General features: G+C 42.6%; 1 protein-coding gene across 1 annotated transcript; it reads left to right on the top strand.

Moving 5' to 3' along the window:
• Positions 1 to 9,679: 9,679 nt before the first annotated feature.
• Positions 9,680 to 48,372, top strand: SYNDIG1 (synapse differentiation inducing 1; the record flags this gene model as incomplete). The annotated part of the gene is made up of 3 exons (XM_083857819.1): positions 9,680 to 10,159; positions 17,953 to 18,090; positions 48,214 to 48,372. The coding sequence occupies 3 exons, from the start codon at positions 9,680 to 9,682 to the stop codon at positions 48,370 to 48,372; spliced, it is 777 nt and encodes a 258-aa protein (XP_083713945.1).
• Positions 48,373 to 69,787: the final 21,415 nt, after the last annotated feature.

The following is a 69,787-nucleotide window of genomic DNA, read 5'->3' as shown; positions in this document are numbered from 1 at the left end:
CTGCGGGCAGCCATGCACCAAATACCCGCCCCGCCGCATCCTCCGGAGCATCCTCGGAGCATCCTCTGGAGCATCCTCCGGAGCATCCTCCGGAGCATCCTCCGGAGCATCCTCCGGAGCATCCTCCGGAGCCCGGAGCGGAGGCGGGGGCACCGCGGCTCCCGCAGCCGTCGCGGCGAAGGGACTCCGGGGGGAGCGCAGGGGCTGAGCGAGGCTGCCCGCAGAGGTGCTTCCCCCATGCCCTGCCGAGAGCCCAAATTACCATGCCCACTCTTGCCCGGCGGGGTCTGGGAGGGGAGAAGAGGCTTTTCCAGCGCCGCGGCGAGACTGGGAGCTCTGGAAGGGAAAGTGCGCGCGGGGTTTTCATTTTCCCTTCCCTCCTGTTCCCCGTGAGGAATCCCATCTAGCGCACTGTGGCAGAACAGCTTTTGCTCTCAGCTCCCGCCAGCCCTGCCAGCCAGAGAAGGGGAGAGGGGTTGTGCAGGTGTGTGCAGGGGCAGAGCCCGAGCCGGGGGCAGGCGGTGGAGATGCTGAGCTCCTGGCAGCCGCAGCTTCCCCTTCCCCTCGCTATCCTGCTCCGGAGAGGCGCCGGACTGAATTCCTTTTCCTCCCCATCCTCTAGTTTGAGAGCAGTGACAGCTAAGTTGGAGAAAGAGATGGCTGAGGCAAAGAGGTAGCAGTGGTCCCTGCTATTGGTGTCTCTTGGTTTGGTGGCAGGGGGGTGACATTGGGTAAGTCCTTCTGCATGGGGTATCTGGGTATCAGTAAAGCATCGTGCAAGGGGTCAGTTCTTCAGTAGGAAGAGGCTGGCAGTGCACTGAGACCTTTCTGGAATTAACACTCCAGAAGTACAAGCCTTCCTGGAACAGGATTGGTATTGCTCCCCCCTCAGTGGTATGCTGCAGGGGGAGAGGTGCAAGGGCCTGTGTGGGACTGGTGGTGGGGTATAACCCACCACCCCAGATAGAACATGGAGCAGGAGTGGCAGGAGTTGCTCCAGAGTGCAATCTGTTGAACTGTGCCTTCAAAATCGCGGTAGGGAAGCTGTAGCCTCCGTGTGTAATGAAAGAGGAAGAAGCAAGAAAACCCCGCAAAAAACTCTAAACTTTCCAGCTAGATTAAAAATGCAAATTACAATTAATTAGATGTTAATCTGGTGTAAACAGAGCATTAGCAACAATTAAAAGATGCTTTGATGGTCTTAAACTCAAGATGATGCATTAACTGGCACGTAGAAGGGGACTCTTGTGTATTCCAAAAGGCAGTCTGAACAGAGAATACACTTTCCTACCTTCATGTATTTAAATTATTTAGTTTTAATTACAGTTAATTAACTGTCATTTTTAAAGTAGCTGCAAGTAGATGGTCTGTATTAATTTCAAATTACCTGGCTCCTAAGACAAAGACTGATTTTACTGGAGAAGGTGACATTTTATTGGCAGTTTTGGTAACTACAGGTCATGCCAGGGTGTGTGTAGGATAAATTCATTTGTAGGAATTAGATGAAATCTCCTGTCATTAACTGGGCAGGCAGATGTCTCACACCACTGGTGGCACACACTCTGAAATAAATCTCACACACAGAGGAGGGCTCTTCCTTATACAAATGCAGATGTAATGCAGTACTGGTGTACACAGACACCACCACAACACATTTAACTTGAGAAAGGATGCTCTCAGGATTTAAAATGCTTTTGCTGCTGAGGACAGTATTAGAGAAAATATGCAACATGTTTGGATAAGGTTTTATTGTCTTTCTTTCTACAGCAAATTCATATCTGCAGACAGCTGTAAAATGCTTCCAGTAGAGTTTTTAATATTGCCTATGTGACTATTAAGATTGCAGATTACATATATATGGTTATTAAGAGTCCAAGATTTGTTGTCTTCACTTTGAAGGCTTGGATTTTTACAGGTTATGGTTTGTACAGTGCAGTTGGAAAAAAAAAAAATGGAAACTAACTGCAGAGGTGTGCACAGGAGAAAAATACTCTGCGTGTTCATTGGCTTTGCTTTGACAAACATGAATAGTGGCTGTGTGTAAGTGTCTGAATACACATCCTCCAGCTATCATGTCAATTGTTACTGAGTACCCTTTCTCTGGCAAAAAGCTGGAAACTACTCTGAGTAGTGGGGTCACAGCAAAATGCTCCTCTTCAGATGTAGTTGCCTCTGACCTTAAGGATTCACATGGAGCTGGTCTAACCTGTAGCACCTAAGAATCAAAAGATTCTGTGATTTGAATTTGGTGTTGTAAAATCAGAAGAGTGACAAATTGGTTGTTTTCACTGCACAAGCAAAGACTGCATTTTGAAGCTGTGGTGCAGTGCGTGAATGGTGTGAGTTCATGCATGCCTTTAGCAGTGCTAGTTTTATACCTGGCATCCCTATGGATGTGTATTTGTATCTCTCTAAAACCTGAATGTGCAAAGCTCCCTCATTTACCAATAACTCTCCAGATCCATGCTGTATTTCTGTCCTTACACTTCGAGGCTTTGCATAAGAAGGCATAAGAAGAATGAACTGACTGTTCACACCAATAATTCTACCATAATTCTAGCAGAATTTTGATGGGATTTGTGTGCTTTGATTGACTGTTCAGATACCTTAAAAATCCCCAGGGAGAACAAAGAACTCTGAAATGGTATTTGCTAAAGGACAGAATCATAAAATGGTTTGGGTTGCAAGGGATATTAAGATCATTTAGCTCCAAACCCCCTGCTATGGACAGCGATACATTCCACTAGCTCAGGTTGCTCAGAGCCCATCCAACCTGAAAACTTCCAGGGATGGGGCATAATCAAATCATTCAACTTCTAGAGAAAGGACCTAGGAAAGGCATCCAGCCTGGTGTCAGGTCCTGCAGGACAGCTGTGCTCAGTGTGCTGATTCAGGACATATCCCACAGCAGTTGCCCACAACATGCAATGACTTATCCAGTCCTCTCCCAGAGAGTGGTGTCTCCATGTCACCCATCCACCTTCCAGCTCCTATCCTTGTGCTCTTTGCAACAGAACAATCTCCCTTCTTCCAGCTGCATGTGGCTCAAAAGATCATGGAGGCAGGGTTGTGATGTGGATATGCTATCAGCCCAAAGCCTGTGCCTCCCATACAGAAGTCTCTAAGGTCCTCTATCCCTTCTCCTCCCAGAGAACAGAGAGGATAGGATTTTTTTTTTTTTTTTATGTTCAGATAATACCCCGAGTCTAATAGGCATCTGCATTACTCATTTCCATTTTTATTTCTGCAGGGAGGGGTGAGTGCAGGGTTAAGAAAGATTTGTAAAAGTCAAATTATGCCCCACTGATGCTAATGCTTCATTTTCCCCTGCCTGCCCTGTCTGCCTCCAGCTACCACTCTCACCATGGCTAAATCACCTACTCTGTAAAGCTTTTGTCCCATGGTATAGTCCTGGCTCTGCAATTTTTCTAAGTCTTATGGAGCACAGCTGATTTTATGTCCCCAGAAACATCCGTTTACTCTAATCATCCTTGCCCAGATGAACTGACTTGAGTAATTTTACAAAGTAAAGAGTAATTTAGCAAAGTAAAAAGTAATTTAGCAAAGTAACTTACAGCCCTGGGGTGCTTTGCTTGGGGCAGGAGGTACAGAAACTTCCATTTTGCACCAAGTCTCCACCACCACACTGTCTTCCTGTTCTGTCATCTCTTTATTTTCCATCTGTGCTTCAGGAATACCTCAAGTCCAGCCTGGAGCACAATACTGTGGGTTTGCATGCAGAGCAAGTGTGAGGCAGTGTCTTGTCCCGGTTTTCTTCCTGGATGCAGTGTGGGAAAGCAAGCAGAGCCAGATGAGCAGGGTGTGTGCAAGAACTGGGCTCTCTGGGGGCTCGGCTGCCCATCAGGAATGAGGCTGGAGTGAGTTAGTAGGGTCAGTCCTGGATCCATATTTGGGTGTTCTTGTCTGTGGGCCAGCCTGGTCACAAACACAGTTAGACAGGGATTTAAGGTCCAAGGGGAGGCCAGCAGGATTCAGCCAGAAGGGCAGACCAAGAGGGCCATGGGATGCTATTATGTTGGTATTTGTGGGAGAGACTCTCAGGGTTCTTTTGGAAGCTCTTTAAGTAAGAATCACTCCTCATGGCTCAATCTTCTCAGTTTGAAATGGGTGTGGGGAGCTCACAGGTGATGCTGGATACATTTGTGGTTGTTTGATGCTCCTGGTCTGCAGTATTGGGGAGCCTCTTGAGAACAGAATAAAAAATCACAGTCAGACTATCTGACTACTTTCACTCTGCAGAGTAATTGCAAGAAATGGTCCTGGTGTCAAGGCATTTTTACACTGGTGCCTTCCACAACAGCCGGGGTTATATACACCACAGCAAGATGCTGTTAGTCAGGCCAGTTTTCCATTATCTGCAAAGTGCAGTGAATGAAAAAAAGTTGTGAGTTCAGACTGAACTCCACTAAGAATTAAGGCTGAAAAATATAAGTCGTGAAGGAGAATTGCTAGAAAAGTCTGAATGTGTCTTTTTTTTTTTTTTTATTGGAGGCAATACCTTGAGATATAGTGAATTAAAAGCCAGCTAGTTCAATTAAAAATAAATAAATGAAACATTGCAATTCATTTTAGCTCAGGCAACATGCTTCCACCTGCTCTAAAGGAAGTACTTTGTTGTAGGAATAACATTATTATATGTTAGATCAACGCAAGGTAATTCCTCCTTTCTAAACCAGGACACTTCCCCACTCCATTCTTTAGTTCAGATACTGAATTAAGCAAACAATTATTCAGGCAGATATGCAGATGGTAATTATTTTAACATATATCTCTGCACGGGCAATCAAGAGACCTAGATTTTATTTCCAGCTCTGTCTTGACATGACCTTGGATGCTTCACCATTCTCCAAGTTCCTCCTTTTTAGGAGGACAGATCACACCTCACAGCAGATTTGCTGCATATTGGTAATACTAAAATAGCATGGAGGTCTTTTTAATTCCACTGTTAGCGATGAAACATTTACCTATCACTAATGCATGCATTCTTAATTTTCCCAGTGTGAGTTAGTTGCACTGCCTTACAAAACTCCCTGTAGCTTACTTAATAGGGTAAAAGGAATTCCAGCTGCTGAAATACAGCATTCCCTTAAAACAAAACCTACTTTAATAAGCCCAGCTAAATGAAAGAAGAAAAATAAAAGTGGAAAAGGTTTTTTTTCTTTCATTTTGTTAAATATTCCACTTTGTAATCAGCACTCCAGATCCATACATGGCCTGTGATATCTCTCATGCATAAGGTCTGTATTGTTGCAGTTTCTAAATGTCTGGAATTCCTCAGCCATCCTGAAGCCTATTGCATTGTATTTTAGAAACTCCCTCTTACCTGGTAGCTTATGCCAGGAAATCTGCATCTTCCTTTCTTGGAAGGATATGGGGCTTGATTGCTCTTCATGAGAGCTTTCTCCCCTCTGCTTTCTCTATGCTGGCAGAGGGGAAACCAACTTCAAACCCAGGGACATTTTGTTGAATCTGATAATCCTGGGGTTGAATCAGCTTCTGCTGGTGGCACAAAGGGTCACTGTTGCCACTTCTTGCCATTCTGGTGATTTAGAATGACTGAGAGATTTAGGAGCAGTAGATATCTTTTGGGGAGTATGGGAGAGAGGTGGGAATTTGTAAGGATCAGAGGGATTCAAATCATGGGATAATCAAGTTGAAGGAATCTCAAGAGGTCTGCAGTTCTATTTCATGCTCAAAGTGAGATCAGCTCTGGGATCACACCATGATCCTTAAAGCTTCATTCAGTTGGGTCTTCAAAAGTCCAAGGATGGAAACTGCAAAACCTCCTTGGGCAGCTTTTTTCTGTGCTTGACTGTTTCCAAGGGGAAAAGATTTCCACTGATATCCAGCACCCCCATGCAGAAGCACATGAGTTTTTAGCCTTTTTTTCTGGCTGATGACCTGCCAGATCTGCAGGGAATGGCAGAGGGTACAGCCTCAGGCTTTGACAAGCAAATGGGGACTCTGCCTTCAGCTTCACTTGCCTTCACCTTCCAGTTTTCTTGCCAATAAACCAGTCTGCTGGGCCAGTGATGCTTGGTCTGTCTGAATGAATGTCCTTCTGGTCTGCTGTGAGGAGATGACTGGGGCTTTTCAGCCATAGCCCAATATTCCGACCGTACGGCTTGTTCGGAATTCAGGGGCTTTGTATTCAATTTCCCGACTGCTTATTCACACAGGACACTGGGTGCCTGACCAGGGTCTCCAGAAGGCTTAAGAGCCCTTAAGCTGTGCAAAATCCCATGGAGAGAGGAGGCAAACAGCATCCTGCCAGGTCCTGGGAGAGCAAAGGAGTTTTGGGATGGTGGGCAGTAGCAGAGCTGGCTTCTGCTCCTTGTCTACTGGAGCCTGGGGCACAGCATTTAGCTGTTCTCTCCCTGCCCTTACTACAGCTGGCATTTCTCTGTCTCACACCCTCTGCTTAATTAGTTTGTCAGGCACTGTCATCATAGCAGGAGGCTGCAGAACACCCAGCAGAGCGTGGCTCTCAGTGCAGCTCCTCATTGTAGCTGGGATCTGCTGTAACACAAGTGATAGCTTAATAAACCACAGCATTGCAGACTAAAGATCTTGGCACTGCTTGCAGCTTCTTGTTAAAATAAGAAAGGGGGAGGGGGGAATCCAAGAAATTGGAAAGAGTGAAGGTTAAAATAATTAATGGACTCACTTTTTATAGTAGACTGGGGTAAAAATGTCTAACCCCAAGGTAAACATTAGATTGAAGGTTGATATATTGATATTATATATATCTGTTAATAACTTGAACCTGGCTTTTCCTTCTGGTTCCAGTCTCAAGTGTGAAAATGCAGAATTATTTCAGGTTGGCCTCAGTGCCAAGTGAGTGATTTGTGGGACAATTAAAACCATGCAAAGACAGAAGAAACCTGAATCCAACCAATTAAAATTAACTCTGCATCTTGGAGCAGACTGAAAAGCTTTCTTATTTCAAGAGCTCTGGTGAATTTCATTTTCCTGTCAACATCATTTTGAAACCTCACTGTGGTCATAGATACTGAAAGCTTCTTTTCTGCTTTGAATGTTGGCTCCCTGCAGAGAAGGCACTCTCCAATTTCCTCAGGTGGTCTGTCAGAGGTTACCTGTTCTGTCACTACCATCTGGGGATTCTGGGCTGCAGGGACCTGGAAACTGAGCAATCTTAATTTTGTCCTGTGAGTCACAGGCATGTGAGCCTGGCCCAGGCCATGTCCATGAAAAGCCCCTAGTGAAAGTGTAGTGGCTGGATTCATGTCCAAGGGGTCCCTGCAGGCAGGACAAAGGCTCTGAGCCACTGCAGAAGAACAGCTGCCTTTTGCCCTTGACCATCACTGGTGACCATGTGCCACTTTCTGTAATACTTCCACCTCAACCTGGGAGATTCCATTTCAGGAGTAATACTAATATAATTATTTCTCTCTCTTTTTCCCCCCTCTTAATTTATTATACTGAAAAGGCCTGAGTCTCATCAGCATCTTCCCATTAAGCAATACTCTTGCAGAGCCAAGAGCATTGGGTCAGGCTCTGGTAAGGCAGGCAGCCAGCTACAGATTAAAATGCACCTGGGGTTAAACCACTTTCCTTGATTGCATGCTGCCATCCACATCTCCCTGCTGACCTTCCCTGAGGCATGCTGCCTGCACTGCTGTGTGGAACTCCAGGGAGGATGTCCTGACCAATAGACTATCCCTAATATAGGAGGAGTTCTCTGAGGGAAGAATGTTCTCTGTTTTGTCCTTGCCTCATTTTGGATGTTTTTTCCCACTTTTTGCCCATTACCAAGGGGAAAGTGTCACTCAGAATCTGCAATATTGGTTTACAAGACTGGTTTAAATACACAGAAGGTAAGAACCTGCCATATGGATTAGATGCATGGTAGAACTGAGCAACAATGTATCTTCAAGGCATGCAGTAAAACTACCCTAAAATGGCATTTTTCTGAGAATGCTTAAGCCAGAATTTGCTGAAATTATGTCACTACAGGGAGGTGCCAAGGCCTGACCCAAGTTTTCCAGCCATTGATGCAGTGATAAAGTGTTGACCTCTTCATACATTTCTCCAGGAGGGCATTTGTTTGATTTGTGAGTCTTCCTCCAGTTTCTGCTACATCTGTGGCATATTCCTCTTGACCATTTCACTTTGCTTGTCAGGTGGCAGGGATAAGAATGTTTGCAAGAGGGTTTGCAGTTTTTGGGTGATGTCTAGCTTCAGTGGGACTGATGGTTGAAGCAACACATCAAGGGACCTCTTACATTTTCCAAGCTGGCTTGGAAGAAACTGAGCAAAGTCTGAAAATTAACTCTTTAGTTGATGAGTATTTCTCATCTTCTGCCTGTGGAGATGTACTTCCATATAGTTTCTTTGGGGGAGGTGGGAGGAAGAAGTGGAAGGTTTGTGATCAAGCAGCTAAAGGCCCAGCAGGATGTTCCTGCTACCTGGATTGCACATGTAACTTCCATGGGATCCCACCATGGTGGATTTTCTCTTTTGTAGCTTTCCTGATGGTTCACTTAAGAGAAGCACTGAACTACTTGATAACACAATAAAATGGGGTTTCTGCTTGTTAAACCAAGTGCTGTGAATGTAAACATGTCAGCACTCTGGGTCAAGCTCTCTTGTATGCTAAACAAGTTTCTTGCTTAATTGGTAGTGTTAGAACAGCTCTTAGCAGTGGTTTAAATACTTCTTTCATTCAAAAGAGAGACTGAAGGTATTTGAAGTCTGGACTTTTGCTAGACATTGCTCTGTTAAAGGTTGCCTGACATAAAAGGGAAATAGAGAGAAAGCACTGAGTAAAAAAATTACCTATGTTTACGTGTTTCTGTATTTCATTCTTAGTTTTCTCCAGACAGCACAATGGGGACGGGTAATCCTACATTAATAACTTGGTCTTAGAGGATCTAATATGCAGAACTTTGAAGCCAGTAGCATGTCTGTAATTTTTATGCTCATGCCCAGAAACAAACCCCTGAATTTACTGTTGCTGTGGCCTATACATCAGTATTTCAAAAGGCATTTTCCCTTGACTAAACCTGAGAAAAATGAGGAGCCTGGTGAGAAAGTGTTTGGCCTGGAAAAAATGGGTGTTCAATGGATAGTAAAGCACTTGACAAGGGCAAAGGATGGCTGCAGACCCTGGCAGGTGAACACAGCACCTGCCCATCTTTTGCAGTTGCAGATTTGTGAGAACTAAAAATAGTTCTTTTAGGAGATTTTTTGTTGTTGTTGTTTCGGTCTTTTTGTGGGTTTTTTCCCATCTCTTATCAAAATATTTAGAGGAAGGGGATGTTGTCCCCAGGATGACAGCTGTGTACCCATCAGAGGGTGGAGCAGGCACCAAAGCCATTCTTTGATAGGGTCCATCACTACCAAGACATTTCACCTCATCTGCTTCTCTACATCCTATGGATGTGGGGCAGGTGTTCTTTGCCTCTCTGAGTAGGGGCATATTGGGAGAACTAAGTCAGGGTGTGCACATATATGGGGCTCTGTTTTCTCTTGAGACTATATGGAAGACAAGCTGACTTGAGTCCCTCAATTCACTGCCTTTGTCCTCACCTTGGTTTCTGTTTCCTTTCTTCATCAGGAAAATGGGAGCCACTCACCCAGCGTGAGCTCTAAGGCACAGCAAAATAAAGTCCCGCTGCCTTGGACACTTCCCAGTATGGATGGCTTGGTTGAGCAGAACAGTGTGCTTATGCACAGTAAGATCACTGAGGCTGGGAAAAGGAATGGTTTAATTAACACAAGGAACTTAGTGGCAGAAAGCCGAGATGGTCTGGTCTCTGTGTACCCCACCCCTCAGTACCAGAGCCACAGAGCGGGCAGCCTGTCCTCTCCGAGATGCCCGGAGAACGGCAGGAGTGACCCCGTGCAGCAGCTCCTGGACCCCAGCATACTGCAGCAGACAGTGGAGTCTCACTACAGGCCCAACATCATCCTCTACTCCGAGAACGTGCTGCGCTCGTGGGGCGAGAGCCTGGGCTCGGAGTGCTGTGAAACGACCTTCATCGAGGAGTGCTCGCCCACCAAAGACAGCCTGGAGTACCCTGACAGCAAATTCATAGACCTCTCCACGGATGACATCAAGATTCACACCCTCTCCTATGAGGTGGAAGAAGAAGAGGATTTCCAGGAACTAGAGGTCAGATGTCACTTGGGAAATGTGAAGAAGGCTGGGGGGAGGAGGGCGTGTTTGAAATTAAGTGTACAGCCCTCTAGAGCTGAACAGCAGGCAATCATCTGCTTTTTGGGTCAGCTGTATCACTTTCTCCTCCAATTAAGACAATGCTCATCTTTGTTTGTTGAGTAAGGTCCCAGGTCTGTGAACACCAACGGCAAAATTCCCACTCATCCTAGTGGAGATCAGCATTTCCCTTCTGTCTCTGAAGGGGCTGGTCAGAAAGAAAACCCATGTGTTTAAATGCTGTGTAAGGTTTGGGCTGGGAGCATCTATCTATCTGCATGGAGCCCATCTTACTCAGCAGGCCAGCATCATCTCTTGCCTTCACCTGACTTGAGCAGAATGTTTTAAATTACTGGCTCAGACACAAAACATTTCTGTCTCAGAGTGAACATAGAAACAGAAGTCTTAAGCTGCAGTGAATCCATTTCTCTGAAATAAATTATGTTTTTCTGATGGAGCAAAACACTTTTTAGACCCAAATACAATGTGTTCTTCTGGAGTCCTGTGCCTCATTGATTGCTCACTGTAAAGTAACAGGGAAGAGTAAGGAAACAACTTCATTCTTTCTTAAATGATGTGATGCTGTTTTACACTACAATGACACAGACTCCAAATTTCAGGAGGCTGAAAATGACTCATTTATTTTTGGGATGTGTTTTCCTTATATATTATTTTACACAGACCAATTTGATTGGTGACAGAAAGGCAAACTTCTTTAATCATATTGGTCAGACCAGAAGGACATCAAGAAGAAGTCCTTCCTAGGAAAAGGAATGAAAAACATAGTAAAGTGACCAGGGCTACAATGATGCTTTTTTTTTTTTTTTTTTTTTTTTTTTTTTTTTGCCAAAGACCCAAGTGTGGCAGGGATTTGTATTTTTTGTATTTGCCAGTGTTTGTGGGAATGCAGGTTGAACGTAATGCTGGTGATCTTAAAATTTCCTCCACCACTGGTCAGAGACTCCTAACCTAGCAAAGACCCTCTGGCTGTCTAGAGCAAAGCCATACCTTCAAACATGAATGTCCCAGCTGAGATAGGGATATTGGTTGTGCTTCTCTGTTGCTGTGATTTTCGTTTAGGAGCAAGACCTAACAAGTCCTAAAATTTCTATTTTCACCTCCTATAATACCCGTGTCTCACCCTGTGATCAGCACAGGGGAAATCCAGCAAGAACCTGACTTCCCTTTTATTCTATTTTCTCTCTGTATTGATAAGGTGGGAAGTGGGAAGTGTTTTTCCCAGTGTGTGCCATTAATGCAGTATTCAATGCCTCCACAGGGAGACAGAAAGCTTCTCTCTGAAGCATGTGAGAATATTAGCTCAAATCACACCCTTCCACAGAATTTCAGAATTGACCACAGGAAGTATAATTTCCTTAATCAAAACAAAATTCCTGGTTGCTGTCTTTTTGCCCCAGTTTCTCTCATGCAGTAGTGGCACAAGTGACTGCAGCATACGTGGTGTTATTGACACATCTGGCCTGACATTCAAGCAGCAAAAAAAAGTCTCCCTCTCATCAATTCAAGTCAAGAAGACATTCTTTAGCCAACTTTTGGAGAATGAGATTTAAAAAAGGCTGGGAAAATGAACAGCACAAGGAAAAAACCTCTTCAAAATGGTACTGGAGGAACTTGATCAGCTTTTCACAGAGAACATTTGTGTCTTAAAAACCAGCTGTAGAACTTCATCCTCCTCTGATCTTAAGGGGGGGAATGAGACAGTAAATTTTGGTAACATGCTCTGACAGTGTTGTGCATCCTTTTCCCTGTCTCCTTCTTCTTTCTGACCTATTTCTATGGAAATAGACCTCCTGAGGTCAAATTTGGCAATTCTTGAATGGGTATAGAGCATCTGGAATCACAGATTGCCTGTCTTATTTGACCCTTTGGGGTGACATTGTGCTAACAAACACAGGTGTATGGACAACCATCTTGACCTATGTGTGTAAGGTGCTCAGAATAAGATGACAGTTTCACAAAGTACACACCACTCATGGATTGTCCTCTCCATCAAAATTTCCCCTCCAGTAGGAACGGGAGGAGAAAACCACTTGCTTTGTTAGAAGCCTCTGCTTTGAGACCAGGGTCCGTCTCCATTGCTGTGCTCCCTGACCAGCCCTGTGCAGCACTGTGATTTTCACTCCTTTCCATGACCCCAAAGGATCAACCTACTGGGCAGCTGTTTTCAGCAAGAAGTAGCTCAGCATGGCAAGTAGCTTCCATTCCAGGAAGGTCCAAATTCCATTCCAGGAATGTACAAATTCTGCAGATGCAGCTGGTCATGCAGGAGAGGAGAAATGAATTTGACCAGACCAGAAAAAAACAGATTTGCTGTGTTGTGCTCTTCTGGTTCACAGAAGTTGGTGGACAGAGGTTGTGTCTGTGTGGCCAGATCCATGAGGGCCTCCTGGGCTTGGCTAGAGCACAGCTTCATTAGAGACCTAAATTCATGCATGGAGATTCTGGAAATGAAAGAACACTATTTAAGGACAAGCAGTCACTGAGTAGGTGATGAACCATGCTAGATTGTTAACTACATAAAACCAGCACCTGAATCACACACCCAAGTGTGTCACACTAGAAAGATTTTTTTTCCCTGTCAGTTACTGACAAGAAACAGAGGCTTTTTTAGATTACTAATAGATGGGATGGGAAAGAGTGAGTGCCAGGACTGGGAGCAGAAGTTAGAAGGAAGAGGGTGACACAATAGAGGTGCAAATTTTGTTTCCCTACTGTGAGAGTCCTAAAAGGTTTGAGTCTGTCACTGAGGGTGGCACAGGACATTGCTGTGTATCTTGTCACATTGACTATCAAGCCACAGCTCATCAAGGCACAGAAGCTGTGGAGTGTCAGAGAAGACCAGGGCTCATGTCTGCTTTGGCATCTCTGTAAACTAGCCCCTTTTTGGAAACATTGGCAAAGATGGGAGCTTTGTGCAGAAGAGCTCTTTTCTCTCAGAAACTGAGAGCTACCTCCTGTTCTCCACATGTCAGTGCAAGGCAAGTGGAGTCCCACTGGAGCATCTCTGTAAAATGCCCTCGGGAGAACACACTGGCCATGGGGTTGTCATTGCTCTTCCCCCATGTCTCCCTGGCACTGCCTGCCTTATACCAGAATGCCTGCCTAGAGTTTTTCAGGATGGATATTTAATTTCTTAGAAATGCCAAAAAATCAATCTCCTCCCTTTGCAGCATCTCCCACACCTCAGTGCAATACTTTCAGGAGAGACACATGCAGAAAATAGTTTTATTGCAGGTCAGACTGCTTCTGGCATGATTGTCTTTTTGAAAAGAGTTGAGCTCTTGGTGACCAGAAGGGTTGCTGTTCTCTGGAAGAAAACTTTGCAGTGGAGAAAGATTCTGAAAAAAAAAAAACAAACAACCAGGTATTTTGATTTATTTGGTTTTGGTTTGAAGAATTGACCAAGCCAAGCTGCAGGGTTTGCTACTCTGTAGCTGTCATCTTCCTCAGGATGAGTTTATCCAGCTCAACATGTCTAGGACAATTTGCTGGTAAGGAGATACTTTCTTCCCTTCCCCAACCTGGGGACTCCAAAGAGCATGGGAGATGGAGCAGAGGAGAGGAGACATCCTAATCATGGGTTGTACCCTGCAGCAACATTTTACCAACTTATTTGTTGGGATTTTTTACTAGCAGGGCTTCTCAGGTCCTGGTGGAGTGTTGTTCAGTCTGCCTAAAAAAATCATAATTGTCTGGAGGGAGAAACATCTGAGAAACAGCTCTCATTAGCATATATAGAGCCCTGCTTTGCTCCACCAATTACCAGGCATGAAAACAGAAAGCTGCACATTCTATCGGGGCTTTAAACTTCTCTCTTCCATGCCTGTCCCTGAAATCAAATGATTCCCTATTTAGGCATCATTGGAAAATTTATAAATATCTTATGAGTTCTTTACTCTGCAACTAATAGACAACTTGTCAAATGTGGCAGCAGTGAAATATGAAATGAGTTACAAGATGAAATACCTTCCTGTTAGAGTTCATGTGCTATCTTTTATCCAAAAATAGCATTTGTCATGTTATACTCCTGCTAGTTTTGCTCCTAGCCACTAGGTAGATTGCTTATTTAGAGAAACCCAAGCTATTCATGGCAGCAAATTAAATTATTCATATATGTCGCATAAAAGAATACTTTGGAGCTCTCTCTTAAAACCCTTTTACTTTTTCCCAGCACCCAGCAATGTCAGAAACAATCTCTAAATGCAAAATAAATAGAATGTTCTGGGAGTGAAAGAAGAAAAGAAATGTAGTGCTTTCAAGGTATACATTTCTTCTTTTTTTTCCACTAGAAATTGCTGGATTCTGTTGTGAAAACTCATCCTTTGGACCTGAGCATGAAATGAAATTGTAGAGATAGAATTTGGATCCTGTTCCATACAACCACTCTTCTCTACATTCCCAAGCACCTCCTGGTACGTTTTTTCCACAACATGAAGAGAAGACCCTGAGGATATTTATGCCCATCAAGCCCTGTGAACTCATGCACATTTTCTGTCAGTGGTCCTGCACTGGGCTGTGTCCCCAGTGTTTCCCTGGTTGTAGGTATCCAGAAAGCGTGTTTGAACATCCCTTAGGGGGCTGAGTATGGCTGAGTTCCCTTTACAGAGAGCTCTGCAACATGGGCAAAGACAAGGTCTTGCAGCGTGGTTTTACTGATGAATTCACTGGCCATCACTGCTCTCCTCGGCATGGAGTGTACAGTATTTTTTCTGTTCTGCATCTGGGCAGTGGAGAAAACAGTACCATAGATACCTTGCCCAAGCTCATCTAGGGCTGTGTTGAGAATATGGGAATGTAATTTTCGGTCCTTTTGTCCCATGGCATATGCTCAGAAGAGTGTGTTGTCAGAGGTGTGGTGCCCAGGTATGAGCTCCTAAGAGGTGTGGCACTCAGGTATGCAGTCATGGCACTGAGTCATCCTACCCATAGGACACAATTTCTATCTCTGAGTTCCTTCAAAGGCACATTATTAACAGATTACATGAGTGATTACACTTTGCATTTTATTTATTTTTCACCTTAGAAGGAGAAGCCACTCAAGTCTGGTGATACTGAGCTCTGCCAAAGGATATTAACCTCTATAAGCCAGCTCCAGATGAAGGGAGCATGGCTGGGAAGTCACCTTCAGCAGTCTCCAAATGCCCTCCTATGAATCTTGTTAATAGTAGCCAGGGCCCGTGGCAATTCCCTTTCTCATCATCACTTCCCTGAGTTTTCAAACTGATGCTCAGCAGTGATGTCTCTGCAATCCAGCCTGTGAGTTGCAGGAGCTCTGGTTGAGCTGCATGCTGTCTTTTGTAGAGGGTGGATATTTGGCACACTTCTTTGAGGACTGCTGTGTCAGCTGAGAAGCAGAAAGCGGACAATCATGAAGGGCCACACCACTTGCCCCAGCTTGTTTTAGCGTGGATCCGTTCATTGCTGTCTGTGGTGATCCCCTTCCAGTGGCAATGTGCTGGATGCCAGTTCCTGAGGAGCTACGGGCAGGCTGGATGTGGCTGTCCAGAACACATCACAGGGGAGATGATCAAAGTCCAGGGCTCAAGGTGGAAGAATAAGCTTTGGCAACTACATCCAGGGGTTTTTGCCCATTGCGTTTTGGTATTGTGAAGTCACACGTGAAAAGTTTTCCAACCAAGGAGAGTCCTCTGTGAGCCCATTCTGCAAGGCTGGCTGGGTGACTGACAGGGCAATTTTTAGACTGGGACTTGGGAAACAACAGGAGCTGCAGGAGGTCAGTGTTAGGGGATTATGGATCTTTTAAATGCCTTTAAAACTGAAAGGGAATCAACTGCAAAACTCGAAGCTGTAAAAAGAAATAAACAGGCAAAATTAAATAAATAACAGGCTTTAGAGAATCACCTCTTAAGAAATTATCAGTAAGATTCTGCTCAGGGACAAGTGAATCTGTGGAGGCAGCAGTGATAAACTACAGCCTTCAGTGGAAGAGTCCCCATCCAGCTGCTGCCTTTAGCATTTGCTGCATGGAGGTGAACTCAAAACACTTGTAGGAGAGCAGAAGGATGCAGAGTGCTGGTCAGAACAGGTCATCATGTTTAACTACATTACTGGAACAGGCATTGTGTGGAGGGAAACAGAGCACATATTAACTTGGAGCAGCATTGTGTTGGTCTTTGTCAAACCAGACCGCTGGACCATCTGGATTTGAAGGCAGATCCCACAGGGCCATATGAGAAATTAGTTTTGTATGCATGGTGTGCATGTTGCTGAATTGGTTGCTTTGAAGGAAAAAAGGAAAAAGGCTGTTTCTCGAATATCCATCAGAGGTTGCTGGCAGCTGTAATTCAGAGCAGACACTGTTGTCTGACATCTCCAGTGTGCTTGGCAAGCTGTCTGCAGAGCAATTGTAATGTCTCAGTTGAGGTAAAGCACATAGCCTTTAGGGGTAGCCAGCCTTGATTCAAGAAAAGGCCTTTTTTAATAGAAAATCAATTACAACTGCAGAAAAGTGTTCATCACCATCTCTGTTAAAAATCTGCACCTTGTGTCTGCTCTTCCTCTATTCTTCTTTCAGTCACTTCAGCTTTTCTACAGAATAGAAGAGCTGCCTCAGATCAGAAATTATCTACTCAGGCACTTACAGGCTGTGATGAAACTCCATCTTAGATGCATCTTATGACTGGAGTTAGCTTCTCTTTTTCTTCCAGTGTAGATGTTTTCCTGTGGCATTCTGCCTTCCAATGCCTGATTTCTCCAACAAACTCTGGAAATGGTGTCCAAGAATAGATGGAAGGGAAGGGGAAGGGAAGCCTAACTGACAAATATAATTCTGACTTCTTAGCAACACTAATATTCAGCTTCTTCAGTTTCAGGGTGCAGTTCTTACAGATCCAGGAATAAGTGAAGAAGTAGCTGAATTATCAATTATCTCAGTGTCATAGGGGGTTCTGAATAGAGAAATTTTCTTGATAAGCTCAGGATCAGGTGTCCTGGTGTAAGAGAGAATGTTAGGAAGGAAGGTTTGCTTGGAGAAAGGATGTTTATCTGGAAGAGTAAAGAGGTATCATTTGCTGTTGGATTTCTTTTTGTGATTTTTAACTTGTTTTTTCACCTTTCTCATTCACAATTGGTCTGCATGGTCAGGACTTAATGATTAGAATTATTCTTTTACCCTTGGTAACTCATAGGCAGGTCAACTTGGCCTTTGGGAGGCAGCATCACTGATAATTTTGTGGTTCAGCACACGTTCAAAGTTACTTGAGGAATCTTTTCTCCATTTCATCTTTATGTGAAAGAAAAGGCAGTTTCAAATATCAGAGAGGTAGTCTCCACAGATACTATGCCAGCACACAACTCAGCCGTAAACCTGAAAATCAAAAGCATTTTTTGATTTTGTATCTCACCTGTTCAGGTGAGTGGACAGTTTCAAGGGGTGGTTTCAGCAATACTGTGGATTTTCTCCCTGTCCTTCTCCTCCTTTATTTTTGGAAGGAAATATTCACCCTGGTTCATCTGACTAGAGAACCCCTTCCTTTCATGGCCCCTTTTCAGCTCCCTACAGTGATATCTTTACATTTGTCTTTTCTTACTTTCAAGCTCATGCAACAGTGATGGAATCTGTGACACAGTGGGTGAGGAAGAGACCTGCTGGCCACTGCTGTGATGGAGTAGAAGAAATGGGCAAATGATCAGGGAATTGGCTTATGGCAGAGGAAAAGCAATATTGTCATTAACCAGCACATCTGCATTTCTCTCTTTTGCTGATCCAGAGTGATTACTCGAGTGACACCGAGAGTGAAGACAACTTCCTGATGATGCCACCAAGGGATCATCTTGGCCTCACTGTGTTCTCCATGCTCTGCTGCTTCTGGCCACTGGGAATTGCTGCCTTTTACCTGTCCCATGAGGTAATGTTAAAACATTTCCTGCCAGACATTCTCAAGGACAGTGGAAGGTAGTTCAAGGGGATGGCATCTTCCCCACCTGGATATGTCTCTGTGGTAATGGTGGCTGCCTTTTGAGATACTTTGCTGAGGGAGGTGTCTACAAAATATTTTAGCTTTTAGTTGGCGATGGTCACATTCCATGTCAGATTATATGTCCAGCTAAGAATCCTCTGTGGACATGGCTTTTGAGTAGAAAACACCCTTGGATAGGTCAAACGCTTGGCTTTACCATTGGGAAAACATTGGGATCTACGTGTCCCAAGCTGATTATTTAGAATATCTTTCCAGGAGTAGAAAAATAATTTCTGTTCTGCAGATGTGAATTTCCTTTCCCACAGAAAATATTGCTTAGGCTGTTCTTCCTTTCAAATTTTAATATGCATTTAATATGCATAATTTTAAAATATTTCTTTACCAAAGAAGTGACTGTGTTTTGGTTTGTTTCCTTCATGAGACATTCTTAACGTTGCTTAACTTGCAATCACCTCATGCCCATCATTTGTTTCAACAAGTATGTCTCCATAAGTGTCTGCAATGTAATTACTGAATTTCCCAGCATGGCAGATAATGTGAGGTGACAGAGAAGGCATCACACTGGCAGACTCATCAGTGACTGGGAGGAAACATTTGATTATATTTCTCTCTAGTGCCTATTGCAAACGAGAGTCTTTGCTCCACAGCACCCTTCACATTTACCCTCTCAGCTGTCTTTCTAATCTGCCTGCACTAAACACCTACCAGCCCCGCTGATCTGTCAAACTAGAGCAGGCTCTCCAGATCTGAAGAATCTTACTCTTCAAGATAAAAAAAACACCCCAAAAAGATATGGAAAGATATGGAGAACTACTTTTTTTTTTTCTTTCTTTTTTTTTTTTTTTAACTTCAAATAAACAGGCTGTCTTTGCTGGGAAGCGTCTGAGACTATTAGTGTTTGTCCAGTGGAAAATAACAAGTTCTGATTGTTGGAGTTTTGATTGATTGTGAGATAGTTTTGTCTGAGGTAAGACAGCACAGCACAGTCAAATAAATACAAAATCCCCCAATGTAATTAATACTAAAAAGCAATGTGGCTGAGAAGCTAAATGTGCTGAGAACCAGTGTACAAAGGCCAGGGCATCCAGCTGTGAACTGATCCCAGGGGCCAGCATGAGTCTGTAGGAGCCTCTGACTTCCCTGGGAGAATACACAAGGTGGAAAGGCATAAATACAGGGAAAAATTTTGGTACTATGCTGAAAGATTTTGACAATTGAAAATGAAAACTCGTGTGTTTTTTGGTTTAGTATAATGATCAAGTATAGCTGAATGTGGCTGCCTAAATCCAGTTTTCAAAACTCTTGTAGAAAGATGGTCCAGCTAGTTCCAGTCCAGCAGAGACACATCTCTTTGTCCTCTCCCTGAGCTCCCAGGGAGCTCCTTTCTCTCCCTGCCTTCCCATTGAGCAGGTCCATCACAGCCCTGAAAAGATGTGGGAAAAGTGGTTCTTTTGTGGCGAAACCCCACATCCAATAAACTGGCATTTTCTGGGGAAAAAATGAAACCAATATTAAGCCTAAACCTCCTGTGGCTGAACACTTGCTGAGATAGATAGTACAAACCATCAAAACCCTGCACCTTGCTAAGCTAATATTGACAATGATATCCTCTCATACTTCAACACATAAACCATATATGTGATTTCTATTTATATAGGTCATTCAGCTTAAACTCCTTGGTAACATTTGAGATCACTTGTTAATTCAAAAGAATAGTCTAACATTCCCCCTTCTTTATCAAAAACCAGAAGTATAGCTAAAAATCAACTTTTGGTACTCATGATCAAACCTCTCTTTTTACAGTTGATTGAGCTCTTTGTGTTTTCCAAAGTCTTCTGAGCAGTTCTACCAAAAAGGCCATCTGGGAATAAACTGTAACATGTAGGAAATTCAGAGATGGGGAATGGATTCTTTGATGCAGTATACAGCACTGGCAAGGAATTTTGTTTTAAAAATCTGGTCTGCTCTAGGTGTGGGATGCATTTGAAGTTGAAGCCTTTGTTTGCAGAGGATGTATCTGCAGTACAGCTCATTCCAAAGGCATAGGTGCTCTGTTTATTCCTGCATCAGCCGCCAGCACGTTTATTACGCATTTGCCTGTGTCATGCTGCAAAACAATTACACAATGCTGTAAGACAGCAGAGGTGCTCTTTACCAACAGAATGATTGAATTTGTGAGGGTTTGTGCTCCATGAAAGCCAAATTTTTCCTGCAGATGATGTTTCTGCTCTGTATGGGACGTCTTTTCTCCCCCAAGGCTCTTGCCAATGTGCTGCTGACTTGGGACTTCTTGCAGAGCCCCTGTATCAAGGGGTGCAGCTGTGCAGGGTCTACCCCAGGGTCTGTCTGGAAATGAAGATATGCATCCACAGGTGAGCTAGCAGGGAGGAGCAGTGGATTCAGAAATACAATTTATGAAAGCCCAACATGTTATTTTCCTGTTGGGATATCCAGTTTTCTAAGCAGGATGTCACTTGGTGATCTTATCCCAAGCAATGCTGAGACTTGCTGCTTTTCTTCTTCCCTCAGAAAAACAGAGAGCCTTGAGGCCATCACTATGCTGTCCACTTGTTCAGTTATTTCCTTCTGGTTTTATTTGTGTTTTTCCTTCCCACAAGTCTTGCCCCCACTTCCTGTAGCTGCCCAGTCCTGTGCTCCTCTCAGCTCCACTCTCAGGATGGGGCCCTGTGTCCTGTCTTCTCTCACATTTGCTTCTCCAGAATGAAGCATGTGAGTTTTCAGGCCGGCCATTTTTTGGATTGTCTCATTAGTCAACAGCTGAAGAGCTCAATCAAAGGAGTTTTTGTGTATTTTGCATGGAAACTTTTGGAAAGAGGAAAGTAAATTATGTCTTTCACCAAAAACTCTTCCCCATAAAAGAGTGTGTGATCAAAAACAACACCTCATTATGTTTATTTTTCATAAATCTCCACCCTCTGGAGTCTTGCTGGTTCCTCAGTTTTTATTTCCAAAGGTATTTTTAGCACTGTAGATTTTAGGCAAGTGTGAAGCCTCATAAATCAAAGAAAGAACTTTAAAAATATATCTTTTTTGTCTTGTCAAGTTTACTGTTGAACTTGTCAGATGATTTCTCAGGGGCTGTCAGGCTTTCTGCTTGGGCTGGGAGGTGGTGGTAACAATCTTGAAAGGTCTTTTTGCATGAACCCTCTTTTTCTCCCTGCTTTTATTTTTAGGAAAGAGAGCAATACCATGTCACACATTTCCCCCCCTACTGTAAACAGAAATTCATTATGAGAGAGATGAGCCTTTGATGGTATGAATGAGCTTCACTTTGTGCCCGCTCCCTTACAGGCAGAAACAAGAGCGTGCACCACAATTCCTATGAACCTTCCAAGGACCTGTGACATTGACCTAGACACACACCTGAAAAAATCCCTCTTCCCACTTCTCTACATGCTTAGGTTCTCAAATAGCCTCCAGACCCTCCCTCCTCCCCGGCAGCAGGTGAGACCTGCCAGGCAGCAGCCTGCACTCTGGGCACAAGGGAGCAATCACTTCCCGTCTGCTGTGCTGGCTCCCTGCTGTAATTACCTCCCTCGCAGGGGAATGCAGAGATGCAAAGCTTTGTAATTATTTGCTCGCATTGTCTCACTGGGTAAAGGATTTTCTACAGTTTCATATGGAAACAAGGCATACGTGACCGGAAAAAAAGAGTAGCTTGTCTTTCTTCATGATAACTTCTGAAATATTTGGTTACTTTTCATCCAGTTTTCAGAGACAGGGGCTTTGGGAAAAAAATCTGTATTTTGACATATTTCAGTAGTCACTGGGGAGAAGAAGGAAAGAATGGTTATGTTCCCACTGGAAGGTAGCAAACAATATGAATTCTAGCTTTTATCAGAATTTCAGTATACATGAATATCAGAATTCTCAGCATACATGTATGGATTTCATTGTCCTTGCTTTTCTGGCATAAGGTTTTGACATCCAGCTTCAGAAAAAGAGGACAGAGAAATAACAGCCAGGTGTTATCTGCTGTTTATTCCTTAGAAAGATGTCTCATAGTCCCCATATCAACAGGGAAAACAATGAGACAGAACAGCAGTATGATGTGCCACATTCCACCAGACTGGCTGGTGATGCCCTGCTCTTATCCATCCACCCTGCTTTGTTTCCTTCCTGTCCCACTTTACTCTATCAAAAAAAAAAAAAAAGAATATGGTCTATTCTAAAGAGCTTGACACACAGCCAGGAGCATATGTTAGTACAGGGGATGTAGCAACCTATATATCAAAGAAAAAAAGGCAAAAGAAAAACAAAAATGTGGTATTTTTCTTTACTTGGCAGTGACATGCCAAGATCTGTACTTGCAGGATATGCTGGTCAGCATTGCTGAAGCAATGCTAGCAAAGCAGACAGGAGCCTTTTGCATTTTCAAAAGATTTTTTAACACTGCATGATTTCTTGGTCCAAGTAATGCTTGGACAAAAGAACTGCCTAAAGATGATGAGCTTTAATGGAAATAAAAGGCCTTTGTTTTGCTGTCTTGGACCAGATACCAAGTCACACAATTCTTTTGCTTAAACAGGGCTGTTGCTTTGAGTCACACAGATTGGGTAAAGGGCCCTGGGTGTATTCTGGGGCTGCCCAGCCCAGTCTCTGCTGACTGTCACACACAGGTTTGAGCTCTCTGTGCTGCTCACTCAGAAAGCAAATCCCTGAGTTCTTTGCCCAGCTCTGTTCATGTGAGTACAGAGCAGATGCCCTTTTACCCTTACGAACTGTTGTGGTTTTTCTGCTGCAAAAAATGATGTGTAAAACAATTAAACCCATTTGTGCTAGGAATGAGTGAAAAGAGGTTAAAATGAGTTCCTCCTCCCAAGGAGCTGCAAAGGCCTTTTGTGGCAGAGGTTGTCCTAGAGAGAACTCTGTGTAACTGTCTTGCTGGGATGGCACAGTGCTGATGTGTGGCCACTGTACTCACATAAGAGCCCTGGTCCTGGGAGGTCACAAGGCAGAAGGTCACAGCTGGCTGGTGGCCCACACTCCTTCCCTTACTCCCATCAGGAGGGTGACAGATTTGCCAGGTGGAGGAGAATAAAATAGCAAGGCTTCTGTTCCCAGCCACGACACAGAGAGCAGCTGTCTGCTGGAGGAGTCAGGTATGTATGTCACCATGTGTGGTGAGAATGTTGGCTTTCCTGTGCTCGGAAAAGCAGCTCAGAAATAGACAACCCTGGCCCCTGATTAGGTGCATTTGGGTGACATCCTTTGCCTCTGCAAAAAGCTTATGGTGTGATTTAATACATTCAAGAAGTTTGCAACTTCTGTTCCTTTGGGAGAAGAGAGGAAAGCTTTATCCTGGATGAGGTAAAAGAGGATCTTTTCTTCTCTTCCCCCAGGCAATTCCGCAGACAAAGATAGCCGCTCTGAAGTGGGGCTGATGAATTACCAGCATCTCCAATTCTCATCTTTCCAAGTGGGAGCTGGCTGCCAGCCAGTACTTTGTGTGTGCATGGGCATTGCTCCTGCCAACTTTTCCCTTTGGGTAGATGTCTCCAGAGAAGTGTTTGTCTGCACAAGAAAATGGCCATTTAGAGTGTGTTGTGTACCAGCAGAGACTGTGCATCCTGAGTGAGGTCATGGGCCAGGGAACTTTATAAGTGTCTGGTATAATTTCCTCTTTATTCCTTTGTCCTTTTGATCTTGTAGTTCTTATTTCCAAGTCACGAAGTACAGCTACATAAAGGAATTAAATTAATGAATGACCTGATTGCTTTAGCCCTTAAGCTAATTTTAAATAATTGAAAAAGTAGCTGGCAAATAACATTCCCTGGAGAGTTTAATTCATTGTGCAGGTGTTTAATTACAAGGAAGTTTTGAGATAGGAGAAAGACTGACTTGAAGTATTCGAGGAGATGAGGGATCTTTTTCATTTTCAAGAGCATCCTGTACAATAGCAAGTATTGTACATGAATTTTTCTTTGCCAGTTATTTATGCCTCACACATTTTGCTAAGCCAGATACAGCCCCAGAGATTTGTCAATATAGTCATACTGCAAGGGTATAAAATATCCTGATGCCAGGAGGGCACCTTCTTCATTACCTGCTGTTACTTTTTGTTGCTTTGTGATTGACTTGTTATGTCACAGTTTTATAAGAATGTGAGGATTGTTTCAGTCCACAGCTGCCACTAAGCTGGAAGTGCCTGTAGTATTCACAAATTCACTCAGAGGCCTGTCTGGTGGAATCATCTGAAGAGCAGGGCAATAAATCTCCCAGGAGTTTATCAGGGGTTCAGTCTCTCTGACATCTAGGCAATCCTGACTAAGTTTAAGGAGCTTTTTAGTCTTAGGCAGTGGTGTTTTAGTTGTTTAGCTTTTTTTTTAAATCTAGAGAGCAGGATGGTATTAGCAGGATTATGGAATGGACTTGAGGCTTTTGTTAGTAATCCTCACTTATATCAGCTAAATACTTCAAGTTTTTTGCCTCTGCAAAGGTAGATTTTTCAGGAAGAATATTATTTCAGGAGAGGAAACAGAGAGCGTGTTCACAGTCTGAGAGCAGAAACAGTGCACATTATTTTGCACCTGCCAATGTCTGCCCTGCTGAAAGAGGCATGAGAAAAAAAAAGAAGAGGCGTTTTTGCAGATCCGGGAATGGAACATGGTCCCTTCCTTCTGGCCATCCCAATATTTGTTTCCATTGTCAGGAAGGCAAAACGCTTTGAATGCTGAAAGTCTTCACATGCAAGGTGGTGAATGATCTGCTTTGAAGTCTGCTGTGGCAAGGACAACAGCATGTTCATCTAGAGCATTTCATTGGGTGCTGTTTACAGAATAGACCTGTCTTTCATCTCATGCTGTGGCAGCACCATTTAAAAAACAAGATTAGTGAAAGGAGGCTCTCTCATTTGGAGTTGAATGTATGCAGCAGTAAATGCATGAGGATGTTTTCGAGGCTTAAGGTTAACATTTTATCAGTCTGCAACATACTCAGTTTTTATATTCTTATCAAAGATTAGCATCATGTACCAGAGACTCAGGGCTATATTCTAATCTTGAATATACAGCTTGCTATCTCTCAACATCTCTTTTGGTGAGGGCTTCTGAATTACTACTTTGTTTGAATGCACAGCAAAGGAAATTGATCACTTGATTGCAATCTACACATCTCTTTCAGGCTGCAGAGTAACTCTCTGAAGATTTAAATCTAGGGAGCTAGGCAGCCAAAGATCCCTGCCAGACAATGGTAATTCTTCATTGAATTGACTAGTAGGAAAGAGATCAAGTTTTTATGTATTTATTTTGGGACAAACTACAAAAACCAGCTAAAAAGAAATGGACTAGGATTTGCCTGCCTCTGTGCAGTTTGCATCTAAAATATTCAGATATACCTATTAAGACATTCTTGTCACGTTGGTAATAAAAGTTTTACTCTTGGTAATACGACCAGTCTACAATTTTATCTGCTTGGGGTGAAAAAAACATCAGCCTTTTCATGTTGGGAAAACCTTCCCCCGTGCCAGTTTGGTATTAAATACACTCATTATGTGTTGAGATAAACGCAAAGTTACCAATGACATTTCCACATGTTGCATTATTGCCATTTCTTGCATTATTTCTAAGTAGCATGGAAGAATCAGGGTTGCTCCTGCCAGTCCATAGCTGAGTCTGCAGGAGGACTCAGCTTTCTCCAAGAGGATGGGCAAGACCAGAGGCAAAAGAAGAGGTCTTACAGCATCTTCTGGGAAAGATTGGCAAGTCTCTGCTTGACACCATTCTTCATCCTGCTATCATCATGAAATACAGGAGAAAGGGTGCAATTCTAACCAGATGTTACCTATAATTCCCATTCCCAATGGTGGCCAGTGGATGTTTCTCTCTGTCCCAGAATTATGAGGTGTATCACCATGAGGAATCTTTACTTACAGCTATTGTCTCTGCCAAGTAGGGTAGAAATGTAGTGGTGGGAGCAAGAAAGGCAATTTTCCTTCACGGTTCTGTTCAGAGAGCTGTGTCTGGCTTGGATTTGAACTTTTTGTCGCTCATTCATCCAATGGGGAATCTGTAGAAGGAATTTTGGAGAATTCATTTTCCACAGATCCAAACCAGGTAGCTTCTCCCAGCACTTCCCTTTGTTCTGACAAGGACATGCTGCAAAATCTGGCAGTGGTCCTTGGGCTGATAATGGCAGAGAGCACACTCCAAATCCTCACAGGTGTGATAACCCAGGAAGTGGGATTTAGTCCAGAGACACACGGGACTTTGTACTAATTTAAACAGTAACTGTCCTAGCCTGAGATTTCTGAATTTAATTCAAGACACCACACTCAGCCACTATTACAAAAGTGTCCTCATTCCTTGACCTTGTTGCACAGATGGCATTGTTTTGAGCAGGTTTCTACAGGCTGTAATTAATTAAGCAATTAATTAGGAGCCTGGTTTACACAGGGCTCTTATTGTAAAGCAAGAACTTCTGTGACCTCATGGGGCCTTGTCACAGTGCTGGTCCCAAGACTGTCCAAATTATCTGTGCCAAAGATTCAGCATCTTCACCTGAGCATCACCTGCGCCTTTCCTGATGTGTCCTCAAATATGTCCACGTATTTGAAAGATTCACTTTGTTAAATGTGGTGCAGACCACGTTGTTCTGTGACATTCAGTATGTCTCTCTGTGTAGTTGAGTGCACAAATTTCTTGCTTCCCACCACATTCAGTATCCCCCACAGTCAAAATCCATATTTAAATCCCAAGGCGTTGTCTCTTATTTTTGCCATATCTCACTTTGTTCTGTCAAATTGAGAATTTTTTCCTCAATCAACCTTCTTTCAAAGCTTCTGATACTGTGATTCTAATTGTGCCAAGTAAGATCATTCTTCCTAGCAATTTGCAACCTGAGGATCAGTGGTAAAATATAGAAATACCACCATTTGTAAACTCTGTCAAGGTGACTTTCTATTTATTCTTTTCACTACATGCATAGCAGAATCATGGAGTCTGTTTAGGAGAAAAGAGAGGAGATAAATAAAAAGTGGAAAAAGGAGAGACCAGCAAGGAGGGGGCTTGAAATTTGTCTGTGTAAACCTCCCAAATCATAGGGAGTCCTTTAATCAGCTCAAAGCCTCTTTGGTGAATCCTATAAAACTGTGTTACTGTGAGTTGCGATGTGTCAAGGAAAATCCTGACTTCTCGTGGTAAAAAGAAGCAAGCCAGAGACAGCAGTACTCTGAAAGGCATAAACAGCTATGCCCAGGGAATCTCACCAGGGCATTTCAGCCAACCCAGATGGAAAGGATGCTCGGTTAAGCAGCCAGAACAAGAACTGCTGCTAAAGGCTGCAGTTAAGTATTTTAGTTGGTGTTTGGGTGTAGCTATGGTGGAGATATTGCTGATTTGTTTTTTGATGATGGAAGTTCTATAAGTGGCTCAAAGACCACGTTTTTTCTGCTTTGCATATTCAGGAGAAAGCCTCTCACTTTTCTCTAGTGACTTGATTTCAGAGAGAGGGGACATGTATTTAGTAGAAAGCAAATTAAAGGAGTTTTCTTGTTAATGATAAATGGCTGAGCTTAATTTAATTTGCTACTAATTTCAAAGAAAGGAAAGAGAATCATGATGTCATGTCTTTTTAGCTCCATTCATATGTTCCATCACCTCTTTTTCTGACTGAAATGACTCATGAAATCATAGACACTACATATGGTAAGGACTTTTAAATTCATCTTGTCCATCTGTCGGTCACTACCTTTTTCTTGTTCAGAATGGTAAACAGGGAAACTATGGTAAAGACAGACACAGTGTCCTCTTAAAGAGTGGAGAATACTAAAAATTTCTTTACTCATTTTTGTACATCTCCCTGGGTGTGAAAGCAGAGCCCATGAAGTCAATGTGAATTAATTCAATGCCATGTACCACCAAGTAAGGCTTACATCACTTCTCAAAACTGCTTTGTCATGTGTTGTTTTGCTACATCCTTTTACATTTAGTGGGCTACTTTTCAGAGCTAATGGCTTTCATGAGTCACTGTGAACTATAATGCCCTAGAGCATCCCTGATAGGTGACATCTGTGACTGAGGACATCAGGTTGAAGGGTAAAAAATACAGCTGCTGGAAATAAAGGTGATCTGCTGGAAATTCAGAGCATGAAAGGCAGGCCTTAGAACAGAAGCTGGTGGAAGAGAAAGAGTCTGTTATCACACCCTTTTACAGAACCTGGCATCCTCTGACCTGAAACCACTAAGAAAAGGCTGAGGGACACACATCAGTGACTTCTCAGGAGCTGCAGACACATACATACGAGCCTGCCATCCTCCTTGCACATTCATTACTGCTGTTATGATGTCTCTGCTGTCACTGCTGACTGAAAACCCTGCGTGCTCTGGCTGTCCTGAGAGCAGTTCTGTCAGAGCTGGCAGTGCAGCTTTGCACGAGCAAACACCATCCTCTATGCTGCTGGACAGCTACTTTTTCAACTTGTTTAATGGCACATGTGTTCTCTAACATTGCGAGAACCCACAGGAAATCATTATCCACAGGGAAGCACATGAAAACCCAATCCATCTCTGATAGATAACACGTGCCTGCTCAGCTCCCAGGAGCACTTTCACTGTGGCCTCAGCAGCTTGTGGCCATGGGCTAATCCTTCCCTCTGGAGCAGAAGGGACTGGGACAGCTGCTCCCCCTCCACATGGATTCCCTGACTTCCCTGATTAGCTGTTTGTTTCAGGGATCTCTGGGAGAGCTCACTGCCTCTGAGCCCCAGCAAGGAAGGATCATTAGCCTGCAGTCTGTCTGCCTGTGGAAAATATCTCTAGACCTACCAGGAAAGGATAACCCAGTTGGACTCCATTAATACGGCTCTCAGGAGGCAAATGTCTCTTGATGTGAAATTATGTGCCACTGATCATTTCAGCTGCCAGGACTGTTTATTATTTCACAAAACATGGTGGGGGTTTTTTTCCTAGTGAAACATGTTCAAACAGCATTTTTCACAGCCATTGAATCTGTTTCCTCAAGTGTCAGGATGTATGTGGAAGGGACATTTTTGTACAGTTAGGAGCAGGGATCTCATTTCTCGTGCAAAATCCCAGCTAGGAATAAAGGTCTTGAGGCCTTAAACCCATTTTGTCATGGCCTCATAAAATTTCTTGAATAAGTCTCCATATATTTGGAGTATATTGGTCTTGCACTGGGAATGCTCAGTACCCTTGGTGTCCTTTTCACTAGCTGTGCCCCCTCTTCATTCTTCTTATCTCTGCAGAGACATGCCACCAAACAGCAAAAACAGGCTCCCCCTGGCTTTGACAAGGCTGATGGTGCTGGATCACCATGAGGGAATATTACATGGCTTTATATTTGTGATTTATACAGACTGCACTGTATGGGTTTACAGCCTAATCTGTGCACTCGTTGCTCTGCAGGGAGCTGTAAAGAAGAAAATCATGTAATAAAAAGCCTTCTGGTCGTGATGTAAAATTCAGCACAATACATCTCTGCCTGTGCCAACTCTTCTTTCTTTTGCCTACACTTCTATTGTGTGGCACAGTTACCAGGATCATTAATTCAATGACTAAAGGTCAGCTAAGGCTCCTTGATGCTGCAGAGCAGGGAAAAAGGCTGAAGAAGAGCTGAACAGGGAGAAATTCAGGAATACTCTGCAAGAATGGGAAAGGCAGGAAGTATTTACATTCTTCCTCACGCACACTTCAGGGTGACTAAAACACCCTCATTCCAGTGAGATGGGTTTGATTTCAGAAGAAGTTTTCTATGGGTAAAAGAGGGTGAAATGCAGTATCACTTCACCCGGGAAGAGATGGGCAAAAGGTTTAGATGAACAGCCAGGAATGGCTTTGCAGCTTATATAGACACAGATAAAGATCTCTACAAGCTTTTTACTTTTCTTTATGCCTGTTTGCTATGCACCAGAACTGATTTATTAACATGCCTCTTCTCTGTGACTAACTTCAGTGGGAAAAAAAGCATAGTAATTTTTAATTTCACACAGCAACAATCAATCTCCTTCTTAAATTAGTTTACTGGCTACTTTGATATCTGGTGCATTTGCAGTCTTTTCCTAATGATGTTATTTACAGACCTTTGGGTTGGTGTGTACTCTGCTGTCTGTGTCTCCTAGCCTCTTTATTAGAAAATGTAATGCCAACATTCTTTCAAGGCACAGAGGCAGGTGAGTAGGCCTGCCTTTGTCACTTGAAAAGTAGCTTATTTCTTCAAAGAACAGAAAAGTGTTGGCAGCAAATACCTCGAGCCTCTTCACCCCTCCCATTAATTTCTCCTTCAACAGGAGGAAAAAAACCCAAACAACAACTCGTTTTTCAGCCTAAGAGATCTTTCCAGACTTCAAAAATCTTCCTTCAGATCCAAATTCCAGTTCTGACATTTCTATGGTTTTTTTATGAAGAAATGGGAAGGAGGTGGGACTGATGATTAGAAATCACTTTGCAGCTCTGGAAAACCTGCATTATGAGATAAGAGGTCTCCATTTCTCATAAATGGGTGCATTTAAGTCTCTAGGATTTAATTTTCTACGTAAGGTCTATATTTTGTTTCTGAGTAATGGGACAGATCAAGACTCCAGGCTGGTTCTTTCTGAATTATTCTTTATATCCATGAAATGTTGTATGTTTCCTTTGCTTTCAGGTATAATATCCATTTTGTATGATTTCTCACTTCTTCACACAATTTTTGTGTTCTTCAACTGATAAAGTCACATGAGATCTCTGTCGCAACAGTTTCTATTTTGTTTGTGTTCACTTGGTCTGATGTCATGTTTGTAATATTTTAGTGAGTTTCCTAGATGGTGACCCTACTGCTTTTTAGGATTGCAGAGACCAAGTCTGCATATTTTGACTGATATTAGTTATTTGTGCTTTGTTTTATTAGCCCCCTATACTCTGAAAATTATCAGTAGTCTCCTCCAGTCAGAAGAAGACTTTCAGGGATTTCTTAATACTCAGTAAATCTAAAGTGAATATCTAAGAAGCTGAATTGATACATTTCCAGCCCTCAAAAAGGGTTTGGCAGTTGGTCCAAAAGCAGAATGTTTCCTTTTTTTTCTCCTCCTTGCAGAAAAAGAGAACTTAAACCCAACAAACACTTCAATGAGAATACACTATTGAAAGAAAAACAAAAGGAAACCCAAGTTTGCAGCTAAAAGACTCCATATCTCCATACAGAATTGCTACAAATTGGTTTCTATTTGTGTTCTTTAGTGGTGGTAGGAGTCCCTGAAGGAACATCCTGGAGCTCCCTGGCCATGGAGCATGCTGGTGGAGCTGCCTTTGAGCCACAGTACAACAGAGAATTGGAACCAAAATATTTCCCTTTTCTCAGAACATTGTTACACATCTCCAAGAAAATTTTCATGGGGAGCTGTTCTGTTCTGTCAAATGTCATAATACAGGCAAACAAACATAAAACACATGGAGAAAAAATTTCCAGCCAGGCCCTCCCTGCTGGTTGTTTCTGTAAATCTCAGGCTCTGCCTTGCAAGTTTCTTGGTGAAGAAAGGGCTGTGAAAAATGCCCCTTGGATGCTGGGGCTCTATATCTATGTCAGCTGACAGCTATTTCCTCCATTGAAATTTATCCACTTAGAACACGAGCACTTTTAGCCTGTGCTCTGCTAGCAGTCACAGCTATTTTAATCACCCTCTTTTGCCAATTCTGGATCCTGCACATCGTTTTGACATCCTCTTCAACCAGATCATGCAAGCAAACAGCTGCTTTCAGAGCACCCCTATCTGGAAGGTTGCTCCAAATTACAGAAGGCAGATCTGTTTATTAATATTTAAGATCTGTCACTGACTATTGTCAGCCAGCCCGATGGTTCTGCTGGGATCTTCACTGCACGAAGGAATGAACAAAGTAACAAAACAAACAAAAGGGATCTGAGATCTCTAAAATGTTCTTTTTCTATGGCAATCTTCCTTGAAGACCAGAAGGCTGTTTAGAGGAAATAGCTTAGTGTACTTTCTCAGCCTTTTTACACTTCCCAGGGTATGTTTTCCACTGATGAAAACCTACTGTCTCTTCAAGTGTCCATTCTTTGATGTTATGCAAGCTCATTTTTCCAGCCTCAGACTTGCTGAGGAACAGCAGTACTGCTAGTGGAGCAAGCAGTGATCTTCAGCCTTTTTGGATTCCGAAGAGTGGTCTCTCCTGCAAGCCCGGCAGCATTAGAGATAAGATTTCCAAGGTTTCATAGCAAGACATCTGTCATAAGAATACTCTAGTCAATCTTACTTCAGTACCAACAAAGTAGTGTGAACACTGGATTTTGTTTCATAAAACAGAACTACAGAAACAAATTTGTCTGGACATATTCTGTCCTTGGACCACTTCAGGTCTGTTCCACTGAGGTCTGTAACATCTGTTACAAATACAAAATCTGCCTTCCCGTCCCCTTCCTCAGACTTCTGACTATTTTTTTTGTTATCTCACAAGGATATCTCACTTCTGCTGTCTCTCAGAAGGGTCCACAATGTGGAATTCTATGGGGTTTTTGAGCCACCCTTATCAAGACCTCTTAAAAGAGTTGGTGTGCATTGTTTCTGCCTCTCCCTTTGTCTGCTGTGGGAAGATGTCCTCACCTCTGTGTTCATGGAATGAACTTGAGAAACTCTCTCTATGCCTCTACACACTAAGGACATGAACAAACCCCAGTGTAGGTTAGGCTGATGCTTTAGTATATCTGTATCCTCTCCCAGCTGTAGTTGTGCCTCATCACCAGGTTTCCTTGCTCTGAAGAGCTTCATTTCCACTGTTTATGGTGGAATACCAACCACAGGAAGAGCAGGTCACCCAGGCTCAAGTCTGGGGGAACCCAAAGCTGTCCTTTGCCCTGTTGTGTCACCTGAGATCTTGCTCTGCCCCTGAGCTTGCACTCTGAGATGATGGATGCAAATGGCTGATCACATTCTTTGAAGCAAGACCCTTGACAAAGTGTGGAAGTGTTCATGCAGATGTGGAATGGAAGATGAGGAGGAGAGCTGGTATAGGCATTGAGAGGTGCCTCAGATTTGGCTGCTGTTGCTACCTGTGTGTCTTTCTAGCAGAAAAGTGTTGCTAAGTTCCCAAGCAGCCCTGGAAGTGTGTCGTTCTCTGCGTGGGTGGGTGTAAAAAAGCTGTTGCAGAAAGTTTCAAAAGAAGCTCAGCAGTGAGATGAGCTGCAGCTCAGGCCCATTTGCAAAACACGAATGCCACCTCCGCTCTGCATGGGGATCAGCTGACACTGGGAGGAACAGTGCCACTTCTCTAACTGCTCTAGCAATTTTTTTCAGTTCTTCACAAAATTTCTTTGGCCCAAAACATAGGTCAATTAATCAGGATAAAGGCAAGGGCAGGATAACACACCTACCACCGGCCCCTAGTGCTGCTGAGAAAGGCTCAGTGCTGGCATTCTTATGGGTTTGGGAAGGTTGCTGTAGAATGGGGTAAAAGTAAGATCTGACCAAGTTCTCAATGCTTTTCTGAATCAAGGCACCCTTGCCAGCCCACTCTGTGTTGTGAAGATCTTCACATTCTGTTGAATTTGCCAAGAGGAGATTTTGAAATAAAACATAAAAATGACAATAAATTTCAAATTCCAGAGAAGTTAAAGGCCACTAAAGATTGCTGCTTGAGTTCTCCAGTGATTTATTCTTGACTCTTCATTGCAGCTGAAGTCTCTTACCTTTCTCTTTATCATCCCTTTTCCCCTTCCCAGTGCTCTTTGGCATGTTGCCTAATACTGAGCTGGAGAAGGAAGTTTCAGCCTGCAGTCCTGCCCAAGAGGGGAGACGGCACAGAGAAGAGATGAAGCACCACATCCAGCCCAGGCTGGAGTCCCACACAGAACTTTAGTGCACACCACTGCCAGTCTGTCCTGCTGCCCAGGGCTGCCAAAATCACCAGCAGTTATGGCTGTTCCACATCACTTCCCAGAGATGTCAGGAGGCCTCCTGGCTTCAAAACTTCCCCTTTTGTTGGAACTTCACTCCTTCCCCATCATCCCGGATGTCTCTGGACATTTGAAGGCCCTGTTTCTGGCTGGTGCTTGCCTGTGGGAGGTATTTGATGGCATTCCCTGAAAGGGTATCATCAAGTGGATACTTTTCTTCAGCCCCCAGCATGCAAACACCACAGAGCATGTCTCAGTAGCAGGTTTGAAATGTCACAGAGACATTTGCTGAGGGAGTCAGGGACAGAGTCCAGCAGTACCACTGCCATCAGGAGTGGCAGAGCTGTGCCCTGGGAGAGTGATTTGCTCTCTCTGCACATTTTTCTTATGATGCTGCTGTTGGCACAAGAAACCAAGAAGTCATTCTGAATGAGCAGGTATAACTGGTTTTGCAACAAGGAAATATTTCCTCCAGTAGCAGACAGCTTTTCTGTAGAGGGAGATAGAAATGTAATTACAAGTGCAATATATCTTTCTTTTAGAGTGTTTTTGGGGTTGGCATCTTTGCCACTGTGAGAACCTCCTCTCTGAACTGAGGGGCAACAGAGGGCCTCAGAGGGCCACACTGTAAGAACATTTGCACCCTGTTCCAAAAAGTGTTGAGGCCTTCTGCTATTTTCCAGTGGAAGAGAGAAGTCTGCACAGTTAACTTTGTGTCACTAGGATGCTCTTGATAACATCTGTATCTCTTTTACTGCCACCAGCATTTGTCTAGGAAAAGGGTCACTATTTTCCTAAGAGCTCTACAAATCAAAGATCTTGGAAGTATTAAGAAAAATGCTTCAGCTTATCCCTGAGGACTTACAGTTTTGAAGAAGGCAACAATGGGAAAGTGCTGGTCACCAAGGCAGACTGTTTCAGACCTCTGGCAGAGTAGCTGCCATGAAGTCATTAAGAACTGAGCAAATAATTAAAACTGTTGTTCATTAATATTTCAGTGGAATATTTTTGGAGAGGATGTATTTCAGTCATGAAACATATATTAGCCCAGTGAGGCAGAGACATGGCAGGGAAAGACAGAGGGAAGGGGAAGGGGAAGCAAACAAGTAAACTCTGAAATGATTAATCATCAATCTTTTTCCACTTGCATGACTTCCTGTTGAAATCTTCTGATGGACAAATGCAACTGTTACATCAGACCAGGATGGGTTTTGGGCCTAACTGAGTAATTCTCCTTTTGCAGCTCCATGTCTGCACTGTGGAAGATACTTAAGCATCCACACTGTTTATATCTTTGCATCCAGACTCTCACCCTGCTCGACTTGCTGCCATCTGTGGATGGGGCCCACCATATTCTGTAGCCTTTTGTGTAAAAACTGCAACTGAGTGAGTCAGACGGGTCTGTTTATCTCCACAAGAGGTAATAATCGCTCTGAACAGCTTCTGAAAACTTGATCCCCAGAGGCAGAGCAGATCGTCCTCCACTACTCTGCTCTTAGGAACCCACACAAGAGGTGGATTTTAAAAACAGCTTGACACTGACAGGCCCATTCATCTGGTCCCAGCTGGCTGAGGTCCTGGGAAAACCCTGGCACAAGCAAATTCAAGATATGTATCATGTGAGAAGTCAGATCCTAAGGCACACTGATTCCTAGCCTTCCCTAGGCTGAGGTGAAGCCCATGACTCGTGTACTTTCAGTGTCTCAGCTGATAGATGGACATTTTTGCTGTGGCAGTTTGGCATATGTTCACTGTAAGGAAAAGTGACATCCTGCATTTAACAAGGAAGGAGAGTCTTCAGCTGGGTTTTGCAGGAAAAGCAAAAGCAAAGTTGAAGCATTCCTCTTCCTGCCTGTATGTGATGGAGTGATCTTGGACATGAGACAGTCCAAATAAAAGGAGTCAATTACGTGTGGAAGGATATTTTCTTCCTAATGCTGCCATCCTGCCAGATGTCCAGGGCAGTACACCCTCCTCCTCATACCTTAAAAGAAAGGGGCTGGATAACAAGAAGCAAAATCCTTTCAACATGAGGGCTTGCCCTGATTCCCAAGGTTTGCATTTGACAGGATGAGTCCTCTGTTCAGCCAGGGTGTCCTGCCAAGGCTTTTATCCCTCTTCACACAGTGCACCATATGGATTGGCTGCTCCTGAAGGGAATGTATTTGTGCATTCCTGCCTCTCCCCAGCCATCCCCTCAGTGCGGGATGTGCAGGCAGAGACACAGACAAACAGCTCTGCACACAGGGAGCTGTAGCAGCTGCTGCTCAAGCTTCACCCACCTGCTGCTAGACAAGCCAACAGGCTGGAGAGCAGAGCTCTTGATTCCTGTCATTCATTTCTTTTGGCATAAACATCCAAGCCAATTAAATCACAGATGAGAAGACACTTCCTATATGCATGCAAAAGAATGAGAGGGAAAGAGAAAAGAAGCAGACTTCATGGTTTTGTTTGTATACACTGGAATAATTTTATAATAAAAAACTTGAGCAGGTTGTTGATGACTACTAAGAGGTACGAAGAAAGGCCCTTGTTAGCAATCTCTGCTCTCCCTGTTGGGCAATGAGGACTTATGTTTGTGTGCTAATGGGTTTCCACTGAGGAAAAACCCTGCTCTTGTGAAGCAGTTTGTTAAAGGGAGAAGAGACCCCTGGGATGGCCTCTTTCTTCCACCAGCTATGATCAAAACAGCAAATATTATGACTTTGGGCCCTGGGAAGCAAAAATGAAGCAATCCCAGAGAGTGCCAATGTAGGAAGTACTGTCACACTGCTTCATCCTACTCCTTTCTCTTAGTACCGCAATAAGAGATTCAGGGAGCAAGGCTGCATGGAAAAAAACAATACCATGAGGTGGCTACAGGAGGCATTGCTGAGATGCTGGATGAAAAGAGCACCAGAGTTAGAGACTCCTTGGAGATCCATGCCTCAAGGCAGTTTACTTTCTTCCTGAGGTCAAGAATAGAAGCTGACTCAGGCATGATGGAGGCACATTAGCAGGATGTTCTTGAAATCATGGAACTTATACCACTGGCTCTGTGCTACAAGAACTTCAAGGATTCTTTCATTTACTCTTTTTCTTATTTCCCTGCAGCTGTGGGGTCTTTCTGGTCTCCTTGTGTTGCAGGCAGCAGACAAACTGTTGAGAGAAGCTGTTCTTTTTACTCGGGCAAGTGACTCACAGCTCAACAGCATCTTTTCTGGAGAACTGCCCTGATTTATCACCAGCTTTCTGCCCTGCTCACTGTGCAGTGGAAGGACGGGCAAAGCCTTTCTGGCTGGCTCTTGGTATGGCTGGGCTCCTTGCAGCTGCACACCTGACTGTCTTCTGCTCACCTACAACTCAGCTCTTCTGTGGGAGAAGAGATAAATCTCCTTGAATGACACCCACACTCATGCAAATCCTGCCCATTGAAACCCAGCAGTGCCTGCCTCTAAGTGCTGCAGTTGTAGGAGGGAGGGCTTTCTGTTTACAAGGGATTAGGGGCTGGTGTCTGCTGGCATGACAACTCTGGGATGTGTTTCTGCTGGAGAACATGGAGTTCTTGTCTTGCAGATGCTGACTCATAGAAAAGGCAGAGCAGTAATTTCAGGGTGCTGACAGCTTAACACAAGGTTAGGCCTTCAATTTCCATGCCAACGGCAGTGGTGATACATAGCAATTAATTGCTCCAGGTCAGCTGGGGAACTTTTCCCATTGTGAAAAATGGGATCTTGTTAAGTCTTCCTGTACTGAGTACAGAGTTGAATCCAGAGATTCCAAAACACGTGTTCCAGTTTCCTCAGCCCGTGCTACTGGCACTGGTAGATGCCAATGGGTGTCTGGGTATAGTGCCTGTCTTATGGAACATTATTTTCTCCTAATTCTTTCTTTCCTCATCCAAGGATGGTTTTGGAGACTAGACAGGAAGGATGCCAGATATTTTCTTTGTACTGCAGTGATCACACTGAGTAATGCAATTAGCAGGTCTTCCCCACAGAATGAGCATCCTGGACAGGAATAATTTCTTTAGTGTCTCCCTTCTCAGCTCTGTGTTTTCCAAAGTACATCCTCAAGTCTGCAGTCAGCAGGAGAGATAAAATATCCCCTAGGTCCAAAACATCTCTTCTCAGGAGTTTATTCACCTAAATCTCTCAGCCTTAGCAAAAGGAGTTGATCCCTCAGTAGGATCACATTTATGCAGAAGGAACATGTGTTGACTGCTTAAAAGCAATTAAAAATTGAATGCTTAATCACCCAAATAGGAATTTATGCACCAGTTTTTTGTTGATTTAGTAAGACTTTGTGTGTATATATATAGCAGTTCAGAAAAGAGTTTCTTTGAGATATTTATTGCATCAGGTGTCCAAAAGTATTTTGGCAATATTTTATCATCCTATACCAATACATTTTCAAGCAGAACAAACAAACACTTTTTTTCAGTTGGAAAGAAACTTTTCATCTTCAAGGTTTGGTTAATGTGCATATATATAAAAACACACAGAAAAGCTCAGAAGCAGCAAGAAATAGTTCAAACATATGTATAGAAACTGCTAAAATTAATTTCCAGAATTAAAAAAGATATCTGATGACATACATTTGTGTTCAACGTATTTTTTACAATGTTTTCTGCTCTTGGTCAGAAAGAAATGAAAATTTTCATCTCAGTCCCTTGCCTTTATCTCTGATTGATCTTCAACAGAGTTAGACTTCAAAAAAAATTATTAAAATATCTCCCACTTCCTCTTTTCTTCTCCTCTAGAACTTTAAAACTTTCCTTCTGCATTTTTATCTTCTGGAATGTCACAGTTGTATTTTTAATGCAATTAAATTAATTGACAAAATTCATATATTTTGTTTTATATGGGAAGGAAATGTTAATCAATCAGAAAAGAAAGATAACATATTAAATTTTTGAAATAAAAAAACCAACCACCTAAGCATCTGCAAGAAAGAGACAATTTTGTCCAGGGTTGTGTTCTGTCGCTGTTCAGAGGGAATCCAAGAGCTTTGACACACCTGAAACAAGGAATTCCTGACACTCAGCTGGGTTTGCTGCTATTGGCTGACTGGGAGCCAAAGTCAGGAGGCAGGAAAATGCTGACTCTGAGAGCGGGCAGGTGCTGCTCCTGTTAGGGAATGGCTGTGGATATGAAGAGAAGGAACTGAAGCTCCTGGGGTCCTGCTGGTTTTTTGTGGACTGGGCGTTGTGGTGCCAAGCTTGGGACTTCCTACTTGCCCTGGGAACTTTAGACCACCAGGAGTTTTCTGGAGTTGAATTTAGGGCTTCCTGCTATTTATGTGTCTACTCTCTATCATCATCTATCTTCAGTGTTTCCTACTATGTCAAATGAATCCTTCTAGCACCAGATCCAGATTAACTGAGTCACTTTCTTCTTGACACACATTAGTAAAGCTCTTTGCCTCTTTTCAAAGCCAAAGTCTTTCTTTGCAAGACAAACCTTGTTCATACCCTGCGAAGTGATGTATTGCAGAGCTGGCTGTTACAAAAAGCTCAGTGCAAACTGATTTGCATCTTAATGCAATACAATTAAACCAGCAAATATTCTGTGTAGACACTTTCTGTATCCTAGTGACCCTGTGATTTAGTTAGATTTCTCTCTAATGGATGTTAAAATAAAAGTTTAGTGGAATCCACATACCTTGCAGAAGCCTGAGTTTGCTGAGGCCTCCACCTTTCCTTGCAGGATTTTTCCAGTGAGAAGTGTGTAAAAGACACAGACCCATCTCTAAAGGATCTTGCAAGCTCAGAAACAATGTGATTTTGAGCCCTGTTTTGTAGCCACTTTGGAAAAAACGTTCATTCTTCCACTGTATCCAAAGGAGTATTTGATCTAAGACCTTTGGAGAAAATTTACAGCTTTTCCTAGAGTTGTGATCTAGTGGGATAGAGATGCCTCTGCTTGAGTTAGTGCTCAACAATACCACATGCCAAAGTCAATAACACAGATTTTAATTAATAGTAAATGTGAGGTAGAGAGATAAAAAGAAATTGAAAAGATGCGGAGGTGAGAGAGATCAAGAGAAAGATAATCACCACCTGTGGATCCAGAAGCATCCTGTTGGTCCTTCTTCACCCTTCTTGGTGGCGAGGGGGGAGGGTCCAAGAGAATTCCCATCATTTATGGTGATATGTGTATCACACATTGCTTCCTTTCTGACATCACGCCACAGGGGGAAGTTTTATCCTAATTGGATACATCCTCAAACCCGGAATTAGCACTTTTCTGTGACAAATTTATGCAGCCTGTGCTTATTTCAAGTTGCCACTGTGGTGACTTATGGCAAGTTCTTCCATGGCCTTGGACAGTGTTGGGAGACAGGGAACTGTATTAGGTCCTTACACCTGGCCACAGGGAAATTGAAGACAGCCTGCTAATGTCAATTCAGAGAGGAATCTAAGTGAGATGTATCCACACTGAAGTTGTTTGCCTGGCAGGAGTGCTGCAGGATCATCAGGCTCTTAATTATCTGGTGTTGTCTCCAGTTAGAAAGCAAATATTCTGGCCTAGTGAAGAGATGGTTAAAACACTCACACTTGTGGCTCCCATTGCCCTTAGCATTTTTTCTGATGGATTAAAAGTGCTGGGAATCCAAGAACAATTTTTTTCTCGATATTTGTTTGTCAGGCTTTTTTTCTCATGTCCCACTCAACACAATCCATGGAGTATGGTTATTGTTCCCTGTTAATCACCCCTCTGGTCATGAAGCTCCTTGTGCCTGCCTGCTAAAGCCAGTCGTATCAGTAATGCTGTGTCTGTGTATGCTCTATGAGGAAGAGAGGGAGAAAAGAGGATTAAGTTTTAAAGAAAATAAAAATGCAATGCAAGAAAATAAAATATTTTTCCCCATTGTTGGGTTTTTTTGTAGACTTTGAAAAAGGAGAGGAATGAAAAGGGAGAAAAGGCTTTCCTATGAAATAGATAATCTTCATTGTTTGATCTTTGGTGACTCTTCTGAAAAGCTGAATTCATACAAGATAAACAGAAAGGAAGATGAATAAGTTACCTCACATTCACTGTCAGATGCTGCAGAGTCCACAGTGCCTGATAACTTCTTACCTTTATAGTTAACATATCAAATTACAAAATGTTTCTCAGGAAATAGTTAGGCATAGATCTCTTTCCTAGAAAAATGAAACCACATCCGTGAGGATCAGAGAAATTGTAGACTTTGCAGGCTGGTCTGGAAAATATTGCTCCCAGGAGCAATTCCATATAACTGGTGTGGTATTCACCACTTGTGCTGGGAAAAAACCAAACTCTCCTAAGGAAATCAGTTTCTGCCAATAACAGTTCAGTGCTGTTCTGAAAGTCCTCAACACATGTAATTGGGAGTAGATTTCAACAGTGTGACACAGATTACATACAGGGCAATCATGGGTTGTTGTTATACCTAAAAAAGTACCTGGGAAAGCTACTGAGATCAACAAATGAGATAATCTTACCTCAAGAGTTCTTAGTCTTATCTCAAAAATCATTAATATGGTAGGGGACTTTATAATTCCCAGAGATTTAGTTTCAGCTCTGGAGGGACACCTGTGGGTGAGGAAATTGATGAACCTATTCTCTGATCAAATCTCTTCCTGTCAGGAGGAAAAAACACCCCAGTGATGCTTTTAAAACTGTGCCTGTTGTCTTTACCTTGTTCTTCCCCAAAATGTGGCTCAGGGTGTCCAAGGCAGAAACTCCCATCATTCTTGTCTGTTCCAAGGGTGGGAGGGTGAGGATGGAGGACTGAGATCTTCTCTGCCAGCACTGAGCAGCATCCTCCCCCCTTTCCTGTGCTGTGTGACTCATGCTGGAGGGAAGAGACATTGTTATGAATGTAAAGTACAAACTGACACGGACTTCCTCCCATCACAAATGAGGGAGAGGACCAGAGACAGAAGGAACCACAGGGGAAAAAAAAAAAAAAAAAGAAAAAATAAAAAAGAAAAGACAAACAAACAAACAAATGACTGGGCTGGTTCTCTCTCATTTGGTACTGTGGACATACTGCAGGGAGGAGCAGTAGGTTTGGAGCAGTAGGTTTGGACAAAGAGAATCTACTCTCTACATCAACCTTACATAACAATTTAGAGGTAGAAAGAGATGAATGCAGCTTTCCCCAGAACCTCCCTCCAGCAGGGCCTTCCCCAGAGCCCTAACAAAGTCATAACAAGGTTCTAAAAACCCCGCTTTTCCTTGTAAAATGGAGAGGAGACTTTCTCCAGGCATATTTGTGTATAAGCAGATTGTGAATAACACCTTGCAAAACTTTGTACAACAGCAAGAACTTTTAAGTCTCTGAATTTGTATATGTAAACTGGGTTTCCCACCTGTCATCTTTTCCAAATTTTCTTCTTTCATCACAAAACATCTGTGTGAGGGCTAGAAGCAAATTGGAAGGGAAGAATCATCTTCTTTACCATAAACATCCAAATTCCTGTGTAGCAAGGAAAAGAGAATTGCCTTTGTATCTCAGGCTGAGGTCTCATTCTCTCCAGTGCAATCAAATGAACAGCTGTTGCTGTGGAGCTTGTCTAAAAACATCTCTCTGCATTCTGCTCATTCAGGTCTTTTATGCCTGCTGTTCCCATTATTGTGTTCTTTTTCCAAGTGTTGAATTTTCACTCGGACATTTATAGTTTTATCTCTACTCAAAGACACAATCAAATGCCACAGGCAACACCAGCCAGGGGCTAAATCATGTCTTTGCCTATGCCATATTTTCAAATTCCAGTGGAAAACTTAGATACCAAAATGATCCAATGGCTGAAACACAGATTTTATGAAAGTTGAAAATGCAAAAGACACAGACTCATGCTGGTCTTCCTCTACACCCTCATCCCTCCATTCACACTCTATTTTCTTGAACCTTTCATGGATTTCCAGAGACATCTCCTTCTACCAGCACAGCATCATTTAATTTGGTAGAAGTACCATTTCTCAGGCCACTGCTTTTCACTTGCCACATCACTGTTCAGGAGCTTGGCAGGAAATTGTAAAGGTTGGAAGCTAACATGGTATTGCAGGGAAAACATGGAGATGCTCACAATGCAGGAAATGCCACTTGAAAGGCTGGATGAAGAAAGGTCAGATTAAACTACTGTCATGGTTTGAAAGCAAAATGAGTGAGAGGCTCCAAGTCAGAAATACAATTTAATAAGAAGAAAGGTAAAAAAGGTAAAATAAAATTTTAAAATAGAATAAAATAAAATAAATGCAATAACACAAAAGACCACTGACAGAGTCAGAATACAACCTGAGCAGGATGGTGGAAGCAGTCCAGATGAGATGGTCTTCCTGAAGCAGTGATCCTGTAGAAAGGTCTGGTAGCTCTGGTCCTCTGGGAATCCAGTAGCTAAGGGTTGCTTGTACTGTTCCAAATCCCAGATTATATCCAGGTGAGAATGCTTGGCTCCTCCCCCTGGGTGGAGCATCTCACAATGGGATGAGGAGTTGTGAAGTGGGTCCTTGATGGCCCATTAAACAGAGATAACTCCTGGAGGGAGTTACCTGTGAGTCATGGGCCAGGCGTTGATGGGCCCACTAACAGAAGAGCCCAAAGGCAGGGGGCCTGGGAAGAGCTCTGCCCCACTTGGTTTAACAGTTCATGAAGATGGTGATAGAATAAATACTTTGTGTACATCCTACACTACAACCCAGGACAACTACAGAGGGATTTAAACTGTTTGGATCTGTTTGGAAGTATGCACATTTCAGACCTGCTCCCCACTGTTTCCTCAGTACATTCCAGACGGAGATGTCTTTGAGACTCATGTCCATTCCCTGGGCTGTGGAGTCCCTTGTGCCCTTAAAGGAAATTCCAACTGCCTTGCCCTGGAAAAGCAATGCCCAGGTGTGACAAAGGCTTCTCACCCATGGATCCTTGCAAACATTGCACAATTTGTTCCCTGGGTTTTGCAAGTCCATCACTTCCCCATGGTATCCCCTTTCCATGTTTCCCCATTGGCTATGGGGCCTGGTACCCAGTTGCTATATTCCCTATGGTCCCTTTCCCCCTGCCCTGCCCTGTCCCCCTTGTACCACCCATGAACCTGAGACCCTATATAACTGAGAAAACCCACATGATCCCTCTCTTTTTGACCTCCGGATTCCACCTTCAGCACATGGAATAAACACTTGCTGGAATTAATCTGGGACTGAGAGGCCTCTGCCTCTGCTGAGCTAGCCTTGTAACGTGTGTGGATGTGTGAGTTTGATTGATGCCTGAATTCTTCTCAAGCAGTTTCACCACTGGAGAGACTGACTGGGATCTAGAAGGGCTCTAGCTGCACTCTGAAAAAGACACACTGTTACACCGGGCCATCCTTCCAGCCAGAAATTACAGAAACTTCTGGAAGAGCTCTTTGCCACCACAGGCTGACTTGCCATTATACCATGGACATAATGGAATTTTCAAATGCCTGGCAGGGCAAAGGACAATTTGTCCTTTATTTAGCTCAATATTTCTGCCCATGGAGCTGTTTGGTTGGGCTGCATAGTCTCATTGATGCTCTCCTCAGGACTGAAAACCATTCTGCCATGTCCCAATCCCTGTGCTGAGTGTCTGTCAGCCCCATGCTTTCCCCAGCCGACTGGCACCTCCCTGCTGGTATTCTCAAGGTCCAGAGCCAGATCCTGACTTCACCCTTTATGTATTCATGTCTTTAGCAAATACACTGGAGTCTTTTTCTTACCATCAGTGGAAATAAGTGGTGTAAACTTGAAGGTGAAATTACTGCCCAAAAACTGGAGATCAGCAGAAGTACAAGTTTAGGCAAGTTAAAAAGAGGAGATGGAGTGTTTGACTAGAAGAAAGATAGAAGATACAAAAGCAATGCCATTTTTAAATTTTTTTTTTGTATGTCACTTGAAGAAGTAAAACTCAGAATCTGGCCAGTGGCTGCATGGAGCCTGTGCATCTCTGGAGCCTGTGCATCCCTGGCCTTTGTGACTCTTTGGCTCGTGAAGTGAAAATAAATCCTTTCACCACCTGACCAAAGGGGTCAAGATAATCTCTTCTCCTGCATGGAGCCAATCCTACCCTCCAGCCTTGGGGAGATGAAGCAGGATTAATAATTGTGATCAGTGTGTTTCTTGTTTCCAGATACTGCATACCAGAAGGTATTTTGAGAGTATGATATATGAGTCACTGTGGGATGCAGCAGAATGTTTTAGCCTTGCAGCTTGGAGGTACATTATTCATCTTCTCTCGGCCTATAAAACATGCAGCCCAGAGACACCCTGAATATGGTCTGCAGAAGCTCAACTTGAACCTCCAGGGAAGTTCCTTGAAAGTGTTTCTTAAAAAGACATTCATTTTTTTAGTTAAACAAAAGAAGATACTCTTTCCAGATCTCCTTAACTCTTCTTTCCCCACCACTCCTCACTTTTCTGACTTACTTCCAAACCCTCTAAAGAGAAGATTGATTGGTGGCTGGTACTTGCAAAAATTCCTGTTTTCAGCCTTGTAGCACCCAACCTTCCTCATAGCCTGTGCCCCTTGCTCCTATTCAAAGGCTGCATTAACTTGTTATATCCATAATCTGGCTGCCAGCCACAGCCTTGCCAGGGAAGGGACAGAAGAACTATAAAACTCCACAGATGACACAATTTTGATCAGGAAAAAACACTAACTTTTGCAGCAACTTTCAAGCACATTAGAAAACGTCGAGAGACATGTACCTTGATGAGTCTGTAGTGAATTAAACTCTTGTTGGTAGAGCATTTGGGTCTTCATTCTTGCACCACTCCTGGCTACACTGTTCTCTGAAACAGATGTTGCTGAAAAGGGTATGTAAAAGCTGGTGAATCTGGGTGTGATTTGGGTGTCTGATCTACGCAAGACATTTCTTGACCTCATGGATTTTGCCAAAACACAGACATCTCTCATGGAAAACTCAGCAGGATGTAATTTTTTCGTGTCAAGTGTGACACGGGATGGTTGGATTCATCCCAAAACCAAGGGACTTTCTCAAAGTAATCAAAACCACCAAAGAGCTGATCCCTGTTTAAAAAAAATTAATCAAGAAAAACTGTTCATTATTTGCTAGATGCTAAACTATTACTTTTGGCCTCTGTTGCATTTTGTTTGGTAAGTATTTTCAGATCCTTTCAGCTTAAACCTGCAGAAATGCTGTAATTTTTATATAATGATGTTGAGTAGTAATGTGAGGGTTTTGCTAATTAGGAAATAGCATTAAATTTTTTTCTTATTACTAAGCAAATTCCTTTAGACTACTCTTTCCCAGATGAAAGCTGGTTTGTGTGTGGTTGGTTTCTCCATCTCAATGTAAATCTTTCTGACTGGAATAAAGGAAAACTATAAGATTGTCCTTCCCATGTGCCCTTACCAATGCAGTCTGCCACTAAAATTCCATATAGGAAGGATTTCATTCTCCTAAGTCACAAAATATGCATTAAGTTAAGAGGAAAAAATGCACTCAGATTAGGTAATTTGTTGGAAACTAGAATTTCTGTGAAGGTGCAAGTGTATTCCCCAAGCAAAATCACTCTATGTCTGGAGCTGCATAATTCAGAAACTTCATGGCAGCACATGCCAAAAACAAGACATCTGGTTTTGGCTGGGTGAACATTTTAACAAGAAACTGGATTTTCACCATAGATCCAATCCTTTTACAAAGGCCAGAGCTGTCCTCAAAGAGTTCATCAAGGAAGAAAACCCTGTTCTTTTTGAGAAGGGTTGTTGCTAGTCTGAAGATCCTATCAGGAAAAAGCTACTAGTATTTGAAAAATCAGCCTTCTGAATCCTTTTGGGTCTTTCAACTCATTATTTTTGATAAATCCTACCTCTTCTATTGAAGCAATCAAGATATACTGTGAAGTTTTCAGATTATTTGACATTTTGACTAATGGTTTCTTTTCCCTTTGACTTCTCATCTATTTTTAGGTGAAGAAATGCTGGTTTAAAGCTTTACAAAATTTCATTTAAAAGAGGTCAACCCAAATATTGCAGATATTTCCCTTACATAAACTGACATTTCACAAATGCCAATTTCAAAATGCTCTATCATTTTTAAATTTTCCCTTCATTTTGGAAGATTGAACCTAGGTTTATCCAAAAGTTCTGTTATATTCATTGCTGGGCATTTCCCTCAGTCCAACTTCAGTAAAGAGGGCCTTCCAGATCAAGACTGGTTTTGTGGTGGGCAGCAGGTGCATGAGGAAATTTTCTGAGGGGAGCTGAAGGACCAGCTCTATCTAAAGCTTTCTCTACTTTCCTTGCCAACACTTTTAAGAGACCCTAAAATGATCCCAAAAGGCCTTGGCATTTTTAAAAGAAGGGGTCTTCTTTTGAGTCTTCTGTGGTTCCAGACAAGAAGATCATTAAATCTTTGGTTACCCTGCTGAGAGGCTTTGCAAAGTGAGTAGGATGCCTTCCCACCTAAACCAAAGGACATGACAGAAGGTGTGCAAACCTGTGTTATTTCTATCTTGCTGTTTTGAAGCAGCTCATTCTACCCTGCAGCCTCACCTGTATTGTTTGATATTGTTTCTGCCTGAAATATTCATAAAGCATTATGCTTAAAAAATTAGGTTGATGAATGAGAAGAGACAGTTCTCTAAATAATGTCATTGACAGAAAGGCGGAAGCATTTTGGTGTTTTGTTTGGGTTTTTTGGTGGTTTGTTGTTTTTTTTTTTTTATGTGTGGAAGCTTATCATTTGGCTGCAGCAAATTGGTCTGAGCAGCAAAAAAAAAAAAAAAAAAAAAAAAAAAAAAAAAAAAAGAAGAAGAAGAAAAAAAATATAAAAATAGAATAGTAGATGGCACTGAAGAAGAAAGTGTCCCAGCAAATCGATCATTTATGGTGACATACAATTAAAGTGCTGAGGATTCCTCACTCATTGTAATGAGGGAACAAAGACTGTCTGAGAACTTACGGAGCTCATTTGCTTATACAAGACCTGTCTTGTAAGTGATGGATCTCTTACTGCATGCCAGGTGTCCCTGGTTGATACCACAGCATGGTCTATAAAAATGACACCCTCCTTTGAGATGCTGCTGGTTCCATCACCATCTCAATTGTGCAAATGACCTCATTTGACTAAAAAATGTCTGATTGCCAGCCAGTTTAACCTGTCACATCCCAGGATCCTGTTTCAGCCAAGAAATTAGAGTCACATCTTTATTTCCAGATAAAACAAATAAATATATGGCATTGTTGTTGTATCTCTTGCAGACAAACAAAGCAGTAGCCAAGGGGGATTTCCACCATGCAAGCTCCAGCTCCCGGCGAGCTCTCTTCCTGGCTGTCCTGTCCATCACAATCGGAACTGGCATCTATGTTGGGGTAGCTGTGGCTCTTATTGCCTACCTGTCAAAAAACAACCATCTATGAGCCTCAGGAAAGAGGGAAGAACCAGCCAACCCAGCTCCTGCACTGCAGAAGTCCCCAGCACATCAGACTGTGTGATTTTCCAAAAAGAGACAAACACTTTCTGGGGGCAGGTACAGGGTGAGATGGGCTTGTGCATTGTTGTAGGGTGGGGAACTGGAGGGGCTGGGGGAAGTTCCACCATTAGTGATGCACAAGTCTTGCTTATCTTCATCAACCCTTGTACAAAAAAGGGAAAGAAAGAGCAAAAGAGAGAGAAAGAATGAAAAAAAAAAAAAAAAGAAAAAAAGAAAAGGAAGGAAGACAGGGGATGTGTGGAGAAGGGTGTTTTGCCTTTGCCTTCTTTTCAATATGGTGTTTACAAGCATCTGGCAAACTGAGCTGTTCTCTTAATACCTTCTTGGTCACCTGAACTTTGCAGCCAGCATGAGCTTGTGCTTAATTTGCTTGTTAAGCACGGCACTGGGATCTGGGACAGCAAGGACAGCAACTGGTTCTCTGAAAGAGCAATATAAAAACAAGAGGAAGAACATGGCTTGGTTTGTCTTTTGAATGCAGAACTCATTTGCCTAAGAGTGAATCAGACACCTCAGTATAGAGTGGTATTGCATACTCTTCTTGTAAGGGGTAAGTTTTCATGGAAGGAGACAAGGAAATTAAAAACGTTTTTACTTCCATTCGTTGTTTTTGGCCCACTCAGTCAAGAACAGCTGAGGTTACAACAGCATGACTCAGCTCTGCAGACAAATTGCAATTTCGAAGTAACATGAGACCCACTGTAAAATTAATTCCTCCATCCAGTCACATTGTGATAATGGCACTTTACTGTGGCATTATTGCTCATCTGGGCTACTCCACCTTGCTGTGGAGACCTGCACAGCAGTCAGTGCAAGAAACCTGGGGAAAAAAGCAAACTGAAATACTAATAAGTTTTTAATTTAAAAAAATCACGGTAAAGCATGGGAATTAACCAGAGAAAGGAATGCTTCATACATATCTGGGGTTCTGCTCATACACTGACCAGTGAATATCACTCAGATCAGAAGCTCATAGTTCAGCTGTACATCAGGGACATGGCATAGCCATGTAGAGACAAGTCTGTTCCCCAATAAGCAGAACACTGGTAAATTGTAGGGGAATTGAGCCTTGTCCTTACTTCACTGATGGAAATGATACATTTGTTTTCTTCTTTACTCGCTCCCCACACTCAACTGGGTTTTTTTTGTCTTACAGATTTCCCTGCACTCAACTATTCTTTGTCTTACCATTTCGTCCCACCGCAGGGTGTGTCAGCATAGACATATATATGTGTAGCTACATATATATATAGTAGCTCTATATATATGCACACACAGAGGGGGAAAATCCAATCAAATCAATGACCATTTTATTATTCAACTGCCTCATATTTTACAAACATGGTTTCTTTAAAGCAGGATGTAATCAAAGACCTTTTCCTCCAACTCTGTATTGTGTGTCATCTTTGCTCTGGGACATTTTTTTTCTCTTGTTTTAGGTTTCCATTATTTTGGTTTGAATTTGACTTTTTTTGTTTTGGGGGGAGAGAACAAACACATGCAATCCTATTTTTCTGGTAGCTATACGGTTTATTAAAACACAAGGTAAACAGCTACTGGTGCTTCGTGTGACACTTTTTTTGGGGTGGATGTGAAGCATTAGACTGAGTGAAACTAGGCCCAGGACACCCAGTCCAGCTACCTCGAGAGGTGCTTGTATAGACCATCTCATGCTGTCCCTGGACCCAAAAGCCTGTTGTAGTAACTGACAGGTTTTTTGGTATTGAATTCCCAGAACCATAGAATGATTTCAGTGGGACGGGAGCTTAAAAATCTAACCTCCCTGCCACGGATAGGGATTTCATCCACGTTGGATGCAAATTGTTGGGCTACAAGCTAAGCCTGGAGACTGGCAATGTACTCCTAATCCCTTCTGCATATGTATTATGCATGATTTGTGGGAAATCAGTCAGTCTTTCTCATAAAGCCTGAGCTTTGGAGTATATGGTATTGAATAAAAAACACTGATTATTCACTTAAATGGAAAGGAACTAGTATTTCCTTGCCTTGATTTGAATTTTACCTGGAGTTCAAAAAAATTAGAAAGCAAATACAGGTAAGGTCATTAAGCAAGCCTAACAACAATAATAGTAATGTTATTTTAAAACCAATCTTATGGTTGAGGACTCTGCCTTATGATCTTTGGTGATTGTGCTGGCTGAATAGTAGCCTGAGAGGCAAAAACCAGCTCTGGAACTAGAAAAACTTTCCCACAAGGGCAGCCTTAAAAATATCATATAGGCCCTTGCACCCAGCTTTAAAAATAGCATTCCAAACACAGGGAATTCAGCTTTCCATGTCCCCAGGACCCCCCAGTGAACAGCAAAAAGGAGCAGCAGCACTGTGTAAAAGACCTGCATAGCAGGAGTGCTCCTGGAAACATCAGTTGGCTGAAACTCGATGCTCTTGTGCTTCACGTCCTGAAGCAAACCACAGTGTGACATGGAGCTGGCACTTGGAATGGCAGTCCAGGGTGATGAGCAAGGAAGCTAAAGGGGGCTTGCATGCTGGGGAGGTGGACCTGGGCCTCACTGCAGATGAGAGTGGGGATAAAACTCCCAGTGATTGCTTTTGTGCCTTAGAATGGGTCCAGTTTGCTGATTGTCTAAGCTGTGGGTCACTGAGGAGCTGAACAGGGACTTCTGTCTTTGTAAGAAAAATGATGTCGTCATGGTCTGCTGCAACATCTCTGGCTGGCAGAGCAAATACAATCATCTAAACATCTAAAATCCTCTGAGTCTATGGCATGAAGACTAGAAACTGCCACCAACACCTGTTCTCTCTGAGACAGAACCAGTTTATGCCACGTGGTCATTCTCTCCCCATCCTTGGGGAAGAACAGGAATCATTCTGTCCATATGCAGTGAACACCTATGTTTAGATACAGGGACATCTTCTTCAGTTTACAATAGATCTCTGCCATCCCAGAGAGAGGAGAGAAACCTTTCTGAAGTGAGACCTTTTTGCCATATTCACTCAATGGGGAGGTATTAAAGAAATGGCACTGGTGTCTTTAACACCAGATGACAAGCTGTTGTGATACCTAAGATCAGCTGCAAGGAAAAATCCCAAACTGTAAAGTCCAGAGTCAGAAAGCTCCAACTTAATTGTATAATGTAGGATGTCACTGTGGATTAACCTCAAAAGATACATGAGGAGTGCTGTAGACTCACTGAGAGGGAAGGAAAAAATTCTTCTTTGTGAAAGTCTCAGTTCAAGGGAACAGAGACACTCAGCAAATAATTTGCTGGGTCAGAGACTAATATTGCATCTGTCATCTGACAGGATTTCATAACTCCCTGGTATCTCCATTGATTTTTTTTTAATACTTTTTTTTAATGTGCCCTCATTTGGGAATCTCCTAACCTTGAGTATTTTTATAGCTCAGTCTGAAATTAATTTCTCCCATCATCCAGGCAATTCCCACCACAGAGCCAGCCTGCAAGAGCTCCCTGCTGAGGAAACAAGAGGGCATAGCTTGGGAACATCACTGTACACCAAGGCTGGAACAGCAGAGGCAGTGACAGCCACCTTCTCTCGGCTGGCTGCCACATATCTCTCACAGTTTGGGAAATGCCACCTGCTGACTTGCAAAGGAAATTCAAAGGCAGCCAAAAACATAATGCAATTAAGTGCCTATGAACTTTACTGTAAGGAGGATATGAGAAAGGGCAAAAAGAGAGAGTGCCCTGTGTTTTAGATATCAGAGAACACGCACTCAGGCTGCTGAAAGCCCCAGCCAGTGTTGGAACCTCAGTCAGAAGCACAATAAGCCAGTGTAGAGGAAGTGGCTCCAATCTCAGACATCATTACACTTGTCTGAGCAAGGCAAGACCACAGGATGAGAATCTGCAGAAGGGCTGCACCTGAGAGATTTCTCAGGGCAAGATGCAATCTAAATATCTTTCCCTGGCTTACAGAGCTTCAAATCCAAGATAGGAGGTAGAGGTGGGGATGGGTGACAAGAACGGTGTCAGTTTTCTCTATTAAACCAACCCAGCCCGTTTCAGCACCCTGCACCATCATCTCAGTATCAGCCAGGCAAAAAGAAGCTCTTTCCTGGCTTTATGCCTTTGCTCACAGATGCTGTTGTAGTGACACACTCAAAGCATGGTCAGGCAATCAAGTCACCAGAGCACATGGTTCTGCTTCCCTTGTGCACAAAATAACATTGAGTTTTGCTCCAGACATCATGGCATGACTCAGTGCTGCAGACATCATGATGACAGCGGTGCCAAAGGACTAAGAGCAGGAGCTGCCAACACTGTTACAAGCTTAAGGTTGTGTGGTGAGTACAACATATGTCTGCTATTTACTAATCATGAGGCAGCTCTGGAGAACCTGCCCCAAGCAAATTGTCAGAAGGTGAGTGGTGCTTCTTTGTGCCATCACATTTACTTCTTTGGACATGTTCAAGTGTACCTATAACCAGGTGATTTACACTTCAAGATCTGCAGGAGGAAGCAAAAAGGAGAAAAAGGCTCTGTGAGAGAGATGTCGTGAGGTAGGAGGTAGGAGAGAATCTGTCATTTGCTACATCCAATTTATGAATGCACACAGCCAAGGTGCTGTGTGGTTGGGAAGAAAGCCACCTTCTCTTGGCTGATAACTCAAGTGTTGCTTTGGTCAAAAACCTCCCTTGTTGCAGCGGGTGGTGGTAGAGAAGTGCTGCAACCTCCAGGCAGCATCTCCACAGGGGAGTTGCTTGGTGGTGCAGGCACAACATTCACACACACACACACAGACACACACCAGATGCTTGTAATCCACTCTGCAGCAAGAAAGGGTCTTCATTTAGGGTTCCATGTCTTAGGTTAGGTTTTCTTTCCCCAAGATTCAGACTGGTAGTTCTGGTGGTGGTTCAAGAGAGTCTTTTTTTTGCTCTCTGAAGGCTTTGTGAGTCTGGCACGAGAATGAAAGGGAGTCTCCAAGGTCTTGGTTTTCAGGTTTCTCACGTTTATTATTTCTTATCTTACAATTCTCTCTGTGCCAGCCAAGATGTTCACCACTGCTTGGACACAGGATGACTCCCACCACAATGGGGCGTTGTTTTACTTTTATACAGATAACTACGTGTCTATTATTTACAATTTCATACCAATGCCTAGTACCTATACTAGAAGGGTCATTTCTACTCTGACCCAATCCCCTCAAACTACCTTGTGCCCATGTCACTGCAGAAAATGGATGCCAAGGGAGAAGGAGAAGGACTCAGGGTACCACCCTAAATCCTCCGTCTTGTTCCCCTGCACCTACATTCTAAGAATCCCAAAACTACAAAATTTTCCACCTGTTGATAAACTACACTAATGTCTATCACACATTTGTGACTTGTAATTCCTCTCTGTGTTGGAAGTTTTTCTCATGGACTGAAATCGAAGCCTTCCTGGGCTCTATGCCAGGGTCTCCAACCCCCCTGCACAGACCCCATTTCCCCCTGGCCAGGATTCAAACCCTCTTTCTCAGGTCCCAGGCCTCTCTGCTGAGGTCTGTTACCTTCCAGGGTGCCCAGAGGGGTGCCCTGGACTCTGACACCATGGAGAAGACTTTAACCCAACTGCTTGTGAAGGGGTCCAGGGACAAAGACAGGGCACGTGTGAGGGACCAGGGTTTATATATGGGGGAGCAGGGGCAGAGTTGAGAACAGGGTCCAGTGTGTGAGGGAGAAAGTGGTGCAGAGGCAGGGTAAGAGGAGAGGAGAGCCAGTGGAGGAACAGGGGTGGATTTGGGGCAGGGGATTGCACCAAACAAGGACCAATGGGGCCTCAAGGAAGGGAGAACATTCTAGGGAAGGGCTATATAAGGGAAAAAGAGGCGGGGAGGCCAATGGGCCAAATGAGGAAATAGAACTAGGGTATATTTACATATCAACAAAGGAACTCTGGGATAGGGCTTATTGTTTTACCCTAACTTGAAGGAAGTTTCCTGATCTAAGGAATGTCTCTCCAAGGGCACATCAGAGCCCCATGCCTAACAGGCTTACTGGCCTCCACACTCCCTCTAAAGAATTTCCTTGCAAGTAACAGACTTGAGCTTGAGCAGAGGAAAAGCATCTGAAGTGATGCACCCTTGGGTTACAGTAGCCCTCCCTCCCCAAAACAAGGTCAGGTGTTTCAATTTGTCCTTCCAGAGCACTCTGTAATGTTTCAGACTTCTGCTTTCTTAGTGCTCTATAGGTACAGATATACATCTGTACATTTATATATGTATATACAGGTACCTGTACACATACATATGCATACTCACATACAGGCATATGTGAAATGCTGAAAGAGAAAAGGAAATCAACTTTGTTCTCAATCAAGGAGCAGGCTGCAATTTCAGCAATAAAAATAACAACAATAGTGCCCAATAATCACCTGCAGAGAGGACAGCAGGGTGTGAGAGCTGGACTTAGCTGCTTCCCTGCTATATTTTTGAGTCAGCTGTTTGCTGCATCTTTTCTCCCTTTTTCTTTTGCCCAGTGCATCTTTTGCTGACACTTAGTGGGGTCAAACTGGTGGCCATGCATGGAAGTGGTAGTAGCACATTCTCAGCAGCATCTCCTCATTGTTTTACAATGGAAAGGACAACAGCCCTAGGAAGGCAGGCCTTGATCCAGCTTGGCCATGGATTTAATCTTTGTCTTTTGCTAAGCCTTCAGAGCTCATCTAAGTTATCTACCAACTCTCTGAAATTATCCTGCCATCTAGAATCTCTGGAATTAAAGATGGTGTTCCATGTACAGGACCCTAGAGTACCTGGGGCTACATTTCTTTGTTCCATCCTAGAACTGGTTTATCCATCATGTTTTTTGAAGACCTGTCATAGTCCTGCTGTATTCATTATTTTCTACTCATTTGAGACATACTCAAGAGGTAAGAGTGATCACAACAATAAATAAATAAATGCTCAAATGAGCCAATATAGGCTAACTAGTATAGATTTTCTTTCAAAAACAGCTTAATGAACCAACAGCGTGTATTATTACTAAATTTTCAGTAACTAGTGGCAACCCAAAAAACTGAATCATGAATGAGTAACCTAAAACATCTCATTGAAGGCTGACATACAAGAGGAATGCTTACATACAAGAGGAAGATTTTTAAGGTAATGCCTAATAGTGGCACCTCTGAAAACAGTCTGAAATGTGAACTCTCACAAGTAACTTTCAATCAGCCAGTGGCTTGTTGAAGCACCCAATTAAAAAAAAATAAATAAAAGCCCAAGCAACCACCTGTTGAGTCAAGCACACAGAAACTTCAGATAAAATAATTCTTCCTGGCACTCAGAGCTCTGAGGAGCTGGGTGCAGCTGGACCTTATTTCCATTTATTACCAATTCAGCACTATGAGTTTGGTCTTGTTCAAAAAGAACTTTCATGATGAAAGATTCATGAATAGTGCAATTTACTTATACCATAGGTCTGGCTGAATTCAGTAAGAACATCCAGAACCCAGATTCACAAATAGTGTGGTTTATTGAAGCAAAGGGAAAGCAGTCCAAGGTTGCTGGTGATAAATACACTAAGTACAGAGTGTGTCTGGATAGAAGGTATAGTAACAGAGATTTATTAGATATATACATTAAAATATTTCTGGGTCTGTTCCAATGCAGCTGGAGGCAAAAATCTCACCTAAAAGCATCTCTTTTATGAGAAGAAGAGAAAAAAAATAATTCTTTCAACCAATCCTGAGTAAGTGGAGGTGTTTTTCTCCTGTTTTATTCTTCCTTTTTTCTCTTCTCCTTTTCTGTGAAACCTTCTCTTTTTTATACAACAATTTTTAGTCCTTCCCAAAGAGAATGGCAGGGTATTGGTGACAGGTCATACATGTAAGGCATATCCTCTTTTCCCTTCATTTGTATTCTAATGGGTGTGAGAGTTAATATGCAGATAACACTTAATGAGGGTTTTGGTTACTTTTGGTCAGCATTTATGGTTGTTAGAAAAGGTTAAATAATCACTTTGCTTCACCCCAGATATCATTTTTGTTGTTAGCCCTTGCTCAAGACAGGTGCAGGATCAGCAAGAAATCTTGCTCAGGTTTTTCTTATCATCAATTAATCACTGACTTCAACCAATTCTGTCACAAGTGTGACAATTTACTATACCTCTCTTTTCCTGCTGCCCTCGAAGAAAGGAACCTGTTGGCATTAACTTGGCACACATCAGCCATAATTTTGTGTCTGCTAAGAATATTTTTCATTACACAATAACATTTAAACACAGAGAAGTTTGGCTGCTGTAAAGTGTTTGTTTTAAGGACATTTTATAATTGAGAAAATAAAAAGCAAAACCCTTTCACAATCACAGGATATTTCACACTGATGTTTTTGAGATGCAACAACAGATACTTTCTTTTGAAATTATTTGTCTGAAATATTTGATACTTGTCCAAGTGCAGTCTGACTGGCAAGAGCACATCTTGAATTTTCTAACTGACTTTGACAGATCCAAACTCAAATTGCAAAAAACATTTTGTTTATATTTTTGAGAGAGCAGGCAAAGCACAATATTTTTCTGGTTTGAGCCAAGAAAAACTGTTCAGATTCCAGTATTAACCTCAGATAGGAAGTCCCATTCACAGATCTTTATATTTCATTTTTCTGTAGAGGAATTCTCCATGGCCCTGTGTTAGTTTGTTCTAAGCACCTTTGCAGTTTCCTGGAGATTAGTGGGAGCAACTCAGTAGGAACCTATTCCTAAATTCCCAGGCCAAGATGCCACTGGCATTTTGAGGAAGACACTGATGTGCCATCATCATTTGTCATCTCCAAGGAATTGTCAGCTGGAGGGCAGCTGAGGAATGTCACATTGGCTGAAGGCTCCTTGTTTCTGCTTCTGGCCTGGCCCTTCTTTTAGTGCAGCACCAAAACATCGTGAGAGGCATTTGGGAGGGACTCAGGCCAGGATATGAGAGATCAGAATGGAATGTCTTCTAACAGCTGAGCTGCAGGCTCATGCCCATGGCCCAGAGCATCTTTATACGGTGCATTCTTGTTCTGTTTGGCAGGGGCGTTCTCTTGAAAATGGATTTCCTCTTATTTTCACTTCCTCCCTTATCCATCAACACAAACTAACTTTTCTTCCTTCTTTCTCAGCTTTCCTCACCAGAGACACTGTTGGTCAGCTTATTCATCTGGAATCTGGCATTTGCTAACTGATCTGATTAGAGTTAATTATCAATTATTTGTATTACTACAACCCTGATGTTATACGCACCATGGGAATATAATTTAATTATGGAATAATATCAATCGGATGCATAAATTAAAATGTTCACATATTAATATGAACCAATTTTCTACTTTCAGCTGTACGATCTGCCAGTCTTGGAGGAGAAAAAAGCTCTTTCTCCAGCTTTTGGAAAATGGGGAATTCTCCAAAATCAGAGTGAGGGGCTCACAGTTGAATGAATGGGACTCACAGCTCCCAGGTCTGTAAGAATTCTTTCTGGAAGGATTTTTAACAAGAAGAGCTGTGACTGAACACCATTTTAAGCTCTACAGCTGTGTCCATAAGTATAATTCTGGGCAGGATTGGGTGCAGGATTTACTTCCACTTCCCAGCCTTGCACAGATAGCTGGCACAAAGCTGCCTGTCCCCCAGTGATATTTGGGGCAGATGTGGGCTTGGGTGCTGGGTCAGTGGTAGGACAAATATAACGAGCTGTTTCTCCTGGCAAAACACTGCAGAAACTCAGAACAGGAGCTCCCAGGCTCTCTTGGCTTACAGCTTACTCCTGCTGTATATGTGCATCCAGCAAGTTGTCTGCCTCACCCCTATCCCCAGTCCACCAGGAGTTACCTTATGTGACCTTCTGCCATTCAGTCAAAGTGGAGCTGTGGCCACACAGCACCCTTAAAATACCTAAAAACAGCCACCCTACAAATCATGCACACACCTTCCAGCCAAAACTGGCCAGGGGCAGAATTCTTCTTCCAGAGTTCCTCACATGTGATTCATGAGCTTGCTGTTGTGGTGCTCACACAGAAGACATCTTTTTGCAAAATTTTTGATTATCACAGTCCAGGCAGGCACTATTCTTTATAAGCTCTATATCTTCCCTAGCAATCCTTTGTCTTTGAGATCCCAGACTCAAGTTCTCCCAAGATTTAGGTGTCCTTTCCCAATTGTGACCCAGGTGTGGGGCAAGTGGGCCTGGCAGCCTTCACCCACATCTGAATAGGACAGTTCAGTGCTTCCCCTTCTAACCACAGATTTTTGGACAAAGCAACAGCTACAGCATATTTCCAGCTTCTTCTGGTAGTGGAACAGCCTTTGCCACACTCTGGCCCCATCTGCACCCAGTCTGCTGAGAAATGATGAAACTCATGTTTTCAAAGGACTTCCAGCAAATGCTGAGGGACTTATCAACTCTGCATAATCCCATGGATGCCAGCTTACTGTTAATGTACACTGTCTGTTGATGAAAGCTGCTGTGGAACAATAGCAGATAATGAATATACTGGACAGAGCAGAAGATACATCCTGAATGTGTAACTAGATTCTGCTTTGACTTCAAATTCTCTGCTTAGATTTCAAATTCTCTGCTTAATCGTGGGTGTGCTGTATGCATTCATCACATACAATAGAACTAAACCCAGGAACTGTTTGCAACGCTTGTTACCTCTGGAGAATTCAAAAATTGAGTGTAAGGAAATGTACTTCTGTTTGTGGAATGTCAGCTGAGTGCTTATGAATTTCAAACGCTTAGCTACAGACAGGAACTGAAATACCAACATCTCCTGCTTCTTTCTATACCTTACTCCTTTCTTCAGGATTCTTTTTTTTTTCTTCCTCTGTTCCTTAGATTTTCTCCGCTGTTGCTGATGTGGCTTGCATCAACAAAAAAAATCTTGAATGCCATCAGCATAAGAAAGCTTTGAATACACCAGCATGCAGCTCGGATAGCAACTCAAACCACAAAACCAGGATACAAGTGCCTGGTGAGAAAAAGTTTGAAGCATGATACCTTTTCCCCTTTGGTTTTCGTTTTGTGCTTCTTTAGGTTTGGGGTTCTTTTTTGTTATTGTTGGTTTTGGGGTATTTTTGGTTTTTTGTTTTGTTTTTCTGGGGTTTTTCTTAGTTTGTTTTTGGTTTTGTTTGTTTTGTTTTGTTTTAATAAGGTTTTAGTCCTTTGGAAAAAACTTGGTCCCTCTGTTGTGAAAATAGAATATTTCACAAGCAGTTTCCACTTAGCTGGAAAGGCATTTACACTGAGCAGTGTCCTGCTCATCCAGAGAGCTCTTGGCTTAGGTTTCTCCATGAGCCCCACAACCACAGCAGAAGAGAAAAGGATCCATTGGCACCGGCTCTCATTGACCTTTGGGCAGAGGACAAGCAGGCTCTGTTTGCTGAGCCTTCTCTCCTGTGACAAAGGGGTGAGGAGAAGCTGATTTGTGCGAGCAACGTGTGCCCATCTAATAGAAACAAGAACCATCAATTTGCCTGTGGGATTGGATCTCTTCAGCCACCAGTTCTGTGTGGAAAACTGCAGGGAACTCCTGAGCATCCTTTTATGCTGCAAATTCCAAAATTAAAACATTTCACACTTGCAGACAACTTTGAAATATTTATTTCCATTCACTTGTGCTGTTTTTACTCTTTAAGACAGTGGCTAGTCATCCCAACATTATTTTGTAAAAATCCATTTGCAGCAGTCAATCTTTTTATTTCCTGGGACACATAAGTTGTATTGGAATATAAGGCTACAGAGAAATTAACTTATTTTCTTGAAATAGTCACACTTTCTGTGTATCTGTGTACATATATATGTATGTATTTTTAGCAAATGAAGTAATAAGTATAATTTAAAACTTCAGCTAACAGAATTATATGATTTTATAGAGAAAGAGTTTTCCAGCTCCTGCTAATTAGTACATGACTCTGACAGAGCAGCTGAAAAGCTAGGCCAAAAAAGTTGCATTTAATTTTTCTAACTTAATTTAAAACTACAAATTGAACTCCCTTGGTTAGTTTTTAATTTTATGTTTAAATGCTAAAGGAATATTAAGGACTCATGTTTTCCAAAATTTGTGGCTACAAAAGTTACAGAGACAAGGAGGTTTGGTTTCATCTTGAGTCTGTCATGCTTTGCTTCTTAAAGGTAAAAAAAAAAAAGAAAAAAAAGACACAGAGAAATGAGGTTATTGAGGATAAAGCTTGAAGTGAAGATGAATGGACAGCAGATGCCAAATAAAATAAGCAGAGAATGACAAAGGAATGGTGAAGCTACCTTCTACAGACAATTTAAATTTTAAAAAAGAGAAGGTATTTCATCCTTATTTATTTCTTCTCACACCACACACAATTACACCTCTGTCACAATACCTGTGATGAAGAACAACCAGCTCTGATTGCTGTGGGGATTTACTGTTGCAGTTCCCTTCCCAGCAGGTTTATTTTAGCACTGAGAGTCATAAGAAGTCCTTCAAGAGCCTGCTTGGATGAGGTGCTTAGTTGGGCTGCAAACCTTCTTGCAGACCTTCTTGCAGTTTGTAAGGACCCCCCCTTGACACTTAGACATGCTGAGGTTCCACCCTTCAGTCTGAGAAACATGGAAAATGCAGACTCCAGAGCCACTCAGACTGTGCTGTGAAACCTTCCATCATTGTCCTCCTCTGCTTTACTACTCCTATGCAACATGTAAGCAAACGTGCCATGAAAAATTCCAGTCAAACCCATATCACTGTAAAAAATCCCACAATAAAATATACCGTTAATGCTCTCATGTTCTCCAAGCTTCCTTTGACTTTGAGGCCACCTCTAGGAGGCAGAGCCTCTCCATCTGCCCTGTTCCCACCTCTGCAGCTTGGCTGGATCTCAGCACTCAGGTCTGACCCAGCCCACCTGGTCACTACACGTGAACTTGAACAGCAAAAGCATTTGAGCCTTGCATGAAGCAAAGTCCCAGCCTCCAGCACAGCCCTGCTGCAAGACATTCCCCTCTAACACCCCCTCTGCTCTGAGCCTTTCTCCCGCCTCAGGCTGTGGAAATTCTTGTAGCCCACCAACAAAGAGAAAGAGTTATAGCACACAAGACCATTCTGTTAATTAAGTTGGGTAAAAACTGACTTCCTTTTGGAAAAAAAAAAGCAAACTGAAGTGACACAGAGTATGAAGTTGTATTTAAAGCCTTGGTTCCCATCAAAGTGAGCACCTTCATCTGGATTTTTCCGGCTTGCCCAGTTCAGGAGACTGAGGACAGCAATAAACTCTCTCTCATTAAGGAAAGAAGAGAAAGAGCATTTCCTGGTCTGCTTCCTGATTCCTAGTGTCTTGGTTGGAGGTGTCCTGTGGGTCATCAACATCAGGATGGCTCATTCTTGCACCTGGAGGATGCTGTCCTTCAAGACTTGTCACCTTTACATAAGCCACTTCAAACTGCTTCCCACGGGATCCCCTGCTCCCCTGCTCTGAGGCACAGCTGGGACTCTGGTTTCCAAGAAATTCCTGTTTCTGTTTTCCCAGAGCAGTAGAGCCCAGCACAGCATAGTACGGTACAAGCTAGCAACAATTTGACAAAACTGTAAAACCACAAGCAGAGCGAAATGGATAAATAACATCAATCCAGGACAACATTGTAGAAATCCCCTACAGGACCTATTCTCTGAGGAAATAAAGGGAATACAAGGCAAATCAATCAGTTTTCATGGAAAATAAGCCTTGTCAAAAAAAACCTGATTTCACTCTGTGACGAGATTGCAAATTTTGTTGATAAAGGGAACTGTCCAGATGTAATAGGCTTACATTGTCAGAGCACTTTTGACTTAGTATGAAATGGTATTTGGTATTTAATTTAATAACAGTATTTAAAATGTTGTACTTTGTAGCATCAATAAAATATGAAATAAACAGGTTAAGAACTGCCTTCCTGACAAATATCAAGAAGAAATCAGTCAAGGGAAACCAGCACAGCCCTGGTGAGGTAGCAAGAAGAGCAGGACTATGCCCAGAACTCTTTGCTGCTTTCAGCCACACTCTGGGAGTTGATGCAGATAAAACTGGCAAATGAAGCAAAATCCAGCAGCTCAGCAGAGACTGATAAGATGAAGCTGTGATCCCGAGATATCTGGGTCACTGAGGGTGGGGGGTCAGAACTGGCTTGAATATACATAGTTATGTGTTTAGAAAGGAGAAACTTCTAGAACAGGGACTGCAACCCTAAGTGGGAGTTGCAATGGCTGTAGGGCTGAATGTGGCCTCACAGAACAAGGATTGGCAGAAAGACAAAAATCCTTGTCTACCAATCGATGGTGTGTGACTGACTTTTCATGCTGTGATGAGGACATCAATTCTGGGATAAAATGCAATCTTCTGGCACCTGGAGATCAAGAAATCATGGAAATGTCAAAAACAGAGAGGAAAAATGCTACATAAACCCAGCTTCTCACACACACAGCTCCTTGCTGAAGGTAGGGGAAATTAGAAAGGATAATCAAGCCTTAGCAGTGCACTCTGACACACAAATAGGCCTGGGAATAATGGACTGTGCTTCTTCTAATTTACAGCTTCCTAGCAACTGTAATTTGCAATTTTTCCCAAATGAGACATTTGCATCTTAATTGTCTGCTACCAATTGCAAGGTGGGCAGTACGTGTCCTGAAAAATAGCACCAGCCCCTTTTGGGAACATTAAAAAACAGCCTTGCAATCTCACTTGGGCATTTTAGGGGCTTAACCAACCAAAAATGGCAGTTCTGCGCCTTTTTTTTTTTTTTTTTTTTTTTTTTTTTTAAGAAAAGCAGCAAGAAGCTGCCAAAAGTGTCTTTTAACCATGTGGAGCTTGCCAAGGTGAGTTCAGCTGTGCTACCTGAGACAGCTAGACGGCATTATATTGAAGACTTTGTTGTTTCTTTGCTTTTGGTTTCTTTTTTTTAAGGAATGGAGGCAGGGGGGGGAAGAAAAAATAAAAACAGTGAGGAAAGAGAAGGATAACAGCAACCTAGAGCCCTTCACTAAGAGAGCTGGACCTCCATGATAAGAAATGCAGGCAGGAGCTTTCTGGAGGGTACAAGAGAGCTCATTGCATACAAGTCCTAGAATCTATGTCATTCCTCCAGGCCAGCTGGTCCCCCAAGAACAAGCAGGTCACCATGGCAATGACACAACAGTTTTTCCTTCATCAACAAATGCAACACAGGTGTAGCAAACAGAGCTGAGCGAACTCTCCAGCAGCAGGAGCAACTACTTCTCCCAATTGCCCCAACTCCCAAAAGGAATTGGAGCAGCCCAGAGGAAGCTGGAATAAAACCAGTGCACATGAAAAGGAAAATAGGCACCGTATAGGCAAGCAGCTTCTTCGTTGAATATTTGAGAATTAACTTTCTTGGCATAAAGCTGGACAAGCGAAGTGATGAAAGAGCAGAAGAAATTTAGTACTGAGAGGACGATGCCTAATTTATGTCAGTTCATTTGACATCACAACCAGGGTCAGGGGAGATTTCTTGTTTGGCCTTTGCTTATGAGCTGCCTGTTTGGCATCAAGCTGTCTCCTATTGAGCTTTGTCTCATTTCCCTCTCCAGCATCCAACATTACAGCCAACATTACTTTACACAGGCCGTGTTTTCCAGCAGACACCGACAGGACTTTTGTCTCAGGAAAGGCTAAATTGCAGTGGGATGTGCAGAAACAAACATGTTCCCTCCCTCACAGCCAGTATCAGGCATCACCTCTTCATTACAATCATTTCTGGTGAACGATAACACCTCACCAGCACTGAGGGCATGTGTAAGGAAAGCTCTCTTTGTTATGTGGGAGATGAAGTAAGAGGTTTTATTAAAAAAATATTGAAAGGGCCCTAAAGGTCTTATACCAGTCATGTGTCTCACAGACTGGCATGCAACTGGGTCTTCTTTTATCTTCCCAAGGACAGCAAAGGGCTGGAAGATTCAGGAGAGAATTTCATCAGGACTGGTAAGGTGACAGGGCTATTCATCAGGTGGGTGGGATATGCCAGAAAATGAATCTGAAATCACATAGTGAGGAAAAGCTGTCCAGGATGTTTTTCCTGTATATGGGCTAGCAGGGTTGAAATGGCACCTAAACAGTGGGATTTCACAAGCAAAATCCACAGGCTTTTAACCTGAAGTGTCCCTGGACAGAAAGCTTATTTTTCTTTTCACACACTTGCCATGAGAACAAACAGCTTCCCTACAGCCAACCCCTTGCAGTTCTAAGACACATGGCACACATCTTCCCTCAGAAACCTAAAATGTACTGCTCACAACACTAAAGCTAGATGTTGTCCTCTGCTTTCAAAATGATGATTAAAATTTCATCACAACGTTTACAGTAGATATTTTGAACATAATTATCACTGTAACCCAGGTCACTTCTTATTTTAATAATTTCTTGCTCAGTTTAAATACCGAAAATGTTTGCTATACTTAAAAGGCAGCAACAGTAGACTCTCATGCAGGCTGAGATCATTTTTCAGCTTTCAAAAAAGAAAAACCAAACCTGAAAACATGATAAATACCTCTGAATTCCAATAGCTTTTTAATGTATACTTCTCTTGCAAGCAGATTGCATTCATGAAACATGAAAAAAATGCACACATCAAAAAAATGCACACTTCAGTTATAGAGATTGAGCTTGATGACTTGTGAAAAGACCCCTCAAATCTTTCCTGGGTGTTTGTCAGTCTGCTGGCCTGTGAGTCAGCCCAAAGTTTCAGTTCAAAACTGGTTTATAGGATTCTCATAGAAACTAAAGTAAGTAGAGTGCTAATTAAGTGTTTTAATCCCTCAGAAAATCAGGTACAACTCAAAACAGCTGCACTGCAGTATTTTCCCTGCAATGGCCCACTTACACCTCCTGAAGGCTCCAGACTGAGCCAGGCTGGAAAATATATTTCTGCCTTTTGTGTTCTTAGCTGACTGAGGGGGCAGGGGCTGTGCAGAACTGTGGAGTGCATAAAACTGACTGATGCTCACCTGCGAGCACAAAGAGCTGCAATTGCTCCTGGGCCATCGCAGACAGATTTCTCCTGCCAGAAAAAAAGCAGGATCCCCATAGGTCAGAACTGTTATTAATAATGTGGAGAAGTCTCATTGCACACCATAAGTGCTCATTTGACCATGATAAAGACAGTGATGAGAGGAAGCACAGAGACTTCTCAGCTCAGTGTGAATGCTTCACTTTAAATCACAGAACAAATTAAATTCTAAGAGAAAAATGCTATAAAGCACTTGGCCAGGGTGCCCAAGCTGGAGAGTTATTTACAGTTTCTTTCTTTCAACATCAAGTTTTCTGAGTGAAGATAAAGCAAATATTCACTGGGGAATCTAATTTGTAATAGACATTGAATGCTAAAAAAAAGTAGAAGGCAGAGGAGAGGAGATCAGACATGCTAGAAAGAGATAGCTTCATCCACATTTAAAATATTGACCCACAGACTTCTAAATAAGCTCTCAAGAAAAATGTATAACAGTTCAAAGTAAGAAATTTGGACATGCAGGATGTGTCCCCCCTTGTAAAAATCTATCCCCAGTCAACACACTGCATTAGTGCACAAGAACTGAAGATTAAATCCTTTAGAACTGTTCTCTTCATGTTAAAACTCAGGATAAGCCCAGAAGAATTTGAATTTTACCATCAAAGCAAAATTGAATCAAGATGCCCTTTAATAATGGCATAAATTACTCTCCACAAACAGGATTTCCATCTCATGACCAAACTTGTACTTCCCGGGCTTTTCTTTATTGGAGTCCCTTGTTTTGAAGTCCACTAACTCCAAGATAACAATTTTCTGTTCTTCTAGGTAAGCACCTAACTTCCACTGGGAACATGAAATATGAAAATTTGACTAGGAGGATTAAAAAAAATTGGAAATGCAAACTTTCATGTATAGAAAGTGTTCAAGTTGAGGGGAAATGTGGGCTTGCTGCTAAATGGAGTGGGGGACCTGGCAACACAGGGCATGGAAGAAAGGTGAGGTGTTAAATTAGCGCCTTCTTAACTTCATTTTAATAAGTGCCTTTATTAGTAAGATCAGTTTCAAAAATGCCAGACCATGGAGATGAACAGGAAAGTCTGGAGCAAGATGGAAGAGGATCAGGTCAGCAAATGCCAAAACAAACTAGATACACATAAGACCATGCCCCCTGATAGGATGTACTTGATACTGCAAAGAGAGTTGGCTGATATATCCCAGCCTACATCCCAAAGGTTCCCTCTGTTCCAGTGTTTGAGACAGTTTTGGTTCAGGGCACAGAGCACTGAGCACCTGGGCAGTTTTATCAGCTGGCAACAAGGTCCCGCTATTTTACCTGATTGTTTGTTACATTGATCCTTATTGGTTTGCTTTGGCACTTGGACAAAAAGAAGTTAAAACTCTTTAAAATGTTGATGCAGTTGCTTGAGTGAATCCAGCAAATACAAGTGATAGTCTCAGAATGAAAATATACAAGCATGTTAAAATAGCAACATAGCCTCGGATGACTCATATTCATTGAATTTTAAAACTATTTATATTAGAGTGTACCTCCAGAGGTCAGTTAGCCAATCCATCTGCTCAAAACATGTCTAAACAGATCAAGGGATGCTTGTCAACTCCTCATGCATTACAGCCTATGTTTTCTAAAGCCTTTTCCAACCCTCTCAGTACATTACCAAGGAGAAGACAGTTACTACTACTATTATTTACAGGAGGGGACTGAAGAAACAGTCTGTCTGATCAGAGCCATAAATGAAACACAAACTCTCCCCATGGGTTTTTGAATCATTTTAATATGTGGCTAATCTGGGTCAGAGTGAACACAAGATGGAGCTCAGCATGGAGCAGATAGAGTGGCACTGGAGATGCTCTCCAGCTCTACATCCACTTGGTCATCATCAGGCCAAAACACAGCCCCCAGCACAAGGCCAAACACTTCTGGTGGCCAGGGAAGACAATCTCTGAAAGGAAACCCAGATGTAAGACCTTTATCTGATCAGAGATTCTCTCTTAGATGCTGTTCTCCTCTAAGTGGGATCCCAGGGCATAAAGGAATGAACAACTAGGACTGGGATCACACACAGCAATTCAATCTTCATCTGCTCCAGAAGAACTCAGGGCCATTATCCTGTGTTGTCAAAGCTGTTATTGAGATATTTGGCTTCATTGGTAATGTGCCAGCCTGCCTCAAAGACAGATAGCAAAATGAATGGATCAGGACAGGGAGAACAATGACCCAGATGTCTAACACACAGTGTCTTGCAAACCATGACAAAAAGAAGATAGAGAAGAACAAAGAGCTCATAAAGAATACTTCTGATTCACATAACTCAGATAACTCAGATATTTGGACACCTTTATTTGAATCTTTGACTACAGAAGAGAAGAAATAAATTCAAAATTAAAAATAAATTTTTAAAAAACCCTGTTCTTGGTCATGACATAAGGACCGTCAGATAGGGACAAAGCAGCACTTTTAGACTGCATCTATGTTTCAAGATAGAGAAAAAAGAAGGGTTCTGAAAAGAGAGAAAAATCCTTCAGAGTTCTGGAAGAGATGCATTATAGAGTAAAATGTATTCCAGAGCTCTTCCCTCTATTAAATTGTATCAATGTAGGTTATCAAAGCTACTGAGAAGTGGGAATTCTTAAAAAAAAAAAAAAAAAAAAAAAAAAGAAAAAATACAGTTCAACTCTGAAAACTGAACATATCTCAAAGGAATACAAATCAATCACTCAGGAACTTCCCTCAGGACACAGAAGAATCACTGTCACTGTAAGTCTACAGCCAGCCTGGTAAAGGATCCGTCCTAACAAAATCAGGAGCTGGGAGCTAGATAGAGAAATCACTAGGCAAAGCTTCAAAGCTTGAATTTATTATACAAGGGGATGAAACAGAGCCATAACAAGCTGATCCAGCTTTAAGATCCATGAAATGACAGAGTCCTGCTTTCGTTTTGGCAGCAGACAATGTCTTGGATGCAAGTCCTCAGAATTCCACTGCATACAGTATATCTGAGCTAAGTAAGTGGGAGCACCAGCTGAGGATGCAGCTTATGGGATGGAAATTTACAGAAATTAAACTAATTAGCAGCTCCCCAAGCTCAGCAGTATTCATCTGACTCTGCTGCACTGGGTACACTGAGAACACTCTGGCTATAATTAAGCAGCCCTGTTCATTGCTCCACTGCCCAGACCAAGGTTTATAATGTGACAGGAATTTTTTGGTTGTTAACCCTGGCTGCTTTTACTTCATCTTATCCCAGTCACAACTGATGTTTATGTTTCCTACATGTTTTATGAGGGTTTCACAGTAGCTTTTTAGGCACGGTTTCCACCTGGCAGCATTGCAAGAGAGCCATTGTCCTTGCTTGGTAGGATTCTTCATCTCAAAGACAGATTCAGAACTGCAAGCTGGGGAGGTCAGCTCAGATTACCTGTTCCTCACGCCAGCCTTGCTAGGGGAGCCAAGGCAGTTCAGTTTCTTCCACATATTTCAGTGTGACTGACACTTCCCTTGAATCCAACACAGGCATCTTTTTCCTTTCACCCACCAGTTTTACAAGGTGATCTTCAAGGCATCCAGAACTGCTTCATCATTACTTTGTAAAAGGACACTTATCTTTTATTATCATGTGGTGATTGTATTGCAAACAGGCATTACCCTCACATTATCATCTGCCTCTGATGTATCACCAGATTTATTAAGGTCCATAATGGGGTCAGATTTATGCTTTCATTTACTTTTATGTCTTAAAGAGACCAGCACAGATTACATTTATCTTCTTTCCTGATATTTAACTGAAAGGCATTTGTTTGCTTCTTTCTAACCAGAGTTCTCTTTCAAACAATCAAAATCCCCCTTGCCACACAGAGAGAAACATGGCAATCGACACTTGCAAGCAAAATTTTGATTTCACTTACTACAGTATATGCCACAGAAATGGTGCTTTTCTACACTGAGCAAGTACATTTGCCAAGAGACAAAAAGAGGAAAAAGAGTCAAATAAGGAAATCTCCCAATCACTACCACCCTACAGCCTTCTTAATTAACCAGACTCTTCCTAACATGAATACCTCTAAATCAGCAGCTATTTTTTCCACGAAGAAATCCTTACTCCTCTAAATGCAACAAGTAAAATCTGGCACTGATCCAGATGGGGTTTTCACAGCACTTCTTAATTCATCATCTCTTGTAGCTCTTGGGCATGAAGTGCACCAGGAATCTCTGCCTGCTCTGCTATCCCCAGAGTATCAGCTGGAACCCGTTATAAGCTAGGAATGAAAACAGAAGCACAAAGCACCAGAGACACAAGCCCCTTCCTGGACGAAGCAGAGCTCTGTCAGGAAAAGAATGTCTGAGTGCTGCATCTAAGAACTCTGTGCAATATCAGCTATAGGCAGCAAAGTTATCCATCT

This window comes from Zosterops lateralis (assembly GCF_965231275.1).
Source record: "Zosterops lateralis genome assembly, chromosome: 3".
In the NCBI taxonomy this organism is placed as follows: domain Eukaryota; kingdom Metazoa; phylum Chordata; class Aves; order Passeriformes; family Zosteropidae; genus Zosterops; species Zosterops lateralis.
This window is presented reverse-complemented; position numbering and strand designations above follow the sequence as displayed.